The sequence below is a fragment of the Diadema setosum genome, chromosome 5, assembly GCF_964275005.1.
Source record: "Diadema setosum chromosome 5, eeDiaSeto1, whole genome shotgun sequence".
NCBI classification, from domain to species: Eukaryota; Metazoa; Echinodermata; class Echinoidea; order Diadematoida; family Diadematidae; genus Diadema; species Diadema setosum.
In genome coordinates, this window is record NC_092689.1 from 23,711,313 (window position 1) to 23,783,401 (window position 72,089).

Here is a 72,089-nt window from a genome sequence, read left to right on the forward strand (position 1 = left end):
GCTGGACATCCTCCTTCAGTACTCGCTGTTTCAGACGGTTAGGGACATCACAAGGCCAGCTTCAGGCAACATACTTGATCTCATTGTCACCACGCACCCAGCTCTTATACGGGATCTCTGTATCCATCCACGGATATCGGATCATAATATCCTTACCTTCAAGCTAACCACATGCACACAGTTCCAGACCAAGCCACCAAGGAAAATTTATCAGTTCCATAAAGCAGACCCTGAACATCTCAAAAAGGCTGCCGAAGACTTCAACAGATTTTCTCAATGGTAATCCACAGAATCAAACCGTGGAGGCAAACTGGAACAACATCAGCACTTTTCTAAACAAATGTCTCACAGAGTTTGTGCCGTCAAAGATGACTAAGGGCAAAAGACATCTTCCTTGGATAACACCCTCCATCAAACGTCAGATGCGCAAGAGAGACAGACTGTTTAAGAAAGCACGTCACCAATCTACCACTGCTGCTTGGGAAACGTACAGACGTTTCCGTAACCATGTTGCTAAATTGGTTCATACTGCACACTCAGATTATGTCAATTCAGTCATTGGAGCGAGCCTAACAGAAAATCCAAAACGATTCTGGTCCTACATTAAGTCCTGCCGCACCGAGAGCTTTGGAATACCATCACTCCGTTGGAATTCCAGGCTATGTGCAACATCGGTCGACAAAGCTGAAAGCTTAAACGAGCTCTTCCAGTCAGCTTTTATCCAAGAACATGATCAGTCACGGCCCCATAAAGGCTCCTCCCCTTTCCCCGAAATACAGCACCTCCATATCTACAGCACTGGCGTTGAGAAACAACTTCAACAGCTGAACCCGTCAAAGGCTAGTGGACCAGATGAGATACCACCTAGGCTATATAAACTTATAGCCCATGAGATTGCACCAGCCTTGTCCTTCCTCTACCAACAAAGCTATGACAGTGGTGTGATTCCGCCTCAATGGAAGCAAGCATTTGTCACGCCAATCCACAAATCTGGTGACAGAAGTGATCCCTCCAACTATCGTCCAATTTCCTTAACCTGTATATCCTACAAAGTCATGGAACATATCATGCTGAGTCACTTATCCAAGCACATAGCAGTAAACAACATCTTTGCAGACTCTCAGCATGGTTTTAGACAAGGCTTATCAACTACAACACAACTCACTTCTGCTGTCAATGTCTGGTCTCAGACACTCCAAAATCGCAGCCAATCTGATGTCATCTTTCTAGACTTCCAGAAAGCCTTTGACAGGGTGCCACATGAGCGACTTTCTATTAAGCTACGCTATTATGGCATTACTGGAGAGTCTCTCAACTGGATATGTGCTTTCTTGGCTGATAGGTCACAAGCTGTAGTCGTTGATGGAACCAAATCAACGTGGAAGGAGGTCTCATCAGGAGTTCCGCAGGGTTCTGTTATTGGCCCTACCCTCTTTCTACTGTTCATCAACGACATCCAGGATGGCATGTCGTCACCCATCCGTCTGTATGCTGATGACTGTGTGACTTATCGGGAAATTAGGTCAGAAGATGACTACAACACTCTACAACAAGATCTCCAGACACTATCATTATGGTCATCCAAGTGGCTCATGAATTTCAACATCAAGAAGTGCGGAGTAATGTCAATCACTCGAAAACGCAATCCTAAAATCTACAAATACCACCTTCAGAATGGTGTCATTCCAAGAGTTACGGAGTATAAACTAATACCTTGGAGTAACTGTAACACCTGACCTACGCTGGAATACACACTGTCAAAACATCAGGTGCAGGGCCAGCAAGACCCTGGGACTTATACGCCGAACATTGCCATCATGCTCAAAGGAAGTGAAGTGTAGAGCCTACACAGCATTGGTTAGGCCTAAACTGGAGTATGCCTCTGAGGTTTGGAACCCTCACACCTTGACGTCCATTAGCAGCCTCGAACAAGTGCAGAAGGCAGCAGCCCGGTTTGTTGCTGGTGACTACAGATGGTCTACATCATCTACCCGTCTGGTGTCGGCACACGGATGGAACACGTTACACCACCGGCGACTCCTGGACCAATGTTCACTTTTTTACAAAATCCACTATGGAGTGGTAAGCCTACCATTGCCCTCAGCGGTTACCCCTGCAACCTACTATGGAAGGAACGATCATGACCTCAAGTTCAACATACCCAAGACAACTATTGATGCATTCAAGTACTCATTCTTTCCAAGGACAATTTGGATCTGGAACCGCCTGCCTAGTCAAGTTGTACATGCCACCACCTTAACAACATTCAGAGAAGCTGCTCTCCCATGTATTACAACCTTGCAGCCTTCTTCTGGATCACTCATCCTTTAAAAGGAGGATGCATTCAGATTTTACTCGCACAGTGCACACTTTTATTGTGAATAGAGATCATCACCATGGCACCTCCCAATGGCACACATGTGTAGTTTCATCCCAGTATAGCTTCTTGGAGCTGCGAGAGGGATTACAGTATCAAGTATCAAGTATCAAGTATCAAGTCAAATATGTGCCATAACATGAAGCCAAAATTGCCAAACAGGCATTCATGCATTCATACTACATAAAAAGATTGCAGAAAGGTACAGTGTATAATCTTTGGTATGGGAGTACTGATTTCACATAATATATGTCACTTAGAAACATCAGACACACATACAACACACACTCCCACACACATACAACACACACTCCTAAACACACCCACACACCCACACACCCACAACAAACACACACACTCACACACCCACACACATATGCACACACACGTACACACCATACCACTTTTTCTTTCAAATTACAACACACACTCACACAACACACACACACACACAAACACTTTTTTGTTGTTCAAATTCAACACACACACTTACACACACAATGCATGTCTTGACTCCAGACCATGCGCATAACTCAAGGCACAGACAGCAGGAAGGGCTGCACTATTGGATACAGTACACTATCACTTTGGAGGCTTTAAAGTTGATTGCATAGTGTATATAGTTATTGCATGGTACGCATATGGACAGCTACAGTAGTTATGTGCGATTCTGTCTTAAATGTTGCTGTTTGGGGCACCGGTTTATTAGGCAGTAGGTAATCATTTACTGACGGTAAGCACAAATATTCAATGGTTATTCATTGAGTGCCTCATAGTATTTGAGGCATTTTGGGCTCCTAAACAAAGTTAATCATGTCAGCACAAGTGAGAGTGATATACATGTGTGGGAGTGTGTGTTGTATGTGTGTGGGAGTGTTTGTTGTATGTGTGTCTGATGTTTCTAAGTGACATAATATGTGAAATCAGTACTCCCACACCAAAGAGTATACTGTACCTTTCTGCAATCTTCATATGTAGTATGAATGCATCTTCGAAGCTGTACTTTACGTGTATTTATAGGTACACCCGGGTTCAGGCTTCTGGTAGTTGACCTCTTTCGTGCGCGCGCGCCACTGTTCAATTGGCCCCGTTTTCATTTGTACGCACTGAATGGTGCGCGCTTACTCTATTACATAGAACCTCTTTGGGGACATTAAGAAATCTTGCTCAAATTTTGACTACATGTATATACACTTGGTTATAGCAGTTCAGAAGTATGCTTAGTATATTCACGGTATTCCATTCACGTTATGATCTCAGCAGTGATAGTCTGAATGTAACGTTTAGCACTCTCTAGCCTTCTGTTGATTTAGGCATAACTAAACCATACAAAGGGTAAATCAAGTAGGCCTACATAGTGATGAGTATACATGTACATTGTATATGACTGATCAACAATCACAGCAGGAAAACTGTCACAGGGGACTTTCCTTTGAATTTGGGGAATGAAAGTCCCCCCTGCGACTGGGATCTTTTCCATATAGTCAAAGGTTGACTTTCTCCAAATGCAGCAGATTGTTTAATAATAGACCATTCATTCAATCAACTCCGTTTGACTTATGCAACTCATGTGCCTCGAAATAAGTAGCCAATCACACAATATTCGTACAATATAACAATCAATGATATTTATTATGCTGGTCTCAAAGTTGTGATGGTTTACAAAAATAACGTAGTACAAACTTTTCCAATTTCCAATTTCCAATTTCGCTTGATCTTGAGCTTGGTTGCTCTGCTCGGTTGTTAATTCTAGAAGCTCCCGTGCTTGATTGCTCTAGGCTGTCGACGATGCCCTGCCTGATGTAGCGGGTCGTCATCTCCCCTTTCTGGTCGTTGCGTTGGTTCCCCAACTTCGGTCCTTGTCTGAACCCAAACTTTTGGTCCTCTCTGGAACCCCAAACTGTGGCTCTCTCTGGAACCCTAAACACCCTGTTAATTCAATAACATAATACTTCCCTTATAATTTGTGGTCTTATGTTAGTCCTGATTCTATTCATATACATCTCTAACAAAACACATATATACTTCCATCCTGTTTACCACAAATAATTTTCATACTAATGTTTCACAATGTATCATTATCTTTCAACATTGAGGAAGAGATGATTAATCAGCCCATTAAAATCTAAGCATCGTTCTGGGTTCTATTTTTTTCCACAATGCAATTAAAATTCGGTTTGATTAACAAACTTCACACATACAATACTATATCGGGGATTACATACAAATTTACAATGCACAAACAGCTTTCAATAAGATGGTCATGTACTTACAACAGTTGTTGGTGTTTAAACTCGAATCCTCCTAGATTCTCTTCTGGACGGTCAGGCTGTCCAAGCCGAAATGCAACAATCCCTGAATCACACTGATTCCAATTAACACTCTGCTACTCTCTAGCTTCGCAATCTCGAAGTAACGTAGCCTGGTCCTGAGTGTTCCGCAAATTATATGGCATCTGAATTTTGCGCCTAAACATTGCATATTTATACATTTGTTGGACCATAAGTCGCCATGTAAAATAAATTAAGAAGTGACTTCCTAGAAACTTTTTACAGAAGTCCTGCCCCCTTTTCTTATTGGCTGGAGTTTTCTGCCTGTCAAAACTTTCTTGACTATCTCATTTTGCATTGGTCAAGCCTCTGCTTGACGTCATCACTTCCTGTCCACAAAAGCCCAAAATTCTTTGAAATGGTCCTGTTTTGACCTAGCTAGAAATTTGTGTTTGACGTCGTGAATGACGTCCACATTCCAGATAGTATGAGGCATACTATCAGGGATGCCCTTTCTTCGTATCTCAACGTCACATAGGTCTACTCATCCTAAAAACATTCAATTCCAAAACACTGTTTTTTACTTTCCATGTGCATCGCAAAATCTCCTTATATGGTTATGTTGATGCACGCTTTTGTCTTTAAAGCTGCACATCTTTTGTAACCACTGCGATAACATCAATTTCTTACATGATCTACATGATAAACATTAATAAAATGAGACAAATTATTACGTGACAAATACAAAATATGTCATATCATGACACAACCCCCATTTCTTAGAAGATAGTATTTCTATCTACAATAGTATTTTCACGTATGAATCTAATTTTTCCGTACATACACATGACAGATGCAACATTGGATAATCCCCTTGGTATGGGTAACCATGCCCCTGTTACTCTGGACATCGGCTGAGGAAGTGTGCTCCAACGTTATCTGTTCCCTTGACAGCGGTCATGTGGTAGAGGTAGGATTGGAGGGCAAGCGCCCAGCGCAAGACTCTGTTGTTTTGCAACTTAGCCTTGGCAATGTACATCAGGGGACGATGATCCACCTCAAGTTCAAACATCGAACTTCTTGACTGCCCGTGAAATTGCGAGACATTCTCGCTCTATGACGGCATACCGTCGCTCTGTGTCTGAAAGCTTGCGGGTGATCTATGCGATAGGGAACTTCTCTCCCTCTACACGCTGCATCAGTACTGCGCCGATACCTACGTCAGATGCGTCGGTCGCCAGTATGAACGGGGTTCATGGTCTGGAGGATGGAGTATGGGGGATGAAGTCAGCAGGGACTTCAGCGTGTTGAACGCCTGCTCTTCCAGGGGTCCCCAGTCCACGCGGTTGGCTCTGTCTTTCTTTGTCAAGTCCGACAGCGGTGCGGCGATAGCAGCAAAGTTGGGTATGAACTTGCGGTAATAGTCAATACCCAGCTAGTCCTAGAAACGCGCCTACCTCCCGTTTTGTTTGTGGCACTTCCGCCTGCAGGATTTGCTCTACTTTCTCAGGGTGAGGCTTCAGCGTGCCTCCACCTACTACATGCCCTAGTAAGTCGAGAGTCTTGAAACCCACACGACACTTACTCGGTTTTGCGGTCAACCCAGCATCTGCAAGCCTCGAGAGTACAGCTTGCAAGGAATCCAAATGTTCTTCCCAGGTCTCGGAGAACACAAGGATGTCGTCGATGTAGTTCACTACGTTGTCAAGTGCAAACAGAACTTCTCGCATCAGCCGTGAGAAGGTAGCTGGTGCGTTCACCATACCAAACGGCTCCACGGTTAAGTGAAACAGGCATTCAGAAGTGACAAAGGCTGTTTTCTCCTTGTCAGACTCGGCCATGGGTATCTGCCAATACCCCTTGCTGAGGTCGAACTTCGAAAAGTATTTACCTCTTGACAGCTTCGCTAGAAGAGTGTCTGCGATCGGAATAGGTTCGGGGTCGAATACAGTTATAGCATTCAATTTGCGGGAGTCTACGCAAAACCTGTTACTTCCGTCCTTCTTCTTCACTAGTACGATCGGTGACGCGTACTTGGATTGTGATTTCTCTATCACACCAATCTTTATCATCTCGCTCAGTTCTGCTTTTACCGCAGCTTGCATAGATTGTGGTAGGGGATACGGCTTGCTTACAACGGGGTCAGCTGTAGTAAGTGTTACTGAGCATTGCATCGCTCTTGTTCGCCCTGGTACATCTGTCAATTGCGCATCGAACTGATTTAGCAGATCGGCTACCTGCGCTGCTTGTGACTCAGTCAGTTCCGCATCTACTATCACCACGTCGGCCACGCTCTCAATCTGCGATAAGGCGGGCAGTCGTATGCACGGCCGGTCGAGATCTGGTTCGACCTCCTCTTCGACCACGGAGATGGCATTTGCTTGGACTTCCTTGCCCCTACTTTGCGCACGATCAACATACTTCTTCAAGACGTTAACATGATAGGTCTTGACCTTGCTATTGACCTCAACTCTCACATCACATCGCCCTAGTGTGCTTGTGACCGTATACGATCCCTGCCATTGCATCTGGAGTTTGCTTGCCCTCGTTGGCCTCATAATGAGCACTTTATCGCCAACCTCAAACTTCCTGTCACGCGCCTTTGCGTCATAGTACTTGGCGTATCTTTTCGATGCGCGCTCGAGCTCCTCATGCGCCACTTTGCAAGTCTCCTCGAGTCTTGCTCGTAGGTCCACAACATACTCATATGTTTTTTTGACCTCTTCGTCGACTGTTTCCGCTTCCCAGATTGTCTTAATCAGGGAGAGAGGTCCACGTACAGTCCTACCATACAGCAGCTCAAACGGACTAAAACTAAGGCTAGCTTGGGGTACCTCCCGATACGCGAACAACAATGCCGGTAAATAACGGTGCCAATCTTTGGGTCACTCTGCACTCATTCGTCACAGCATGGCTTTGAGAGTTCCATTGAATCATTTGAATTGCACATGGGATGGTACGGAGTTGTGTTAAGTTGCTTTACGGACAGCAAACGCCCTAACTCCCTCATCAGCTCAGAAGTGAACTGCGCTCCTCTACCAGAGAGAATCTCGTCTGGCAAACCTAGGCGGCTAAACACCTCCACAAGCGCTTCAGCCACACGCTCGATTTCAATCAGGGAGGTGGTTTCAATGCTCGGTAATGCAATAGCTTCGGGATAGCGAGTTGCCTAATCGACCAGCGTCAAAACATACAGATTCCCACGATCGGTCTTAGGGTCAAAAGGTCCTACGAGGTCAATCGCCACGCGCTTGAACGGAGTATCAATGAGCGGCATGCTCGCGAGCGGCACGCGACCCACGCTCCCCTTATTCACGGTGCGCTGACAGATATCACATGATATGCAATATCGCCTGACGTCATCTCCCATACCTGGCCAATAGAAGCTTTGCTGTAATCGATCGAGTGTTTTCTGTGTTTTTAGGTGTCCAGACATTATGCCATCATGGGCAAGCGCCATTAATCCATCACGGTATGCGCTCGGTACGGCCAATTGTCGAAATGGCTTGCCATATTCCAATATTGTAGATTGGAATTCGCGATAGAGCAGGCCTCGATGCACGAGAAACTTGCTCTCATTTCCTTTGCTTGTGGTCGTTTTCTGACCACTCTCTGCTACTCGCCAAGCCTTCGTAAGCGTGGGGTCAGCCTTTTGCGCTGCTTCATACTCACCTCTACTTGTCACGAGTGACAGTGCACTTGCTGTCGGCAGTGGTTTGAGGGGTTTCGCACTGTGGCTTTCTGGCCACGTGTCTCTACTGCCCCTCCCTCGGATGATGCTACCATCTCTTCTTCATCTACCACTACCTCGTCACTATCGAGTGACCACTGTGGATCGGGATTATTTTCAATTTCAATTTCAATTTCAATTTATTTTCATATTTCTCGATGAAAAATTACATCAAATATAACAAAATTAAATGAAATACATGACATACATAGAATATTGCAAATATATAAAACATAATAGTAGTCGATCTGTTAAGTTTGGAATCTGTGAATGAATGCTAAAGAAATATGAAGGAACCTACTTAAAAGCGAGCTTGTTGAGCGCAGGTCCCAGTTAAAAACGAGTTTAAGATTGAGAAGGGGAGCACGGGTACAACAATGATCGGAACATAAGAGAGAGGAAAAAAAAAGTACAATTATACAGTTATATAGCAAATTCTTCTCTAGTGCCGGTTAGGGGTCAGAAAAGCCACATGCTGGAAGCGGATGAACCATTGTCGTTCTGGCAATACAATATGACTTAATATACAATAACAATGATACCGTTTAGACAGTATTAGAAATGTGTACATTGCGTGTATTAAGAAGGGAACACATGCACCTGCAAATCCAGAAAAAAAAAGACATTCAATAACCAGTTGCAGTGCAATGAGAATGTGAAATACCAGCTGTTTCCTCGTCCCAGCTATCTTTAAAGAAGGAAAAATATACATAACACAGTGATAGAATTTGAGGGCGCAAACAGCTGGGCTCTTAAAGTCTGGTTTAACATGACTACAACCCTGGAGTACAGTATAGCGGGATAGTCATGGACAGCACAAAACAGAATTTCAATGAGCTGATGTAGCGTAATTATTCAATAAATACTGTCTTAATTTGCATTTGAAAGATGATAGTGATAAACAACCTTTGAGTTCAGGGGGGAGATCGTTCCAATATTTCGGTCCCGCATACATAATTGTTTTCATCGCGAAAATTGTGCGAGTACGTGGAAGGTGATAAGCTTCCCGTTGGCGGGTGGGATAATTGTGAACTGAGTAGTTTCTTTTGAACATGTGAAGAAAAACATCAGGAAGATCATTCGTGGAGTATTTATACATGAAAATACCTAGGTTGTAATCAAACAAATCAATCAATTTCAAAATTTTATTCTTGTGAAAAAATTCATTTGTATGAGATAAATATCTGGCGTTATTGATAATTCTGATGGCGCGTTTTTGAAGATAGTGGAAAAGCGAATCAAGCAAAAATCTGGACGAATTACCCCATGCTAAAATTCCATAATTAAGGTAAGGGGAAATCATCGTTGAATATATAATTTGTAATATATATATGGGGAAATTATATTTCAGTTTGTTTAAAATTCCAATGTTTCTGGACAAAATTTTACTTAAATAGTTAATATGGGTTTTCCAGGATAGATTACTATCAATGTTAAGTCCTAGAAACTTGATACTATCTACCTGGTTTAAATTGATACCATTGATCTTAACATAATCAGAAACAGAGTTCAGAGAATTGCTGAACAGCATATAATGCGTCTTATCAGTATTTAGTGACAACTTATTTGCGTGAATCCAGGACTGAACAAGTTTCAGTTCATTGTTTAACATATGTATAAGCGTGTTTGAGTTACGATGTGAAAGAAATAAATTTGTGTCATCAGCAAAGCATATGAAAGAAAGAATCTGGGACGAATTTTGGAGGTCGTTTATGTACAAGATAAATAATAACGGGCCAAGTAGGGAACCCTGAGGGACACCACAAGAAGTTGTTTTCAAGAAAGACTCATATCCATTTAAATAAACATATTGCTTTCTATCAGTAAGGTAGTCTTTAAACCAATCTAGAGCTGTCCCACGAATGCCGTAATGGCTTAACTTATAAAGCAAAATATCATGGTCTATCGTATCAAACGCTTTCGAGAAGTCCCAACACCGATAGTATGGGAAGCGTCGTCTAAAGCATGTGCTACTTTATCAATGAAAGCTAATAAAGCGTGGGTTGTGCTATGCTGTTTTCTGAAACCAAACTGAAAATTCGAAAGGATATTGCAGTTGATAAGGAAGATTTTTGAAATTGAAGTTAAAAGAGATATTGGACGATAATTGCTAACCGATTCTTCAGCACCCTTTTTGAATATGGGAACGACTCTAGCAATTTTCATCTTTTCAGGGACTTTTCCAGTCGACAAAGATTGATTGAAAATATAAGTAAGAGGAGTAATAATTTCAGTTATTATGTTTTTTAAAAGAAAAACTGAAATTCCGTCATCACCTGTACTTTTCTTGTTATTTAGTTTGCGAACAATTTCTTTAATTTCTTCCTCGACAATGGGAACAAAAACAAAGTGTGTGCATTCCTATCCCTTAGAAACGAATGAAAAGGTGTCCCGGAGCGAGGTATATTCTTGGCAAGATCTGGCCCAAGGTTAACGAAGAAGTCATTGAATGCATCTGCCATCTCCTCTGGATTGTCTATCAGGCGACCCTCTTTCAGAATACGATTTGGGGAATTCGCCTTAGTGCTGGATTTTAAAGCTGTGTTGATCACCTTCCACGTACTCTTTATATCAGATTTGCATCTATCGAACTGTCGGTAAAAATACTGTTGCTTAGCTAAGCGTAACGTAGAGGTCAGCGTATTTCGATAACAAACATAACGAGATTTAGTTGACACATTTGGGGATTTACGGTATCTACAAAATAATCTGTTTTTCTTATTAATAGACCTAAGAAGAGATTTCGTAATCCAAGGCTGTCTTGGTATTCTTTTATAATTAGATTTAGATCGTTTTAACAAAGGTATATGATTATCACAAGTTTCTATCAAAATTTTCATAAAAACCTCAAAAGATGAGTTTACATTTCCTGCGTTGTAGACAGGAGACCAGTCAACGGACCCAAATCCCTCCCTGAGCCTATTTAGATTGCGTTCAGACATGTCACGAATACCATGGTTAGATGTTGGAGTTTTTCTTGTTGTAAACTGAGGTACAAGGGTATAAATCGGGAAGTGATCAGAAATGTCAGGGACTACAATACCAGATGTGACATCAAGAGATAAATTATTAACAAATATATTATCGATAAGAGTTGAAGTGACATCGGAAATTCGAGTAGGTTTTCTTATAAAAGGAATGAAGGATCTGGACAACATAAGGTTGAGGAAATCTTGACTGACTGTAGTATCATTATAACTAAGGAGATTTATATTAAAGTCTCCCATAATAATGCATGTCTTGTTATCAAAATATCTATCAGAGAGGAAATCATGAAGCAACCCAATGAACTCAGTAGGGTTAGAATGCGGGGGTCTATAAATTTCCCCCAGTATGATGTTACCTTTGTTTGGAGTTATAACCTCCATAAATATACACTCTATACATTCTGAGGTAATGCTGTATTCATGTAACAATTGACAATTCAGAGTTTGTGAAACATAAAAACCTACTCCGCCACCTCTTTTCCCGGTCCTGTTATTGGTAAGCAATTTAAAACGATTAATGAAGTATTGAGAAGAAGGCGACGTTTCCTTTAGCCAAGTTTCACTGAGGCCAATGATCATGTGACTAAATTGTAACTCGTTAACAAATAAAAGAAATTGATCAAAATTTTTATTCAAACTTCTAATGTTGATATGCGAAACAAAGAGATCTTTGGGGTTGGAATGAGACAATGTAACTATATCATTTTCCAAAAGATAATTAGAAGATACATTTTTCAGTGAAATATCATTTAAATCAAAATCCAGATTTAATTCCTGGGTTTCTGCATTTAAAGATGTGATAAAATCGGTGCTGTCGCCCTCTTCACAATCGGAACACGTTAAGGGAGAATTTGGTACAGGTGACTGATAATCACATACTTCGTTGTTCATAACAGGCAGTACATTTGCATTAATTTCTTCAGCCATATTTGGTGGCAAACAAACACAAGTTACATGGTGGGTTGTTTACCAGGAATGCATGTTCGTAGATTCCATTTCCATCTGTCACTTTGAGACAATTTTCAAAAACAACATTCCAATGATAAGCAATGACAGAAGTGCAGGCGTTTACGTGGGATAACATCCGAAGAGGTGATAATGACAGGTGTGCATTGCAAATTGTATAACTACGCACTAAGGACAGGTATACAATTTCAAGGGCTGAGTTGGTTGGTATACATGTAGTGAAAAATTTCAAGAAGGAACCAAATAATGAGGAACATCTATAGACAGTTTGTTTCACTTTGACAAAGTGAGGTCCTTGACAGTCGTATCTAGGCGTGAGTTGATCGAGTGTCAACGTTACGTAACAAGTAACTGGAACAGCAGGTTCATGGATTTTTCTACACGTTGCATGAATGAATAAGGATATGAAGCTTGTCCTTAAAACAGTATTAAATTGGAAAATTTCAAATGCCAGACTATACCATAAGGCGTTATCAAATAGCTTATAAACCAAGACTACTTGCATTTTATTGCATACATGTACAGACATGTGGCTTTTTTGTAATAGCGAGCAGAAACAAAATACTATGAGACACAAAGTAAGACGGTAGCTGTTGGTTGGTATACGGGAAATGCATTGAGAAGTGAAAATTGATCGAAACATATTCATGAAGGAAAATATATCCAAACTAACGTAGAAAAATAGGATTTGTTCTGACTTCGAGCATGTTAAAGCACATAAAAAGGCAATCCAAAACAGACTCCCAACAGGCATATCATGGACGGACTCCCGGAGTCTCTACGGTCACTCACCTTAGCCCCCCACCCCCACCCCCCTTCCCTATCCTCGACCCAGTGAGATAGTTTGTACAAAGTTTTGTTAAGTTTGTAACTTGACTGAGTTGAAGTGAAATACAACCAATTTGTGTTGTACAAAACCTTGATAAAAGCTGATTTTGTCTCATATATCAAAACAAGAGACATATCAGGGTATCAGAGTCTGTATGCGTGAAAAATATGCGTAAATTTTGAAGGCGTATAAGCAGTCGTGATAGGTTTCATGCTACCAGGATGGCAGCCGAGAACGACACGTGCAATATAACATTAGGACATTAAGCGAAGATATTTACCAGTTGTCGTCAAAGCAATATATCTGATACAAATACATATTATGTGTATTTACGGAAGATTTTACTTTACTTAAGGGGAACACAGGAAGGATACTGATCTCAAACGTCAAGATTCATTTTCACCAAAATATACTTAAAATACTTGGTAGCAAAATAAACAAAAGATAAGGCAGGTTTGGTGTATAACGATTTCATGAATCCTATATAATGGCAACCGAGTACGTCATGTACAGCATGAGCCAAAAACTATGAAATAACACAACATGAGCCAAAAACTATGAAATAACACAGCAATTATGTTCAGTTAACATGGATGTCTTTTGTTTTTACAAAACCAAGATTGAATTTTACCAGGATATACTTAGTACGTGTTAGAAGCTCAATCCTGGAACAGATTCCAGCTCGTGGCGCCTTTCTCTTTCCAGTGAAGTAACACATTTGGACCTACCACTGATATCTTTGTGGACACATGCTTCTCTTTTCGGAGATTGTACGCGGCTTTTGCGAGGACACTCCTTCTAGCTTTCAAGGCTGGAGGAAGGTCTGTACGGACGGTGATCCTTCGGGGGTCCTGGTCCGGGAGGGCACCGTTGGATGCCGGCGGTTGACGTTGGCGTTGACGGTCTTCGAAGGCGGTCAGGATTCTGTTACGATCACGCATGTATACAAACTTGGCAATGATAGCACGTGGGACTGTGTTACGGGATTGGCCAGTGGAGTCCTGGTGTGGAGTCACGATATCCCGACGAGGAAGACGATGAGCGTTGACCATGGCGATGTTGTCGATGTCGCTGACCCCCAGGTAAGTGAAGGTATCACGAAGAACGTCCTCAATGTGCTCGTTTTGGGCTTCTTCGACGCCGTAGAAGAGGAGATTTGTGCGTCGACCATAGATCTCCATGAGTGTGAGCTTTTCCTGCAGCTTGTTGATTTCATCCGCCATCTTTTTTTCCACTTCTGGTATTTTTCTCTGTTCAATCTCTATGATTTTATCTGAATTCATCGTCACCGAATCCTCGAGGTCAGAAATCTTCTTGTTAATGGAGGCAACTTCACTAGACAGGGAGTCGAGCTTCGCACAGACATTCGCCGAAGAGAGTTGAATACTGCGCTGGATGTCAACCAACGTGAGGTCGGCAGGCTCAGTGTCGCTTGAAGATTCGGGCCGTGCAGAGTGGGCTAGCTGGGCGGTGGCGCTTAGTTCCTTAGTGGTTTGTCGGGTTTTGCGGGAAGCCATAGTGCCTTAGATTCTAGTTGACAACGAAGAAAGTTGCAGTACCAGACAATATGGATTCACTTAGTGGTAGGCAGATTTCACTGGAACAATATTGGCAATTTGTTGAGAGCAGAAAACAAGCGCAGTTGCTGTCTAATGCGGAAAAGGAGGCGAGAGGCAGGGCGGAGACCGAGAACCCGAGAGAGAATCTACAGTTGCACGTCCGTCTCCATCGAATGTCCCTGACCCCTGGAATGTTCCCCAAAATAAGCTCATACATTGGGTCTTCCATAACCAGAGCCTCCACTTCCCCAGTGTAGAAAGGCGTGTCTAGCCATACCCTAGCAATGGGGAATTCTCTGACAGTCCCGTCGATCAAAACCACCCTCTTATTCTGCCCTGGAACAATCTGAGTGGGTCTAACAAACACCGACTTTACCACGGCTGTGCTACAGCCACTCTCCCTTAAAACGGACACTACATGCCCTCCTACTTTTCCCTGCAGAACAGGCATGTTCACACCTGATGGTCTGACTCCCGAAGAGCATCCTGCCTCGAGAAGGGGTATTTCATCCCCAAAGCTAGCTTCACATACGAGCCTGGCTGTCTTGCCGTTTCATATCTAACTGTGTTAGCCTCAATACAGGCAGCCCCCTTTCGGTCCTGACTAGTCTTCTCAGACCCCTTAATTTCATCCCAAGCAGCAGCCCGGTTTGGTCTCGGGACTATTCATGTTGGCCTGGCAGTTTCGAGCCAAATGACCTGCCTTCCCACAAACATAACACCCACTTGACCCCTTGTTTCCTTGTGGGCCACTGAATTTGGAAGCCGAATGACCCTGACTTTGGCCCTTGTCAGGTCGCTTTTGGTCTTTGCAGGAGTTGCTCTTTTGTTCTTTATGGGGGTGGGCCTGACTGTATTGGTCCACTAGCTTCGTCATTAATAGTTCATCTAAGTTTGCCGGATGTCTCTCGCGGACAAACTGCTTCAGCTCTTTCGAGCTCCTGGCATAAATTTAATCCATTATCATCAATTGAATTAGGTCATCAAACTCGGCCCTAAAACCAGCTAACTCTAACCAACGCAAGAGATAGCACTTCAGCCTCTCGGCTAACTGACTGTGAGTCTCGCCAGGCTCTACCTGCGAGCTCCGGATTTTTTTTTAATGAGTGCCTAACCTCCCGCTTTTAGAAGATATAAAATGTTCCTTTTTGTATTTCAAGCGAATAAAAGAAATGTATTCAAAGCAAGGTTTTACATTTTATATACTGTAGGTAAAATCGTGTACACAGGATAAAGAAATTGATATATGTAACTTCTTCGAGAGGATTTTTATTTATTTATCTATTTATTTATTTATTTGGTACATTCAAGAGCCTTTCAAATAAGGGGAGGGTAAAATCTTTCTTCAATTTTACTAATACTTGTGTGATTATTTTTTTTTAAGACATCGCCATAAGCGGGTTGACCACAGCACGAGTAGCTAACACACTTCTGCTAGCCTGACCAAGGTTGGAATTTATTTGATAGAAAGGGTTGCTATTACGATCTATAAAACGTGTGTTCGTGTGTGCTGGCTTGTAATGAGTGTGTGTGTGTGTGTGTGTGTGTGTGTTTGTGTTTTGATGTGTGTTTAGAGGAGGCTGCAGAAATTTATCACATTTACATTTGATACCATCGCCACGAATTTAACAAAGCTTAGATGGAATATCATAGGAGTGCCAATGGACCTTTGTTTGGAATCTGAATGGATGAAGTATATCTGTTACATGGTCACGGATAATGGCGATGCATCTGCGTTGTGTTAGAGCTCATATATCCCGTTGTAGGTTGTTTCTTTCTCTTTTTTTTTCTTTGCTCGAACCCGCGCACACTCCTTTGCTAAAACGTGCGTAGTCCCTAACGAGAGGCCAAGTCTCTACACAAAGGTATAAAGTAAATTAAAGAACTATCATATAAGACCTCCAGCAAGATAATTTGTTTATTCCTCTCTTTGTCAGTCCTTCACAAGATTACTTCTGCCAGGTCTGTTCTCGCCTCCGAAATCACATTAAGTAGACCAGAGTAACACCCACAGACAAAGAGATTGCATTTTGTATGTGACCCTTTCTTCATTCTGAAGTGTACTAGTATATAGGTGAAGAGGTGTTACAAAGTTATTGGGTGTGGTTCTTGGTGTGTCCGCCCTGGTTACATGTAAAAAGCCTGTTCACTGTTTATATTGAGTCATTACGTTCATTATACATAGAGAGTGTTCTCTATGCAAGGATGTTTGTCGTCATCAGTAGGACACAATTTAGAAGCGGGAGCATTTTGTATGAAATAGAGAAAAAAGAATGTGAAACAATTAAAGGGATGGTATAGTATTGGTTGAGGTGAGGATTTGGCTTTTAACTTTTTACGAGATACCAAGAAACCACTCATGAAATTCTACAGAGCATACCATTCTACGAGGAATTCAAAGTTTATTTGATGAAAATCAGTTTTCGAATGCCTGAGACATCCAAAAAATAAGTACAACAAAACAACAATACACCTTTTTATTAGGATAGCTCTGTTTTGGATATGTCAGCCATTTCAAGATCAATTTTCATCAAATAGACGTTGAATCCTTTTTGAAATTACACGCTCTTTCATATTGCATGAGAGGTTTCTCATTATCTCACCAAAAATGTTATAAACCTGACGTTAGGTCTCGACCAAAACGATACAAACCCTCTAATGCTTCACAACACTTTCCAAGTATCGTGGAAGCTTTCAAACATCAGGAATGTAGGCTTAATCATTATCGTTAAAATGAAGCTCGTATATAGGTATTTTTCTTGTGTGCTCAGAAATGAGTTCAATTCATGCTTAGTTGTAAGAAGTCACATGCTCGTTGGTTTGAGTTAAGTGCTGCTTATTTGTTTTGTGGTAGGTATACCCTTTCGATTCAATGACTGCTCCCAAGCACATCTTTTGTCAGGGTCTCGAATCTCGGCGATTTTATGACCCTTGAAGTGAGGAGCTATCAAGTTCTGTCTATTCTCTTACGGCATAATGGCGTCGTTTACGATACTCGCCAAACACATTAAACAACGTGTAAACGAGATCACGTTATATGCAAAGAGGCATAACACTGCAAGCGATAACTCTTTATAAATACTGACAAGCAGCACGCATTCGTCATTTTATTTGTCATGATTTTACAGAAAGATAGCCGTATTTGGGCGACAAGCCACCGTAAAATGGAACTTGCTCTTTGCTTATCGCTGTGTGCAAAACGAAACGTGCTATATTTTGTTGCTATTTTCTTTGAAGGAAATTAATAGTGATTTTTAATGGCATTTTCCTCTTTCCTTTTTAATCGGGATGTATGTACAGTTGACAGTTATGGAAGACATTAGAAAATTACGAATTGGAACAACTTGGTACACGTTTATTCATTTGCAGTCTATGAGCTCATGATGACTTACGTGACACGTTTTCAATGCTTTCTGTTACCTGCTTATCATATCATATACAACAGCTGAGTTTGCCAGCATCAGTTTGATGTGTGACATGTGTACTCAATTGGACTCTGTCATTAGATTGATAAAAGCAGAAAATTATGGTTGGCATCAACTTAACTTTGGGCAATAAAGTTTCCCATGACTCTTTGTGATCTAGTTATTTGGGTGCACGTCACGAGACCGACACCCACGAGTCATCCAGCCCATGAGTTCGACGATAAACAAACATGAGACCGATACGAAGGCCCGTGTTGTAATGTCGAATTCTTGGGCTGTTTTTACCTAGTGTCGACTCATGGGATGTTATGACTCATGGACCTTTTTATGCCTCCGCCATGAAGTGGTGCCGGAGGCATTATGTTTTCGGGTTGTCCGTCCGTCCGTCCGTCCTTCCGTCCGTCCGTAATGAACTTTGTGGACAAGGTAACTATCGAAACTTGTTGAGGTATCCTAATGAAACTTGGCATGTATGTGTATTAGGAGGTGAAGTTGTGCCTATCAACTTTTTGGTGCACATGCTCAAGGTCAAAGGTCAAAAGGTCAAGGTCAAATACATAAAATTTCACTATTTCCACCATATCTATTGAATGCCTGAAGATATTTTCTTGAAACTTAGTGTATACATGTATTACCCAATTAAGATTCTCTGGTGAAAGTTTGGGTCATGAGGTCAAAGTCAAAGGTCAAAAGGTCAGGGTCAAATACATAAAATTTCACCATTTCCACCATATCTATTGAATGCCTGAAGAGATTTTCTTGAAACTTAGTGTATACATGTATTACCCAATTAAGATTCTCTGGTGAAAGTTTGGGTCATGAGGTCAAAGGTCAAAGGTCAAAAGGTCAAGTAAAAATATTAAAACTTTTTTTTTTCTCCGTACCTCGGAAAATTGTTCAAGGTATCTTCATGGAACATAGTATATACATGTACTGACTGGAAGTGATTATCTAGAGAATGTAGGGTTCATGGGGTCAAAAGTCAGGGGTCAAAGGTCAAGTGCAAGACTTCAAAATTTTACTATTACCGTCATATTTATGCAATGCCAGCAGGGTTATTTTTTTACACTTGGTGTATGCGTGTGTAACCTAATAGAAATTCTCTGGAAAGTTTTTTTTTTCTCTTTTTGCCTCAAAGGTCAAAAGGTCAAAGATCAAGTGAAAGTGCTGAACTAACTTTTTCCTCCATATCTCGGAAGTGGCTCAAGTTACCTTGAAACTTAGTACATATTATGCATGTTCTACCTGAAAGTAATTATCTTATGAATTTTAGGGTCAAGGGCCAGATGAAAATGGTAACAATTTACTATTCAATTCAGAAATTGCACTTTTTCTCCACACCTGTACCTTGAAAATTACTCAATGCCTAAATGTATGAATGGGTCTAAGTCAAGTTAAAGTCCTTAAATCCCTAGATACATGCTCTCCTATTCATCCAATTAAACCTACGTCAAGGAAGGTGAACATTCAACACATTTGTGACAAACTTGTCATTCCAATATTTTGCCAATTTTGTGAAAATGTAATCACACAGTGTCCACATGTACTATCTAGACTTATTGGGTAAATCATGCATTATGGCGGAGGCATACCAGTCGCCAAAGCGACATTTCTAGTTTCCAATGTCGAACTCGTGGGTGTTGGTCTCGTTGCATGACCCCCTTTTTTTCAGGTGCTTTATGAAGTCTTTATGTCGAAGATTCATAAGTAGTGTTTTCCTTTGCTCTTTTTAAGATACATGCCACAAGAAAAGTTCAGCTAAATCAACAAGTAACTCGATTGCTACAAAAACGGGTTTGATTGCTCAAGCCAGCTGACTGAAATGATAATGCTGTTCTGTCATTCCCTCTGTGTCATCAGGGTATCATATCACTGTCCCTGCATGGGATAGGAAATAAAATGGCGGTCTCATGTGTGAGAGAGTCATAACTCGTTCACGTAAGAGATCCCGCTTCATTCATTGTTCATAAATTGTAAAGAGCAGGATGCATAACATGGTAAAGTGGTCTACCTCACATCCAACTGTACCCAATGGAAGAACCGCTATATATAGTGCAGCTGAATATGGGCCCCCAGTCCGCAAATAAAACCCTGTTAGCGTTAAGATGAAAGGATGATTTGTACCCAATGGTGTACATAAAGAAATATTCACAAATATTTCATAAACATAAAAAATCTGATATGTGATGCTCTACGTCACAATGGGAGTGACACTAAGCTACATGAATAACCAGTGATGAAGAAAGAAAATTTGTTTTGCTTTGTTTTCTGCATGTTCCTGTGTTCGTGTTGTGTTTCTATATTTTGATATCTAATATACTTTATTGTAGTTACGAAGGCTTGAATTTGAACTAAGCACGACAATGGATGAAGTATTACCACGGCGTATTTGTTTCAAAGCGACAGTCCTTGAATAATGTAGTTTGCCTACACCTAGCTACGTAGTGACTATTTGTCACTAGGCTTGATGCACTGAGCTTCTAATGTATAGAGCCCGTCCTAAATGTTTACCAGCTGGGGGCAGCTATTGATTTGAGGATATCTGATTTAAAGAAAAAAATAATAAAAAAATCGGCGTTAGCATAAGACCACCTACGCAACACTTTTTATCTACGCAACGCTGTTTATCTGTACTTTGTGAAGCTGTTGCTACCCCTTCAAATCGTGTCAACAAATGTATGTTTATGACCAGCACTCAACACGCAAAACTCTGCAAACAGCCACGACTGATAATGCAGTGTGCATCAGTTGCTACAGTGGAGGTGGGGATGGAGGACTGTTAAAGAGGTGTGCATGTGCAAGATTCCAATGTTCTCAGGTAAGAGTCTTCAAGAATGCATTGAAGGTGAACTTGCGATACTCAAGTGAGCCCGAGACCCTCGGGTCTCTTGTCTAACTCTAGATTGCTTTTTATGAATATTCATGAGCTACGTAAAAATTTGTACCACAGGAGTACCACAGAAGTATCACATGAAGTATTACATGCTTTACGTCAGCACTTTCACTTGATAGGTAATACTGTAGAAGTATAGGAGAGGTTATAAGTAATGCAAAACCATCTGTTATAATTCAAAGCATACCTCATCTATCAATTCATTGTGGAACATGTGTGGTTTGTTTGGGTTTTTTTTTTTTTATTCCAGTTGGTAATGATTTGTGATTTTTTTTTCTGCGTGGTACTCCTGTGTGGTACAGCTGTATTTTGTCCCGATGTGATAGTCCTGTTGTGTAAAATTTCAAGAAAAAAGAACCCACAAAAATATTCTGTGATATTTTTCTGTGGTACTTTCTATTGTATTTGTGTGGTTTTGCCTTGTGGTATTGTTGTGTGGTATTGCTATGTGGTACTGTTGTGCGATACTATGTGGTTGTACTGTGTGGTACTCTTGTATGGTATTGCCCTGTGGTAGTCCTGTGGTATATGTCCCAAAATACCACAGGAATATCCTGTGGTATTTTCCTGTGGTACTTGCTGTTGTATTTTCTCAGGTTTTGCTGTGTGGTACTTCTGTGTGGTACTGCTGTGTGGTACTGCTGTGCGATACTGTATGGTTTTGCTGTGTGGTACTCCTGCGTGGCACTGCTGTATGGTATTGCATGTCCTGTGGTAAATGTCTCAAAATACCACAAGAAAATCCTGAGGTATTGTGACTTTCCTGTGGTACTTTCTGTTGTATTTTCTCAGCTTTTGCCGTGTGGTACTTCTGTGTGGTATTGCTGTGTGGTACTGATGTGTGATACTGTATATTTTTGCTGTGTGGTACTCCTGTGTGGTACTGCTGTGTGGTATATTGTCTAGTGGTAAATGTCCCAAAATACCACAGGAATATCCTGTGGTATTTTCCTGTGGTAATTTCTGTTGTATTTTAACAGGTTTCGCTTAGTGGTACTTCTGTTTACCGGTACTGCTGTGCGATACTGTATGGTTTTGTTGTGTGGTACTCCTGTGTGGTATTGTCTAATGGTAATGTCCCAAAATACTACAGGAATATCCTGTGGTACTTGCTGTTGTATTTTCTCAGGTTTTGCTGTGTGGTACTTCTGTGTGGTACTGCTGGGTGGTATTGTTGTGCGATACTGTATGGGTTTTGCTGTGTGGTACCTCTGCGTGGCACTGCTGTGTGGTATTGCATGTCCTGTGGTAAATGTCTCAGAATTCCGCAGGAAAATCCTGTGGTACTTTCCTGTGGTAGTTTCTGTTGTATTTTCTCAGGTTTTGCCGTGTGGTACTTCTGTGTGGTATTGATGTGTGGTACTGATGTACGATACTGTATGTTTTGCTCTGTGGTACTCCTGTGTGGTATTGTCTAGTGGTAAATGTCCCAAAATACCACAGGAATATCCTGTGGTATTTTCCTGTGGTAATTTCTGTTGTATTTTAACATGTTTCGCTGAGTGGTACTTCTGTTTACCGGTACTGCTGTGCGATACTGTATGGTTTTGCTGTGTGGTACTCCTGTGTGGTACTGCTCTGTGGTATTGCCTAATGGTTATTATGTCCCAAAATACCACAGGAATATCCTGTGGTAATTTCCTGTGGTACTAGCTGTTGTATTTTCTCAGGTTTTGCTGTGTGGTACTTCTGTGTGGTATTCCTGAGTGGTACTCCTGTGTGGTATTGTCCTGTGGTAAATGTCCCAAAATACCACAGGAATACCCTGTAGTATTTTCCTGTGATACTTTCTCGAGCGTATCCAATCGGCTCACGAGCGTAAAATCGGCATATTCGTAATCAATTCGGAAGCAACGCATAAAGCGTAAGTCAAGCGCATTGAAAGCGGCCCAATCGCCCACGAAAATTTCTCAGGAACCGACCATGAACGAAAAAAAAAAAATGCACCTGACCAAGGATGTGGGAATGGAGAAAAGCGTGTAAAATCCCTTTCTCCATTAACACGCAGCATGAATGTTCTCTGTTTGGATTGTTCATTTTTCATCTACCATTGCTACTCAATGCAAAAGGTTTAAGTTGCAATCTTTGCAAATACCTTCATATGTCAGATTTGATTTGTAGTTTGCTCGGAGACCTGTTCTATAGTATACAGGCGTACACATATTTTACCCTTTTAACTGAACGGATAACCTAACAGTGCAATTTCACACCAGGTTCTAGCTGGTGTTGTTCTAGACTGCGAAGATGTAGATGTTGTGAACAAAGATCATTAATCTCATTCCCAATCCTATTTGCAATAACTGTCGCAGTTTCCAGAGAAAATTCAGAACGAGATAATTGCAAAGTACAATTTGAAGAAGAAATGGAAAGCCTTCATCTCATACCTCTCTCCATCTCGTATTGCTGACTAAGTTCATTATGAATCAGATTGGCATTACTGGACGTAATATGACGGGGGAAGAAAGGAAAGAGAGAAATCTACATGCAGTGAAGATGTATGTTGTGTATCCTTTACCAAGGGAATGGGTGCAGATTGTAGTGCAGATGCTAGGAAACAAACAAGGTGAGAGAAACAGTTTTTCAGTGGTTAATGTTTTCAAAGCAGTCTCGAGCAGAAACTCGTAATATTTTGTTGGAAATGGGATCATAATTTAGGGTATCGCATCGTACAAAAAGAACGTTTGTAATATCCAGCACATTATGTTCATGTAATCTGCAGATCACCTCATGAGGGCGCGCCTAAATGGGAAACAGGTCCACTTATTCTGAAGATGACGTGATGGCAAACAAAGCTTTGACGCGCGAGGATGGGACAGACGTTGTGTGCACGTGGAATGAGCACTAAGGTGCCACCAAGAACTAACCAATACCCACGACGAATATTGGCCGTATCGCTCAGAACTGATGCTCGCGGGAAACGTTTCGAGGTAATTGGCTCAGCTGTGGTGGGGCATCTACAAGCACATATTCTGCGTGCCTGAAAGTGAATTTGATTGATTTCTTCTTCTTTTTTTTTTTCTTTTTCTTTTTTTGGGGGGAGCGTAATTTTAGTTTGGCTTCACTGAGATAAGATTTGTCAGTGTGGTTGAAGCCATCATTTGCTGGAATTACAAGCCACCATGTTTAGTGAGGTGGCAATGATAGTCATTCGATATCTGACGTAAGCTGCTTTAGCTTCTTCTAGTTTGTCATATGAGGCCCTTTGGCATAGTGGATATGACTCCTGACTCCCTACTGGGGACCCGAGTTCGATTCCCGCCCAGTGCTTTCATCCTTTGACAAGATGTTTGTACCCAACACGTCTCTCTCGACTCAGCTACAATGGGTACCTGGGGTAATGATAATGGCAGGGCTCCCTGGTACAGCAGTGGCAACACTGAAAAGGCTACCCTGAATAAAGAAGACGTTATTATCCCCCCCCCCTCCCCCCCCCCCAAAAAAAAAGAACGCCATTAACGGGATGCGAACAAATGAATTCTAAAAATGAAAGGATCTAAAAAAACAGCGAAAAAATATTAAGAAAAGTGCAAGCTATTTTGTTACTCTCCACCAGCTATCCCTACAGGTTAGAACTCGAGTATCGAGATCATTATGAGCACACCGAGAAGACGTCGAGCCTCGACAGTGATATCAGGCTACCCGACCACGGATCTAGCTGACTCGACGTCGCCAGGCACAAAGAAAGATGACCCGAGTCCGGGAGGTTTGACGTTTCGGGTCGTTCTTCTCGGGGTACCTGGTGTTGGGAAAACAGGTACAGACCTGTCAAAAACAGTCATCTAAACAACTCCCATTCCAATGGAAAGAAGCAAAAATATAAGTCACGATTCTGTGCGAATAGATCAATACAAATCAGTACGACCACGATGTACGATGATTATAATCATAAATCTAGATAGCAAAACGTTTGAAAAATGATCGTTACTATGTATGATAATGCAAAATGCAGTTCAAAATTTGTGTCCCTGTTTTTTCTTTCTCTGTCAATCGAGTTTGGTTTTCCTACGTTTAGCACTCTGGCTAGTCACTTTTCCTTTGTGGCGAAATGATGTCATGGTGCTTGAAAGTGGCTGTTTCTGACTCAAAACAATATCTAGAATTGTGATCGTGCAAATGTGCAAAAACTGCTTCTAATTATATTGTTTGTTTTTATGCCTCCGCCACGAAGTGGTGCCGGAGGCACATGCCGGAGGCATTATGTTTTCGGGTTGTCCGTCCGTCCGTCCTTCCGTCTGTCCGTAATGAATTTTGTGGACAGCGTAACTAAAAATCCTTTTGAGGTATCATAATGAAACTTGGCATGTATGTGTATTAGGGGGTGAATACTGAATTGTGCCTATCAACTTTTGGGTGCACATGCTCAAGGTCAAAGGTCAAAAGGTCAAGATCAAATACGTAAAATTTCACTATTTCCACCATATCTAATGCAATGCCTGAAGATATTTTCCTGAAACTTAGTGTACACATGTATTACGCAATTAAGATTCTCTGGTGAAAGTTTGGGGTGGTCAAAGGTGAAAGGTCAAAAGGTTAAGTAAAAATACTAAAATCTTACTTTTTTCTCTGTACCTTGGAAATTGTTCAAGGTATCCTAATGGAACATAGTATATATACATGTACTGACTGGCAGTGATTATCTAGAGAATTTAGGGTTCATGGGGTCAAAGGTCAGGGGTCAAAGGTCAAGGGCAACACTTCAAAATTTTACTTTTTCCCTCATATTTATTCATTCGCCAGCAGGATTATTTTTTTTTTACACTTGGTGTATGCATGTATAACCTAATAGAGATTCTCTTTTTTTTTCTTCTTTTTTCGCCTCAAAGGTTAAAAGGTCAAAAATCAAGTAAAAGTGCTGAACTAACTTTTTGTCCCTGCCGAACGAGTTCGAGCAGGGGACTATGAAACGGGCTCCGTACGTGTGTGTGTCCGTGTGTCTGTCCGTCTGTCCGTCTGTCCGTGTGTGATCAAAATCTTCAATTTGCTACTTCTCTGTCATTTATGAGCTAATTTTGATTCTGTTTGCTTTATATGATAGCACTACATGGGAGCTTTGAAACTTCTACACAGAATTTCAGTTGTGACCTTTGACCTTAACCTTTGACCTATATTGTACATTTTGCTACAAAATGCTACTCCTTCGCCATTTCTAACCCAATTTCGATTCGGTTAGCTTTATGTGATGGCACTAGGTGAGGGCTTCAAAACTTCTACACAGAATTTTGACCTTTGACTTCTTTGACCTTTGACCTTGATTTTTGACCTGTATTGTACATTTTGCTACAAAATGCTACTCCTTCGCCATTTCTAACCCGATTTCGATTCCATTTGCTTTATGTGATGGCAATAGGTGAGGGCTTCAAAACTTCTACACAGAATTTTGACCTTTGACTTCTTTGACTTTTGACCTTGATTTTTGACCTATATTGTACATTGGCTACAAAATGCTACTCCTTCGCCATTTCTAACCCGATTTCGATTCCGTTTGCTTTATGTGATGGCACTAGGTGAGGGCTTCAAAACTTCCACACAGAATTTTGACCTTTGACTTCTTTGACCTTTGACCTTGATTTTTGACCTATATTGCACATTTTGCTACAAAATGCTACTTCCGGCGGGGACATATATTACGCACTGCGTAATTTCTACTTTTCCTTGTTCCTCCATATCTCGGTAGTGGCTCAAGTTATCTTGAAACTTACTACATATTTATGCATGTTCTGCCTGACAGTGATTATCTTATGAATTTTAGGGTCAAAGGCCAGATGAAAATGGTAACAATTTACTATTCAATACAGAAATTGCACTTTTTCTCCATACCTTGAAAATTACTCAATGCATAAACTTATGAATGGGTCAAAGTCAAATTAAAGTCCTAAAATTCCCAAATACATGCTGTTCTATTCATCCAATTAGACCTAGGTCAAGGAAGGTGAACATTCAACACATTTGTGACAAACTTGTCATTTTAATTATTATGCCAATTTTGTGAAAATGTAATCACACATTGTCCACATGTACTATAGACCTATTAGGAGAATCATGCATTATGGCGGAGGCATACCAGTCGCACAGCGACATTTCTAGTTGTTTTGTGTTGTTGTTTACTTCTAGCTTTGATAGATTTACTGTCCATCTCACCATGTCATTTTTTTGTTTAATACCCTCTAGCCATTACGGTGCGTTACACAACCAGGAGATTCATCGGCGAGTACGACCCCACTCTCGGTGAGTAGACCGCCCAGTCCGCCATAGCAATGATTAGAGACGCCATACTTTGCGCGGTGAAAGGAGTAGAATCACGGGGGCATTAAAAATCAAGAGGACATCACGGGGTGAAAATAAGATAAATAGTACATTATTATATATCACTGAATAGGCATATACTTCAATATGTGACTTGGGGAACAAAATAGGTCTATACTTGAATGGTACACGCAGCTTAATCACACAGTAATGTACATGTAGTCCTGTGTTTTCAAATGGGTTGATTTAAGCATGTGTGATCCGAAAATGGCATTCTGGCCTTTTAAGTATGATACATGTACTCTGAGCTCTATAGGGCCGACTACCAGAAATTAACATTTTTCGAGCAGATGACAAGGTATCTGAGTGCTCAACCTGTGGGAGTTCCAGCATTTGGTAGAGTAGTAGTTGTTGTTGTTGTTGTTGTTGTTGTTGTTGTTGTTGTTTAATATACATATCTCACCTGAGGCGAAGGCTCAAGTAAGCTATTGCGATCATTCATCGCAGGTAGCATAGTGGGGGGGGGGATAAACAAATTGAGAAGTTTAAAAAGTATTTACGAATCTTCTATCTAGATCCAGGAGAGAGAGCTAATTTTAGTGTTATGAGTAAATAGATGAGGTTCGTTATTCGAAGATTGGTTACTCTGAAAACGAAATAAGGTTCGTTATTCCGAATGTTCGTTAATCCGAAGACAACATAAAGTTCCTCGTCAATCCGAAAATGACATAAGGTTCGTTGATGACAAAATTAAATAATGCGTTGCGAAGCCGAAATGGAGTGGAGGGGGGGGGGGAGGGATCACGGTTTCTGTCGAGTAGTTATATGGGAAGGGGTTGATCTCTCATGCAACGTCATGACCAGGGGCGTAACATAAGTTTCTTTCATGTGTGATTTTATATTTGTGATTTTCATTGCGTAATATCCTACCATTTTTTGTTCACAACACCGTACTTTGTCACAAAAAAAAAATAAATAAATAAATAAATAAACGTGATTTCATTTTCGGCTTCACGAACCTTCGGAATAACGAACTGTAACCTCTTAATAGTAATGATATAATTGGATAAAAGGAACATACATGTTACATACATACAGGTGGAATATTTAGGAAATTTTCAGTAAAGAAAAGCAAAACGATAAGTTTGAAGAAAAACCGCCGAAAACGCATACTGATTCATGCTGATTAACTTCTTTGAAAACATTCATGTGATAAGCGCAGCAACCTAACGGGGGGGGGGGGGATGGATATGTGTGGAAGAGGGGGTAAATCTCTACAGTACGAGGGAGGTTTTGCATTTTCAGAATTGAAATTCATCGACCTGGTGCACACTGTTAGTGAAACAAATTGGTAAATTTTTAATCAAAAAAGTTAGTCGATTCTTCCTTTTGTGTGTGTGTGTTATTTCACATATACAGGTATTCAAAATGCAAAAAAAAAAAAAAAAAAAAAGCGCCAAACAATACCATTCTGTAATTGTGGTGCGATTTTGTGACAAATAGTGATCAACTTGATCAACTTGATCAACTCAAAATGTAGTATGTTTAGCGAGGGTTACACCAAAGCCGAATTCTCCCGAATAAATTTGGACCGATTCTGCCCGAATATGGCCTGAATCGGATTGATTCGGTGGATTCGGAACCTATTGGTCTCTGATTCGGGGAGCTCCCCGAATCTGAGACGAATAGGCTCCGAATAGGTCCCGAATCAGAGCAGAATTGCCAATCTGGCTATATTCGCGTGGCTATTCGGGTCATTTTGGCCGCTCATTCGACCTATTCGGCTGCTATTCGGCCGTATTCTGGCCTATTCGGCTCACTCGCCTGTATTCTGCTCTGAATTCGGGTAATGATTTTGATGGATTCGAGGAGGTATTCGGGGCATTCTGGGCAGATTCGGCTCTATTCGTGATATTTGGGTCTATTTGGCTAGATAATTCGGGCCGTTACTCCCCAAATGATACGAATAGGCCCGAATCTGCCCAGAATGCCCCGAATGCTTCCCCGAATGATCCAGCCGAATTCCATCCGACATCCCGAATGTGGCCCGGATGAAATTTGTCGGGGCCACATTCAGGAGTAGTTTTGAGGGTATTCGGCTGGTTTTGAACTTTTCAAAACGAGTCGAATCCCTCCACGAATGTTCCAGAATCCCTCCCGAATATTCATCCATTCGGGGAAAGAGAACAGAATGCTCCAGAATCCACCCGAATACGTGTATTCGGGTGGATTCGCAGCTGATTCGGCTACGGTGTAACCGAGGCTTTAGTGCATAGACCAAGCTGGGGATGACGCGGGTTGTAGGGGAGGAGATACCACCCCCCCCCCCTCCCCCGCACTGGGAAGCTTATGCATTTTTAGATTTGAAATTCAACGACCTGGTGGACACTTTTGGTCGAATATTTCTGAAATTTTTCATGGTTGACAAAGCAAGACAATACGTTGGCTCTATTTTTAAGTTGAATAAAAAAATCGTTAAACAAACTTTGCTGTATAAATTTTTTCATGATTTTCTCATTAACCAATCAAGTTATTTGAAAACCTAAACCCATTATTTATGCACATTTTTGTCATTCTCAGAAAATGTTACAATTGATGGAGGGAAAAGTCACAAAAAATAACGTTAACAAATTGACTTGATAGTTGGATAATTATGAAACAACAATAGATGAGAAAGTGACATAAAAAAAAAAGGTTAGTAGATGTCGCATCAATTTGAAGTACTGACCGGATGAACTGAACTAAAGGACATCTCATTTTTTTAACTTCGGGAAAGAAGTAATTAAAGATGAACATAGGGGTGTTAAAGAGAGATATCAGTATTTCCTGATATATATATACATATATATATATATATATATATATATATATATATATAGTAAAACAACCCAATAAATAGTTGTGTGGTTTTTTTTTTACATGAATATATAACTTGTGTCATAATCAATCAACACACTATAGGGCTTTCTACACTTGCACGTTTTTGCTTAGTCCCGTACCAACGGTGGGGCTAAGGGGGGTGGGGGGTGTTAGAATTCCATGAACACCCTCCCCCCCCCCCATAGATCTAAACTGAAACCTCGTTTCAATGGAAACAAAAATAATCATCCCTTTTCATCAAGATAAGGTCATGTTTGTTCACATGATTTACATATAATATATATATATATATATATATATATATATGTATATATATATAATTATATGTGTATAACAACCCAATAAATAGTTGTTGTTTTTTACATGAATACATAACTTGTGTCATAATCAATCAACACACTATAGGGCTTTCTACACTTGCACATTTTTGCTTAGTCCCGTACCAACGGTGGGGCTAAGGGGGGGGGGGGGGTGTTAGAATTCCATGAACACCCTCCCCCCCCCCCATAGATCTGAACTGAAACCTCGTTTTAATGGAAACAAAAATAATCATCCCTTTTCATCAAGATGAGGTCATGTTTGTTCACATGATTTTTTTCCTTTCCTTTCTCTGAAGAATACCTCTGTCGATATAACACGAAGGTTGACAGCAAAGACATTACCATGGAGATTCAAGATACAGCTGGTTATGTGAGTATCATTTGAGGTAATGTTTATTACTGAAGGTAGAAATATTTATAATACATATGGGATACATTGCATACAAATCACATTTTTGTCATTTAGCTTGTAGAATCTAGAAGCTTTCAGATGAAGCCAATTCTATGGTTCATCGTCTCTTTTTAGAAGTCTTGACGTGTGTAAGATGTAGCTGAGCCAAAAAGAGAAATATTCAGTTCACAGAGTAAGAGCTGTGAGTAAATCTTTCAACGTACCATTCTCTTGACAACATCTCCAAAGTAACCTTTTCTTTCTGATACTCCTAGATCCACACTGACTTTATACATGAGCCACAAGACTCTCCTAGACAACAGGGGAAGAGTGTAAGAGGTTGTGTCAGAAACAGACAAGGGATTTACTGGAGATGATTGATGACAGACTAAGAAGAGCTCAAGGCAGTCTCATTGTCATTCACTAAGTGGATAATTCCTAAATTATACAAGTAATAAGAAGTATAATTAGAATTCTATTAGTAATAATGAAGTATAAGTCGAAGAGGTTAGCATTTCCCAGGTGTTTAAGGCAGTGAAGTCACATAATGAAATTCAAAGTAGGTAAAAATTCCAGGCAGTCCCAGTTGGCTATAAATACCCGTGTCAGTGAGCAGTAAGCATCTTTTCAAAGAGAATACGGCTTTAAATAGACAGACCAGCAACACCATGCAGTATTGGGTGCAATGCAGACAATTAGCTCACTGGTTCTTCTCATCATACAGACAAGCAATAAGTAAAGCACAATCATTGCTGTTCCAAAGGCACGGAGCATTCTTATACGTATGGACATCTCAAGTCAAGCAATTAAGCAAAACATCAGTATACAGTATAAGGGCCCACCAGTTTTGACTTCTGTTCAGTGTTGTAAAGGGAGGGTTCAGAACTGAAGAGTATCGATCAAATGAGATGCTGGGTGGGAACCTCTTCGACTTATACTTCATTATTACTAATAGAATTCTAATTATACTTCTTATTACTTGTATAATTTAGGAATTCTATTACGTAATACTCGTATAAGTCTTCAGAGGTTAGCATGTTCAAAGTTCCGTACAGAAGTCAGTCTAGTGGCATGAGTGAGGGCAAGAGGACAAGAAGGATGGTGGACAGTTTTCACAACAAGGTTGAAACTTTGGTCATGACTCCTCATGCATAGAGAATATCTATTGATGGTGACACACATTGTCGCAAACAAGAGAAGAACTCGAGCAAAGTTTGCTTGAGAACCTACTAGTATAAGGTGCAAGGCATAGGTTTTGAGTATGATATCATTTTGATACCGTGCGTGCTTTAACTGGAGCAGGATTAAGCATGATAGCGCACAGACAAGTTAATCAAATACAATGGACCTCTTGTACCGATTTTCCAATCAAGACATAATCCTAATCATGTTCCTTAATATTCATGCACATTTGAAGGAAGAATTAGACATTAACCAGTTCATACTCGGCATAGTAATATTGCAGCAATAATTAGAGGCAAGTCCATTGCATTTTGGGTTGATATTAGAGTTTAAATTCATCAGTTTGGTGGACCGAATCTCCTAAACGAGTGGCCGAATAATGTGTCGCCATTTTCCAATGCACAACGTAACGTGATTTATGGTCTTGTGTCTTATCTGACTCGTATTATGACATTGTTCTTAACTGAGATACTAATATACAGGTATATACACATACTATCACAATTTACATGTATCTTTCTAACTCAGTAGAACTGAGAATTGTTGAACTAATGTGGAATCAATTGTTAGAAGGTAGAAGGTTCAAAATGTACCAGCGTTCGTCCAGTCAGTTGTGGACAAGATTTCATTATGACCTTTATACTTCATGCGCGAAAGTTTAGAAGTTGCGGCGCTTCTGTAGCTATGAGCTGAGAATGTGATACCACTTTCATATTAGCATCCGTGGATGTCTTACCAGACCAGAGTCTGGGATGAACGCGGGATGACTGTGCTCCCAAATCCTTATGTATATGAGCACGAGGTATATACGTCCTGTGGTACCCTTTCATACTGATCTCGAAGACAGATCAAACTCGGTACATGTTCCCATAGCAACAATACATTCATACCTAATTGTATGCAACAGTCAGTACAGTGTACAGGGATGTACACGTACAGCTATTGACAGTATATTAGTTATATTTTAAGTGTTTATACAAGCAGCTGCGAGGGACTGGCTTTCAGCCTCCGCTCCAAGATGCTTGTCGTCACCGATTTGTTGGGATGTTTCGGAGGAATTATGAGTTTGCTTTCTGAACTTGCTCGTTGGAGATGTTCTGTGCATTTAATATACTCATGAAGAGTTGATCGGAACACAGAGTTTAGGGTTGGAGGTAAAAGAAGGCACTTTAATTACCTGGTTAGAGATATACCTTCCATATCTCTAATGTGCAAACGTGGCATCATCTTCCGGTAATGTCATAAGAACTAGATGTCTCAGCATTTGTGTACGTTTTGCCGAAACGAGCTAGGAAAATTGTTTTTGGCTCAAGGCACTGAAGGAGTCTATAGTTCATAGGTATCTTGAAACGATAAAAAGTGATTCAAAACAATTGAAACATCCCCAATGTTGTTGTATTTAGGCTTGCGAGGGTCGGAGTTAGATACGCCCTTCATAAGTTCTGACTATAGGGGCTGTTTGCCTATGTCATAGCTCTCGGTTTCAGGTAGTATGGAAGACCGAGCAGGTCTATGAGTTAATCGTGGGGTGGGCTTTGTTGAAAAGCTATGCTATAGGCTTAGATGTTGACAACGTGTTCTGTAGACGGGTTAAAAAGGATCACAAGATTGTTCAGAATACAGACATTGCTACTGTCTTCAAGCACCCTCATTTGTTTTGTTTATTGGTATTGTCTCGCCATGACGATGAGAGGAGCTTTGCAATGTGCTGCGATGTGTCTGCCACTTGTCATCTCTAGCAGAGAGCACCCATGCAGGCGGCTAGTGTGAGCTGGAGGCTCGTCGGTGGGTGAGGGTGTGGGGCAAGAATTTTCTCTAGGAGTAGTAGAGGTGGGGCTATTCGCATTTTGAGCGATAATGAGGCCCATGGCTGCCGCCGCCATTGGGGCAGTGAGGATTGCTCAGGTCACCTTGTTCAGTTGAAGCTTGTGGAGGACTGAAAACGTTCTAGGGTAAGGAAAAAGGCATCAAAATTCAGGGCAATAAAACTTAGCTTCCATTTGACATGAGGAAAGTTGCTAATCCATATGTAGAGTTTGTGGATTGTGTGGTGAAAAACATGTAAAATAGTAATTAGTTGTTCATGTCTCTGCGAGACAAGCAGAAAACTTAAGAATTATCTACATCTGTTGAATGTGAAGCTGATATCCAATTGCTAGACACCAATTCCAATGTTGGCCGTGAATTCGTTCGGGTCAGGTATGCTACTAGCTGTAGAAATGTCTTACCGAATTATGAATACATGTAAGCACATTTTTTGTACACGAGCCACACAGGGCTTCAAGATCGTTCTGAATTGCAAGAGGTTCACACACATTGCTATGCGGGGAATTCTGTTTGGCACTCCAGACTCTCTGAGCAAAGGAATTGTCATTGTTCAGAATTAACTACTCTCCATACTGGGATGCAAGCAACTTGAAATTATCATGCTAATGAAGGTAGAAAGTAATTCTTTGTCTTGCGAGACAGCCACCACCAAAGAATGTTTTGTATCGCATGACTAGATAACGACACCAAACTTCGTGTCGATGTCATCTTCTGCTTTACGCAGAGCATTAGTTGATTTATTTTTTCTAGTCCTAATTGACGAGAATGTAAATTTCTTTGTGGAAGGCATTATAATCCCGAAATTTGGTTTCGTTGCCATACAAGATTGAATTTCCAAGGGCAGTAACCTTGTCAAGCTTGTTCTGAGGAAAAAACTGAAAATCATTTACTGGGAATTAATATGAGAACCAAGGAAGGTCTCGACGTGCTTTGGGTTGAAACTGGATTTGTCGAAATCCTTACTGAAACTCTTTAAGGGTGACAAGTTGATCATTGGCTTTGTCAAGACACTCTTCTCTGGTGTGAGAAAGAATATGGATATCATCGAAATAGGTGATTGTTGTAATGCCACTACTCACCACTACTTTAAGGGAATTCTGTGGGGTCAAATTAAGGCCAGATGGAAGGCACTGAAGCAATGCAGTGAAAATACTACTTAGTGTTTCCATTCGAAAGACTATGCTTGATGAACAAGGTGAACGGATACGGATAAATATGCACCCTTTGGAGGGGCAAAATTAAGGCCGTAATCAAGCGAAACTGTTCCACTCTGAAGTGTTCGTATCTTACAAATTTGTTCAAGTTTTTCAAATTTATGATTGGACTTAGACCGCCGGTCTTTGGTAGCGCTAGAATAGAGTTGATACTCCATGTGAGGAATCTCTCTTATAGCTTGCTTTGCGAGAATGTTCTGAGACAATTCTTCATGGGTTGCCTTTTCCTCCTCGGTAGAATGTACACTTTGTAGAGGAAAAATTTATTGGTATGGGGTTGAAATGAAATTATTGGCTTCATAGCCAAATATTGTGGCCAATATCCAAGGCTCGGGAATTATTTTGACCAGTCATCTTTGGAAAGCTTGAGATTTCCAGCACTGAGCGGTCTTGGACAGTACTCATCCTTTTTTTTTTCTCTCTTTTTTTTTTTTTTTTTTTTGCTGGCTTGCGTAGAGACATTCATGACACACGATGTATGCTTATGTGACACTTGTCAATTTCTCTCAGATGTCTTTCTGAACAACTTTCTACCAAGTGGAATCGACTTGCTGCGCAAGTGTTGCTGAGAAGGGTTGAGAAGGGGTTTTAAGATACCTCGATGGTGCATGCTCGGATCATACGATAAGCAAAGCCCGGGAGTGTCAGGCCATCGATGGTGACATGAGTTGTTACAATTCTCGTTGTGTCAATTGCATGGATGATTATCCGTGCATGATATGTGAATTTCAGAAAGGATTTATCTATGTGGTAGAAGTCCCTTCACTACATTTTGTTGTAGAAGTTGGGAGCTCACAAGACCCAAGGCCTCGTGAAGGAGGATCGCCCAAATTTTGCTCTCGATTTTTGGTGTGAGAACTGCTTGGGCATTCGATGGCAATTGAGCATTTGCTTCGCGATTTTATAGAGCACTTACCTTCTGATATGGGCAGTGTGACTGCCTTCATTAGCAAATCAGCCAATTTTTAAATTTGGCCCAAATGAGATCAGAATTTAAGTTAAAATCAAATTTGGTACCAGGCTTTGAAAGAGTTTGGCTGTAAGGACATGGCATCCGGATCAATTCGGTTGTCAAAATGACCATAACCACAAGGGCAGAGTCAAGGCCACCCATACAGGGCAACGCAATCAGTTTTGCCAGGAAGGAGGCTGAAATGAGAATATCGTCGTCTGTTGAGCTGCCGATGGGGATGGCTAGCTCGCTGAAGTCTTCGATGGGCGGGGCAGCGCCCCTGTCCCCGCGGACATGGCTCGCATGTCCGGACTAATCGCCGGAAGGAGAAGCTCTCCTGCACCAGCTGGCATGGCTCGCATGCCGTTTGTCATTACCACGGTGTGCCGCCGCCCTATCCATGAAGCGGGAGAGTATCTCGGTCTCTCTAGCTGAGCTTCAAGGCGGCCTTCCATGCCCTGATCTCCCCGCGGGGATGGGGGCTGAGAGGTAGCGTCGTCTTCCTGATCACTAGACATTGGAGTTTGAGATGTATAATCACGGAGGTGTCTCACCTCCCTGGTATAATTCACTGCCGTCACACTTGAAAAAGATGCTTACTGCTCACTGACACGGGTATTTATAGCCAACTGGGACTGCCTGGAATTTTTACCTACTTTGAATTTCATTATGTGACTTCACTGCCTTAAACACCTGGGAAATGCTAACCTCTGAAGACTTATACGAGTATTACGTAATAGAATTCGAATCGTAGCGTATGCTGGGTTTTGTTTTGGCTGAAACTGTACGTTACCTAATATGGGGAAAGAGTGTAACATGATACACGCCATCAACGTTGGTTTGCACGAACACGGAGCACACTCGGTTCGTAATGCTTTTAATTGTGAGGAGACAATGGCCGAAAGGACAGATCATCATTGCTATATTTATCATTATAATAGCCAAATATGATGAAAATGACGATGACAGCAAAATGTAACATTTAATAGAGTAACGATCAGTGGCGTATCTAGGGGGGGGGGCAAGGGGGCACGTGCCCCGGGCGCCACTCCTTGGGGGCGCAAAAAAACGAAAAAAAAAAGAGAAGAAGAAGAAAAAAAAAAGAAAAAAAAACGAAGAAGAAGAAGAAGAAGAAAAAAAGAAGAAGAAAAAGGGGGAGGGAGAATGGTGGGGGGGGGGCAGAAAACCAAATCAAACAAGATAAAAACAAAACATGATGATGACGCGGACAAAATGACAATGTTTATTGTGTTCACACAAAAATTCCATGTTCTGTGAGCTGAAATACAACAATTTTCGGCTCGCTCACTGCGCTCACTCGCCAAAATTTATATAAAAAAGAAGGTAAGAACAAAACGTGATGATGACAAAATGACAGTGTCTATTGTGTTCACACATTGTCATTTTATATTTAGCAGGCAAAATGTTTCACGGAGCAGCGGCTGCAATTTCATTCGTTCTGAAGCGATCGCCAATTGAATCAAAAGAGGGCGTCAACGGTTTCGAACATACGGGGGGGGGGGCGCAAAAAACAACAACAAATCAAACAAGATAAGAACAAAATGCAAGGATGACGCGGAAATATACAAATTTCGGCTCACTCGTTCGTACTAATTTAGGGTATTTTTTCAAGTCCTCAGTTTGTTGGTATAAATCATTATCTATAAGGACGTCACTATATCTTGATTAGAATTGTAAGATTTAATAAGCAAAAAATGAAAAGAGTTTCATGATTTGTAAGCTGAAATACAAAAAGTTTCGGCTCGCTCGCTGCACTCGCTCGCCAAAATTTGTAAAAAAGAGAAGAAGATAAGAACAAAACGTGACGATGACGCGGACAAAATGATAATGTCTATTGTGTTCACTCATGTCATTTTATATTTAGCAGGAAAAATGTTACACGGAGCAGCGACTGCAATTTTATTCGTTCTGAAGCGATCGCCGATTGGATCAAAAGCGGTTTCGAACATACGGGGGAGGGGGGGGCGCAAAAAAAAATCAAAAAAGATAAGAAAAAATCGTAATGATGACGCAGAAATATACAAATTTCAGTATTTTTTCAAGTCCTCAGTTTGTTGGTATAAATCGTTATCTATAAGGTCGTCACTATAATTGTGAGATTTAATAATCAAAAAATGACAAGAATTCCATGTTTTGTAAGCTGAAATACGAAAATTTTCGGCTCGCTCGCTGCGCTCGCTCGCCAAAATTTATATATAAAAAAAAAGATAAGAACAATACGTGATGATGACGAGGACATTTACAAATTTCAGCTCACTCGCGCGCACTAATTTAGAGTATTTTTTAAAGTCCTCAGTTTTTTGGTATAAGTCGATATCTATAAGGCTGTCACTATATCTTGATTAAAATTGTAAAGATTTGGTAAGCAAAAAATGACAAGAATTCCATGTTTTGTAAGCTGAAATACAAAAATTTCGGCTCGCTCGCTGCGCTCGCTCGCCAAAATCTATCACAATTCATTACATTTAAATCACCCTCAAAAGATCCCTTTTAAGTGCTTGAAAAAGCATCATGTGGACTTTGTTTAAAGTCCCTACCGGGATGGGGTTGGGGTTGAACACTTTTTCAGAAATTCGGGGCGCAATTTTCGTGCTTGCCCCGGGCGCCGTTTTCCCTAGGTACGCCACTGGTAACGATGCAAAAAAAAAAAATGTTTTTCAGTTCATCAAACCTTGCACAAGTGTAATCTTGAATGGTCTGACGGTCAAGATTGTCAACTTAGTTGTTATGAAGGGTTAAAATAGACAACAGACCAATGCAAAACTGAAATGTCTCCAGTATGATTTCAGTGGGCTACAAAGTAAAACCCAAAACAGCATGTTCATTTACTGACGTGAAAATATCAAGACTTTCGTTTCAATATTAACGACAGAACTTGGACGATGGATCTCTCCATCTCAATTTGCAAGACCGCAGCAAACACAAACTCATTGTTTGAATGCATTGAAATGGAGATAATATCATTATAGTGTATTTCACTGCGGACGTGAAAACCATCGTGGAAAGACGGACGAAGGTTCCCCAGCAACTATTGGTGAGGCTATGGTAATCATGAGGCCCGAGTTAGCAGGCCTAAGTCAGTGTCATCGTCGCATGTCATTGTTTTCTCGACATTCGTCTTTCTGCAGGATGACTTTGGACATCGAAGTCGGTACGCGATCTGGGGAGATGCATTTCTATTCGTCTATTCGATCACTGATCGATCCAGCTTCGAGCATATCGTCGACTACAAGCGCTGTATAGAAAACGTGCTGCACACATCACAGATTTCTGGAGTGCTGGTCGGAAACAAGAACGATCTCGACGACGAGTATCGTGCTGTCTCCCATTTAGAAGGTGTCGAGTTAGGCGATGAGCTGGGACTGCCGTTTTTTGAGGTGTCGGCAAAGGACGGAGGACAGATCTGGGATGTTGCCGATGTCTTCGAAAATTTGTTTAGAGAGTGGACGCGCAATAAGCAGCTGAAAAGAAAGTGTCGAGCGCGCGCTTCCCTTCGTTCTTCCACAGACTGGGCAAGAACTTCGCCTCCACCTTCTCCAAGTGCGTCGGAGGGAGAGACCTCGGGCCGCCCGAACCCCATAAAGAAGGCCGGATCGGCAAACATGAGAAAGGCTGTCAACAAACTCATTCTTATTCAGAGATTTACTAGGACTAGATTTTTTTCAATGTGAATGCTATGTAATAGCAGACTGTGTCTTTTAACACCTCCTTGGAATAGATAGAAATAATACATTTCTAGTTTCTTCGGTTGGGTTATGAAACTTCAAGGTTTCTTCTGAATGGCAAGCGTAACAGATCACGGTGTCCATCAAGAATGACAGAGAATAAGAATAAGTGGTATCCCTCGACCGAAGCGCACCAGTGATTATGAACAAGGCGAACAATTGTATTACTATATGAGGGCTGACGTCCGCTAGGGCACGGACAAGCCTAGGAAAGGTTGCGGAAATAGATTCTGTAATTTCGGCATGCTGTCCACATCAGCCGCGGAAAGAGTGTGCGGATCGGCTTGTCCTGGGACATTCCTAGGAATCTCCGCGGACTGACTGCGGACATTCCTAGGAGTGTCCTAGGAATCACTCAGGAAGAGCGCGAAATACCCCGGAATATGTTAATCGTTGCCGTACAGCGCGGACATATCTAGGATTAAATCGGCTTGTCCTGGGACATTCCTAGGAATCTCCGCAGACTGACTGCGGACATTCCTAGGAGTGTCCTAGGAATCACTCAGGAAGAGCGCGAAATACCCCGGAATATGCTAATCGTTGCCGTACAGCGCGGACATATCTAGGATTAAACAAGGAGTGGTAAAATCATGAACGAGGAAAATTAGGATGACTTGCCGACAACATAAGTTAGATATACGCAAAGTATAAGGAAATAGGGCAAGGTTTTTAACTGGATGCCGACTTTCGATTTTTCTCATTAGACTGCCTGCCGTCATGGAGGACACACTAGTCGAAAATGTGAGAGATGCTCAGATAGCACTATTCCTGATCCCCTTTGAATGGGTTAGGATGGTCCAATTCTAATAAGTTAAATACTTTTTTTTTCAAGCTTAGAACTTAGTACTTTGACATAGGCCTATTAAAGCATAAAATGAAAAAAAAAAAAAGAATCGGCGATTATGGCCTATGGGTTTGTGGGTTTTCAGCTGGGCAGTCACATTTGAAACGAACAAAACGATGAACTCCGTAATGGTAACTATTTAAAATCCCTCGACAAATGAATATGATTTCTGAAAAGAACGAAACAAATCAAAAAGTTCACTATGAGCGGAGGGAGCTGCTTTCTCTTCTTCCTAGTTACTGTTGACAAAGTATCCACTGCCTTCTGCTCTTCATTTGACGCCGAGAAATGCTGACATTTACCTGTTCGTCATCAGAGGAAGAGAGTTTCGGCTGCAGCCTGGATGGGGACCTCACCCCCCCCCCCCCCCCCCTCTGTGTTTTTATGTATCATACAGGCATAATGCTGTAATGAATTTTTGCCTTCAAAATCTATTTGCTCGTAGGAATCTGTTGACTCCTTCGTGTCTTGACCACACATGTTCGCAGCGGCTACGCGCGCTTGCATTTTTTCCCCGATCTGCATCGGCACCGGACTCTCCTGAAACATTCCGGGTGCCTTCCGCTTTCATTCACGAAGCTGCCAGCACTGCAGGATTCTTCCTCTAGCGTATGCGGAAAGGGCGGAAGGGTTGCGGAAAGGCTGGATGTCCTGACGATGTCCTCGCTACAAGTTGCCGAATATGTTAGGAAGTTCATGTCCGCGTCCAAATTTTAGTCTCGATCAAAACTTGGACGCGGAAATTTTCTCTCTCCCGAAGGTGCGGAAACGCCCGGACATGTTCAGGACAGTGAACGGTTTCTTTTAAGAACGTGAGGAGAGGTTGCCGAATGAGTGCGGAATTACTAAATTTGCCTCGACTTGTCCGCGCCCTAGTGGACGCCTGGTCTTAGTGTCTACCTTTACATACACTTTAGAACTTCTGCTGAAATAATAACAGTCATGGAGCGAACAGTTCGTTCGTACTAACTCTTGATTTTGGATCCTTTTATGATACGTAAATATGTCATTATGGTCGTAAGTATGACTTACTGATTTATCATCAGTTTTCCTTCCACACTTTTTTTTTTGTAAATTCATGCATTAGGTCAGTGTGCATAACAAATTATGAACAGCAAACAAGTATAAACATGACACGTAACTTGATTTTGACATGTGAACTCTTTTGCTTAGTTGGGTGTAGCATTTAACCATGATAAACAAAAAATGATGTCGCTTTGATGTTTCCAGCTATGATCTTTACCTTAGAACACACAAAGAATATCTGTTGATATTCAACTTCGGTCAGCAGCCACCTGTCGCACATGATTTGTCTTCTACCATTTTGATTCCATATTGAATTTATAAAGCAAAGAAATGATAGTTGAATCACACATTGTTTGCTGATATCCTACTCAGATAGAATTGTCAGGGATCTGACGTATAATTTTGTGCAAAGTACGCTATGCGGCTACAATCAGAAATGGATTGACAGGCCAAAAGCTCTCTTTTCGACAGCCCTTACAAGATGTGTACATATATAAAGGAATTTTTCCTCACATTGTGTACGTGTAGTGTAATTGTATAATAAATGTTGGAATTTAGCATGCATTGTTATGCCGATTAAACCCGTCTTAAGACCGATGACTCATAAATCAGACATGTCAACCATTTTTATTTTCAGATGTATCTTGGAGGATTCAAACAGTTTAGAATGAATATGACATCAAATATAAGAGTCTTTCTACACTGTCTTGCCGAGTAGCGGAAGCGAAACATAAGCGTCACCTTTCCGTCGTCGTCGTTGCTGGCGTCGTTAACAAATTTGTGTATCCTACTCTATAATTGTCCATGGCTTCGAGCTATGACTGCCAAACTCACACCACAGGTACATAACCTAAAAATGCCCGTCAAGTTCGAATATGAGTGAAGTCCGACAAGTTCAAAGGTCTTATGTCAATGAGCTTTACCTGTTGAGCACGGTTATACAAATAGTGTAGGTTTTCCCATCCATTTTCGCACTTTTGTCATTCAATTTCAAAGATTTATTATTCAATTTCATCCCGAGAAGCAGGTGGAACGCAAATCCTAACTTCAATTTCGTCAATTGTCATTGTAATTCGCTTTTCGTCAAACATTTTCGAAGACATAGCATTGAAAATCGTCAGTTGTCATTCAAATTCGTCCCTCCCGCTGACGGATCGCAGAATGTGAAGATCAAATTCGTCTTTGTTCACACAATTTCATGAATTTTTCATTCAAATTAGTCAGATGTTGTCGATTTTTTATTTTGATGGTGAACCAACTTTAAGCCGACATATTTTTAGTTTCTCTCGTAAACTGTATCGTTACACATTATTCCCTTACCATTTGCTTTAACAATACACAAAAAACAAGACACCCAACGAAAATAATTGAAGGATAAACGACAGTCAAAAGTCATAACACAGGACAGTATGTCAGTGTCACATTTTGGACTTTAACTCGTAATGTTCAGGTTTTCGCATCATAGGCCTAATGCATGAAGCAAAGTTTAAATTTTATACCCTTGAAAGCAGCAAACATAATTATGTTATCCATTCTTTGACATTAAACAGGCGACAATTCTACACTTAAATTTTGTCTTTAATCATGTTTGCCTAGAAATTGTTTGTCAGTGTTTTCGTTTACGAGACGGTATACGTACACATGGTACGTGTATGTTTGCTTCAGTGTGTATTCGGATTGCTTGTGTGTGTGTCTGTATCTGTGGTTCTGTGTGTGTGTGGGGGGGGGGCACTTAGGTGTATGTAAAATGTGAACGGTTACAGGAAAAAAATACATGAATGACTGGAAAATCACACCGGGTTGAGATATGAGACGAATATGAATGAAAAATTAACGAAAATGATTGACAAAAGACGAAATCGATCCTGCTGTTTTGAGTGCTGCGAGTGAGACTGACGAATTTGAACTGTAAATGACGAAAATGTATGCCAGATGACTAAATTGAATGGACTTTATTTGAAAATGAACGACGAAAGACGAATTTGAAAGTAAGACTGGCCTACTCTCGACATTCCGCGACGAAATTGAAGTAAAAATTTGTGAAATTGAATGAAAAAAGTTTGAAAATGAATGGGAAAACCTATATTATGGTGTACTCTCAATGGCTTTCAACAACTTTGATCTATGACCACCAAAATTTACACCACTGGTATAAATCACCTATAACTGCTTGTCAAACTATAATATTGGTGAATTCCTATAAGGTCAAAGGTCAAAGGTCAATTAACTTTGACCTCATGAGCTCTACAGTACTCATAGTATATTGATGTGCTCTCGATAGTTTTCTACAGCTTTGAGCTATGACCACCAACTTGACACCACAGGCACATGTCGACAAGGTCAGAGGTCAAATGTCAATGAATTTACGTTGAAAAACACTATAATCAGAACTTGAAATATTTAGGCGTTTTCTTTACTTAGATTGGTCCCTGCTACGTATGATAATTGTATCAGAACTGAAATGATTCGACAAACTACCAGAAAGTTATAATACGTGATTCGATTTTTTTTTCTAAAAATAATCTATTCTAATAAAACAACAATGCCTTGTCCTAGTTATAAATGTAAATGGTTTGAAAAGGACACATTTCATATATTTAAAAATGTGAAAAATAAAGTCTGCTAGAAGAAAAGATAATGAGTACTTACTGTCATTCCGTAATACGATAGGACATTCTTCAGCTGCCATCACATTGCAGCCATGTTCGTTTCTTTCATACATGTCTACACGTACATATTTGGTTTACCTGCGTCTTTCGTTTCGTTACTTTAAATTTGTAGAATAATGATTGCAATGTGATCGCAATGTCTAAAATGGAATTGATTCTTTTTTTTTCTTCAATCATATATATATATATATGTATATATATATATGTAGATATATATATATATGTATATATATATGTAGATATATATATATATATATATCATGTATATATGCCGTTGTTTGTGTGTGTATGTATATGTATATGTGTTATTAGAGAAAAGAGAAAATGGTAGCTTTGAAATCATTATTCCTCTTACTGTTCTTCCTTTTTTTTTTCTTTTTTACCTCAGCCAAGGGAGGAGGTTATATTGTTTTCATTACCGTTGGTTAGTTTGTTTGTTTGTCCGTGTGCAAAATAATTCAAACAAGGCAAGTGCCATAATGTGTCTCGCCTATTCGCGTACAAGAAATTGTTTCGGACATCATAGGGTAATCGCACGAGAATGTTTAATAATTCAAAATTCCAGATGACCACAGAAACAACGCAACGCAACAACAGAATGCAATAAAAAGACAGCTGCAGTTCGCTTGAAACACAGATAAAATATGACTGAGGCATGTTTGTAACCCTTGAAAAGTAAACATTAGGCGTTTCACATCAGCCCGATAAAAATCCAAGCTCGAGATATTTTTCGCGATCGCAAATTAGCGCGCTATTTCATTTCCTATTCACATCAGCCGAACATTATCAAAATAGCGCGCTAGTTCGCATTAACCTGCTATTTCGGAAATTTCCCGAGTTGGACTCGAGAAATTTTCTCGATCTATTTCGTGATCGGGTTAATTTCCCAAGTCAGAAAATAGCGCGCTATTTCGAAACATCGGGCTGATGTGAAAACGCCTACTCTGTCCTCAATTCTCAGTGTCGTGCTTGAAGGAAATTAACATGTTTATCATAACAATTTCTGAAGCAAAGTACAGACTGTTTCTTTTCATTGAAAAATCTTTACTATCGAGAAGATACGTTAGATTTCATGACACAACTATTCTAAAGGTATAGCCCTACAGCTTGCGGTTTTTATAGATGCGTATCATAATTATCTTATTATTGTATAGATCAATTTTCTTCGCATCAAAGGAACTGCAAACGTGCTGTTACCATTTACATGCGTACCATTTAACAAGCAAGCAATTCCTAGGCCTAAATTTATTTCCACCACTAATTGCCAATGCAGTCTATGAAGCTCAGACACTAGCCTAATGCCATGATCTCATTATGAACTCAGTATATCCAAGATAGCAGAATTTAATTGAATTTCAACAATAGTCTCTAAAACAACAGCATTGATCACACACACACACACACACACACACACACATATAACAGACACATGTTAGTGGAGGAATTACTACAAGCAAAATAGAGGCTTGTTAATAGTGATCCCTTGAACATAAGTAACAAAGATTTACAAAATAGTATCAACAATAAAAACCGTTCTTATAACATAACCCTTAAAACAATGGATTTGTGTTTCTCAAAATTCTGGTATGCACTGATAATAATGTTGTATAGTGGTCAGCTGATTTGACATAATGGAGACTAATGAGGAGTGAATATTCCGACATCACATCAAATAGATCACAATACGATAGACTTGTGCAAGAAACTTAAACGTAGTCAACCTAATGTTCAAATGTGTCTGCTTTTGTCCAAAAAAAAAACAAAAAAACAAAAAAACAACTCACGAGAATGTAATACTCGATGTGGTAAAATACTGTTGGATTTCATGGACACAATCATTAAACCTCGTCCCCTGAAATCCCCTGAACTCGATTACATTTTCGTCATCGACCTCATGCTCGACTTCATCCGCTTCAATCTGCTAAACAAGTCTTGGATGCAGGGGCGTCGATCCGTTTACTATGGGGATGGGGTGGCAAAACTGTGCGAGGGAGTGGAGAGATGTGGGGGTTGTGGAAGGGGTATCCCTCCCCCCCCCCCCAACACACACGAGGTAAAATATGTATTTTAAGACCTGAAATTTAGCGATCTGGTGCGCGCTATGGGTGAAATATTTGGATTTTTTTCTATCAAAAAAGTACGAAAAATAAAGAAATGTGAATGGCTATCTGAGCCCTTTTCCTCGTTTGCGTCATTTCTGTGTATCCTAGGTCCATAGAAATGGATGGGACGAGATACCCCTCTTGCACGACGGAGTTTTTGCATTTTTGTACTTAAAAAAAAAAAAAAAAAAAAATCTGACGCACATTTGTGTGTTTGTGCGTGTGTGTGTGTGTGTGTGTGTGTGTGTTATTTGGAAAACTGTCAATCCCCAAAGATTAGTGTAATAAACATATGGAACAGGACCGAGCAAAGGGGGGAGGGGTATTTCCCTTCAATGTAAGGGAGCTTGTACATTTTTAGAATGTAATTTCAACGGTTTTGGCGCGCACTTTTGGTGGAATACCTGCAAATTTGTCAATCAGAGAAGTCTGTGGAGGGAGACTAATCAGAGGAAGGATGTGGGAGAAGTACCCCCTCCCCTACATCTATGAAGTGAAGGGGGCGTGTAATTGAAAAAAAAAGAAAGATATCCCCCTCCAAATCCCAATCTGGTGTACATTTGTGATGAAATATTCGCGAAATCTGTCAATTTGAAAAGTGTACTACGTCTATGGAAAGGGACCGAGTGGGGGAAGGAGTTGAAGGGGGTATCGCCATCCCACATTGGGGACAGGATATCCCCCTCTCACACTGGGAAGATTTTGCATTTTCAGAATTGAAATTCAAAGATCTGGTGCACACTTTGAGTGAAATATTTGGGCAATTTTCAATACAAAAAGCAAGGAATTTTCTCTATCAAGGAAATTATGGGGGGTGGCAAAAATTAATGATATTAAAAAAAATCATTGAGGGGGCAACAGCCCCTCCCCCTGCCCCCAGGGTTCGACGCCCCTGCTCTGATGGGCTGAATGAAGCCATAACAGGAGTAGTTGTTCGACATCTCTTTTCACGTGATGTTTAAATGTACAGTGTACCTCTCGGTGTTTTTCATCATGTGTTCATTAAAAACAAAACAAAAAAACAAAACAAAAAAGTACTGGAATTAGTAGTGCTGGGTATGTAAAAGTCTAACAATTGATAGCAGTATCGCAACCTCATGCTCTTAAAAGACTCAAAACTCATTTTCAGCTAGAACGTGATATGATTGTGTTCTGGTAAGTCTATGAGGATATAGCAATTTCGTATTCAACGGATTACTTTATTGTGTCACAGCCTTTATTAGATTGAGATTCAGTTTGAGCGTGAAAAAGACTGGAAGGGCGCATACCCCCCCCCCCCTCGAGAAAAAATAAGAACAGCCCCAGATCTTTGAAGACGAGCATTATAGAAACTTATAGGACATTCATGCCAAAAAATAAAAAATAAGACTTAGTGAATGCTAGCACATAACAAATGAAATTTTGTTGTCACATAATCTATTAGCCCTAAAACATCTTCCGAGGTTTCGACAGGACCTTTTACCTTTCCTTGTAAACAAAATTGTACAAATTTTATAGACCTCTACTATTAGTGATTTTTTTTTTTACTCACCGCTACCAGAAATATTTTGCTTTATAATTAATCATACAATGTAGGCCTTTATGTATCTAAGAAGTCAGCTCCTCTGGACGCACGCATATGTATCTAGATAAGTAGGTATTCACTTACTTTCAATAGAGTCAGGTGAGAACAATTCAACATTCATCGTTCTAATCTATTTTGGCTTACCCTAGGTCCTTTGTTTTATTTCACTGTACTTATTACACACAAAAAAAAAAAAACACCAAGTATTGGTATAGTATTGCATCCATAGGGTAAAACTCAAGTATAATACGATTAATTGAATCGGAACTTTGATTAAAATGCATGAAGTCGGACATCGCAATTCTCTAAACGTAAAGGAAAAAATGTCACAAAGGCCTAGTGGTATTTGATAATACACAAGGTTCCATAGCTCTGTATCAACATACTCTAAGGAGCGCTTGATAAAAGTCTGTGTGTCACAACATTAAATCGCAACCAGGAGAGACACTTTTTCGATGCTTTTGACATCATTGATTGTTTCAATTCAAATAAAAGACCACATTACATAAAATTTGGCTTCTACTTTTTTTCAACACAACCACGCATGATACATCATATTATTTGTATTATTGCTACCATGGAGTATCATTATTCTCTTTCTATAAATGTCAGTGGAATTACAACGCTTATTTATATAAAGAAGTTGTATACTGCAGATGTCTATGTCAACGAAATTACTTTTGAATGTGATTTTATAACATTTTTAATCGTAACAAAACACAAAAAGAAAAAAGATGTATGAGGCAAGAAATGAAAAGATAATGAAAATCTATATTTTCATTAAATGTCTTTCGGATTGGAAAGTCACATGTCACTTCAACATTAATCTTAAATCATTAATCTTAAAGTTCTAACTCCAAAGACAGCATATATCGTTGAATATCTTTGACATTGTCTTCAAATCTGACTGAAACATAAAAATCTAGGAATAAGGAAATTTATATTGATAGATAAAGATAGAAAAAAAAAATCTGTCTTTGAAAGAAGTAGAGCCGAATAATAAATCATTATTTTGGCCTCGCAAAGTTTTGACGACCGACTTGTGCGCAATATTCAGGACTACACTCGTAACAGATGAAATCTACTTTTAACATATACAAACATTCCCCAAAGATTATTCATGTCATCGTAGGCAAAGTTATAACATGAGCTTCTTCGAATATTGCCCTTAGGCAATACTTGTTTTTCCTTCTAATTTTCTCCCAAGTTTTTTGAATCCCAGAAGCCGCAGAAAATTGCGTCTGAAGTGAATATTAGTGGCAGCATATAAGATCGGGTTTAATGCACTATTTGCCCATACAAGATTTTCAGCAACTATGTAGGCCATCTCTGGAACACACTCAAAATTGCAGAAGAAACCAACGACAACCGTGATTTGAAATGGCAGCCAGCACAGAATAAAGACTGAAACTAGTACTGCGAGAATAAACGCTGCTCGACGTTCTCTCTTAAATTCGCGTTGTTTGCGCTTAAACAACTTCCGTAAAAAGTCAATTCGGGAACTTTGATAATTGCTAGGTTCTTGTTCAGTGTTTTTCGATATTATGTAGACGCCCTGTTCGTTGGTCTCATTAGCACCAACTTCTTCCGAGTGAGGGCATGGCTTCTCCTCCTTCATTTGTGAGTTTTTACACTTTTCGTGTTCATTGACGCTCCCAATCCCCGATGTTTCGCCACTTGACGGAGGAGTGACCTCATGCTGCTGCTCAAATGCCGGGTTTTGATGGTATTCCGGCGAGTTGAGGGCAGACACTGCTACTAAGATGACTCCTGGATCGAGATTCCTGGAGACCTCATCGGTAGGTGGAGGATATCCTCGCCATCTTTTGAAAAGCCCAAGTCCGAAGTGAGTCTGGATTCGTTTTTCTTTACCTTCACTTTCGCGCTTTATCTTGTTGTTGAGTTCTGACAGTCCCTTGGCGCGCTCACGAATCTTGAAGTAAACCATTGTGTTAAGTACAACAATGATGATGGCTGGGACTACAAAGTTTATTATGATTGTAGTGATGAGCGCTGGTAGGGTGTAAATAAACTCCATATCGCAGTAATTACTAAAATCAACAGGATAATAATTTGTGAAGTAAGCGAAACCAAAGGTTAAAATTATGTAGATGCACGAAACAATACCCCAACAGGAGGCAATAGTTACGTTCGCTCTGATCTGAGTTTGGTATGTCAGATAGGCAGTTGTCTTCGTCAGCAGCCAGTAGCGATCCAGGCTGATCAGGATGATAGTGATCACCGACATTGCGGTGACGGTGTAGTCAATGGCGGACCACACTTTGCACAGGTATTCTCCAAAAGTCCAGGGGCCGATGATGAGCCAGGAAAAGTATATCGGCCACGTAAATACACCCACAATGAAATCTGCGATAGCGAGGTTAAGAATGAACGTATTAGCAACGCTGCGCTTGATACGGACGTCATTTTGATATGCAATCATGACAAAGATATTTCCGACAACAGCCAGAACAATTAGTGTTCCATAAATCACGCATAACAAGGCCAACCACCAAAGCGGACGGTTTACGACTGTGACTTCGAAATCATCGCTGGTTTCATTTATGATCTCGTCGTTCACTTCTGTCACGTGATCAAAGCAATACGCTACAGAGACATTTACCTCAGACGACATCATGGAATAGGACAGAAATGTATTATCCGTGTAAGAGTTCCCAGTTGAAGCAAATACATGTCACTGTATAGCTCAAGTCTGAAAGGGCTTCCATGATAATTAGTGCAGACAATTGAAGATCCACAAATTGTCTTCCTAAAAATTTGTTCAGTTGTTCTTGTCTGCACACAATGATTGAAGCATTATCTCATTTGAAGTCAGAGGTTCAGTGGTTCTATCATCGTTTCTCCCTTGCTGTTCGTAATGACACACCGGAACTTGCTAGATCAGAGAACACTAGGGTTGGTGTTGTTCATTTACCTGCAGTAGAACAAAAAGAAATGACATATCAAGTATTACCTAGCTTGACTACTTACGGCGATCCTTCTTGTCTAATGCGAACTTAGTTTCACTCTTCTTATACATCACTAGGCTTTTCACACAAATCACCGAATATAACTGCGAGTATGATAGTAACTTCTTGAAATTGGCCAGGGCACGATATACCAAATACCTAAGTCACTGTTGCAGTAATGACTGAGTGTATTTACGGTCATTTTCCCATCGAGAGTGTAAAGACCTGAAAACTGAAGCGTTGCAATACACATAATATCAGTTATATACTGTATATATATATATATATATATATATACATATATACACTGTCTATTTTTTTTCCTACGGAAATCGGAGAATATATAAACACTTGTAAGATTCAGTCCTGATCATGGAATCGAAACTTAATTCATGATCTTCATTTGTTTGCACAATATGTTGTACATCGTATTTTCCTTCTTTTTTTTTTTTTTGGCTGTTGTTGTTGTTTCCAAAGACATACCACACTCTCAGAGTACCGAGAAAGAAGGTCAGTCTAACAAGTTTACGACGAAATAATTTTGTTCTAGCACTCTCTCTGGTAGGAAAGATCGACTCCTCCAGGCGACTCCTAAGTAGTGATGTAACGGTCACATGATACAGACAGTTATTTTCCAAAAGACATCATGTTTAAGTATCACTATTCCGCATACCTTGTCCGAGTGTCCCTCTGGTTGATACTTTGATTATTTCTTCCCGTTATTCAGAGTCATTTTTCTTTGAATTAGTAAAGGCTCGTTTCAGGACACTTAGTGATATATGGGTTTGCATTCCATCGAGTACCTGCCAAGTTGTCCACACTATGAATGACTTTCGCTCTCTCTCTTAACCTTGTTGCATCTACTTTTTGCTCTGTTCGGAGACTGAGAGCCCATCCGAGTCGAAACATCTAAACGTCATCTACACGGAATACTGGTTTATTCTTTCCAAGGTAAGAGGCAGGGGCGTTGACACACACGCACACACACACACACACACAGGCCTGTAAGTAGGATTTTTAAGGGGGTTAAAATGGGAAGAAATGGACCTTTCAAATGTAATATGTAAACGCAGCAAACGACCCTTAGAGTCTTAGGCAAGATGAATATTTGGGCAATGACCAATAAACTCAAGAAGCCAGTAACGTTATGTGGTCTGGGTCTCACTGAGGAGTTAGCGATGTGTAGAGAGTAAAGAGGATTCAGCGATTCGGAGTAAACATTAGGGAGATGGTGATTGCTCGAAATAGCAAATGGACAAGATCAACGCCCAGATTCCTCGGCAAACAAAACTCTCCATGAGTCCTTGTCTTACGTTTCTGTCTAGCTGTGGATAGTTGCATTCACAAGAACAGATTCACATTCAGAAGACACAAGAACAGATGGGAAATTTAAACATTACGCATATTCTGCCCCTCCCTGGAAAAAAAAAAGTTTCAGCTTAGAATTGAATCACAAAGAGTAATCAAACTAAAAAAAAAAAATGCAACGAATAAGTGTAGAAGTTAAAGCTATTGCTACAACTCTTCTCCCCCCCCCCCCCCCCGACTAATCATAATAGGACCTACATAGGCACAACGTACTCAACATTTTGGTTCAGTAGTGACATTGAAAATAAGAGTGTGATGATTGCATGTCTATAGATGAATTTCAGTGGTATTATCAAGAAAGACCAGTCAATTTCACTTTCTGTCTGTAGTATCTTCTTGGTTATTTCTTTGCGCTTTACCGTAGTTTATGGTGAGTGTATTTAAAGAAATAACCTCAATTCGCGAGATAGAGATCCAAAGAGGAGAAGAAGGGCAAACAAATTAATGTGTCTGTCACGATTGCACATTAGGACAGACATGATCGTGACTTCCTTCGCGCCTCGCCTCTAAATATGTAAATCATATAATTCCTTCCTAAATTTACAGAAAACGTGTCTGTTGTAATGCCATATCTCCCAAGGACAAGGGTCTCATGGAATTGAAAATTAATTCGTGGAAGTGCGAAAAAGAGTCATTGGTGAGCCTCCAAACTTTGTCGGGAGCAATATCACAGCTATCGCCATTATTTTCCTCTAAAGATGACATGACATTAGGGTTTGACGTCATGATGGGGATGAGCACTGGAATTAGAGACCACTTGTCAAGTACAGAACCTCATTCCCTACAGTGCGTAGGTAGCCAATATTATCCATCAAAAAAATCAGCAATAGACCGTATACAGTTGTCGTCTAGATAATATCATGCTTTAATATTTTGGGAACTACCTGTATGTTTCATACTACGTCATATAGAAATGTAATAGAACAAACCCTTAGGAGAATCGACTGTAAATTTAAGTATTTCTTTTCTCTACATGTCAGGCCGTTCACAGCAAAATAATTTGAAACTTGTAAGTCTCGCTGACGGTTTTATGAATCAAGACAGCTCTTCGACCTAGATAGAGTTGAAGCAATTTCGTGGGTTGTTTCGTGATCATAAAAACACAATTAAAAAAATATTTGTCATGTTTCATTGTTGTCAAGACAAGAAAGATCCATTCGTTGTTTCCTGCTAGAAGGTGTGGTGCCCCCATGTTGTTTTGATTAGTGTATAGATGTATCGAATTTTTGATAAAAAAAAAAACGTGCAATTCGTATGATTAGTAATAATTTGTTTTTTTAGTCACACAGGTCCATTATTCAAAGAGCATTAACAACGTATTGACCATTTTTTTAAATATAAACATATTCTTTCTCGCTGTTTTTATGGACTCGTGGATGTACAATATTTTGGCGAAGTTTCTTGATATTTCCTTCATCCAAAATGAGAACAATTAAAATACTAGACAGATGAATAAATAGTATAGCCCCAATTTAAAAAAACTGCACTTCAAGACACACTTTTAAATACACGAGACCAGTATTGCAGAATGATATGCCAACTTTAACCAAGTTTTGTAACATACTCTCAATATTCAAAAGAAGTTATAAATCCTTTCTTGTCTACGAAAACATGTTATAAATTTGCAGTTTTATTCAGTGTATCTATATGTACCTCTCTTTCATGACTCTCGCCTTCATATTATATGTATTTTGTTCTTTCTGCAGTATAGTGTTTCGTATTTGTAGCTGTAATTCTCGGGACCGGCCCTTAGACCAACAGTCTATTTTGATCCCCCTCCATACCTACTGAAATAACAACCTTTATATTGTGTTTTGTCTCTTGTCAACATGTTATCGTGGTTATAGTATATTTTCCTGTATTGTTCCAATGTTCTATGCATAGTTCTCGTGCACATGCTTTTTACCAGATGTGGAAATAAATGAAATGAAAAAAAAAAAGATAAACGAAGTGCCTACCTGACTGCTTGTACCAAATGTATGGTGGAAGAGAAAACGGGGGGGGGGGGGGAGGAAGAATCACATGACGCTTGTATGAAGGACCGAACTCGAAGTGACCCACGCCACTGGGAGGTGGCGTTGGAAAAACATAATGGCAGCTCATTCCACTAAGTGATTTCAGTTGACCGAAGATAAACCGATGTCTGATTTCTAAGTCGAGGCAGATTGTCAATACATGGTCACAGAACACCTCTAAAGCATTTCGTCTATCCATGGGAGGTGGTCACCATGGTGTATCTCTGAGATGGATGAGGAGCGGGGAGAGGCCGGGAAGGGGTATTTAGATAGCTGTATGCTGACGACAGTATGCTAAATTCCCATGTTATTATTACTCTTATGCAAAGTAAGTTGTGTTCAAATTCAACACTGTTATGCCTCCTCATTTTCCAGAAGCCCCTTGTAATTACACAAGAACTAGTACACAGACACACATCCAAGCACACACTCACACACATACGCACGCACACACACATACACATACAGAACAGGTGGAGACGTGTAAGGCATCGACAAGCTGGGATAAGTTTTTGAAAGAAATTTGGCGCTGTGCTGCAAACTTTGTAACACGAGACTTGATTATTCAAGTAATCCTTGTATTAAAGTGGTGCTTGCCATCATATCCACCTGGCAGCAAAATCAGTATTTGGCAATATCAATAAATGAAGATTGTCATTACATTCAATGCAAAATAAATGGATGTTTTCCAAAGTGTCAATTGATGGATCATTCTGATCACCTGGTATACGCGAGTACATCCTTTGTTTGAACATGACTGATGAATTCCATGAATTGTTACGTTGGGCAAGCTAATGCATTCTGTTGCTTGAAGACTATGACCCCGTTTACAGTGCGAGGCTCGGCCCGCGGCCGAGCCTCGCACTGCTTCGCTTCAGTGTAAACGCGCAAAAGGCCAAATGCGAGGCCAAAATTGGCCTCGCATTTGGCCTCGCATTGGAGGTGGTCTCGGCCGCGGCCGGAGCCCAGCCTTTTCTCAGTGTAAACGGAAACTGGGCTAAATGAGCGGCCAGTTTTAGTCTGGCTTCCAAACCCTCTGCCTGTACTATTTCGCTGTTCAGGATGTTAACCCCTAAACGTCGAAAACTAGTGTAGTTTAAGGTGGTTTTGTCCTGCAAACGATTTTTTCCTTCGGCAAAGGCCTTTGCCCGAACGGCGACTTCGTCACCACGGAATTCAGTTGGCAAAGGGTCTGAAAACCAGGCTATACCAAATTGCGTTTGTTTACAAGCCAGCAGTGTAAACGGACAAAATTGCGAGGCTCGGCCGCGCAATTGAGGCCGGGCCCCGCACTGTAAACGGGGTCTAGTGGAGTGCCTAATCAGCTGAGAAAGAAGAAAGGTCATTTGTACCCATCTGTACATGAGCTAACCCCGAACTGGCTTATTGTTAGTTGAGCTAACTCTCTCAATGTAAGGTGGGGTATCAATCACATTGAGTGATAGTTTCAGTTTTGATTTGTACGCATGTGCTTCATTTTTTATTTTTATGCTGACGATGACGATGGTCATTGAGGTCAAAGGTTTAGGGTTGGGGGTCTTGTGGAAATTGGTTGGGGGTCTTGTTGGGGGTCTTGTTGGGGGTCTTGTTGGGGGTCTTGTGGAAATCCGGGAATCTGCCAGATTAATGTCAAAGTTGTATTTTTTCTGTTTTTGAAATTAATGTATGAATATAATTATAAATGAAGTTAATAGTTGGATGATTATTGGAATTTTTATTGTTTTTCATGTTTTGAAGTTTGATGTGGGCCATGGCGTTAAGGGGTAGGGATCAGGGGTTGAGTGATAATTTTTCAATTTTGAATGATCGTTAAATGTTTCTTAGGGGCAGCATGTGTGGGTTCACATGCCTACGGGCAATAGTAAATTTCTTTACTTTTGTGTGCCCTGACCCTTATGTTGTCTCCATTTATTTCATTTTCATTTTGTGTAACTTGTACAGTACAGTGTATTCCTTTGTAATGTTCATTCTGGTTTTTGTTTCACGTTTGTAATGTTTATGATATGCATCCTACATTCTTTACCTGGTCGAATAGATAATAATAATAATAATAATAATAATAACAATAATAATAATAATAATAATAAAAATAGTAACAATGATAATGATAATAATAATAACATTAATAATAATAATAATAATAATAATAATAATAATAATAATAATAATAATAATAATAATAATAATAATAACAATAAGAGAATGTCCTAGCATTTGGGGTTGACTGGCAATAGCCGTCCATTATTCATCAAAGTCCAATACGGTGTATGAGAATGGAAAGGTAACTACGTGGTAACTTTCAGCCATATACGACACTGACAACATAACATGACGTTGCATTCTGGCAGCTGAACTTTTGATAACGTCCACGTCTGTGGAATGGTGAAGGCGCTGCGATGACTTCCAGCCCTAGATCACTATAAGCGGAGCCTGAGCCATGCTGCACATATAGGGTCCTTGTTAAACCCACAAAATAATGTAGAAACGCCCAATAATGCAGAAATACATCGCCCACAAATGTAGAAATCGCCCACAATGTAGAAAACATTGCCCACAATTAATTTAGAAAATGTCAACCACAAAACGAACAACGCCCATGCACGAATGAAGAAAACGCCCACTAATGTACTTACCAAAAAAAAAAAACACATACAAATAGCAAAAGCCCCGGTCACACAGCGCTTTACGGCTTAATCACGGCCAAAACCCGTCTAAACGTGGTCTCCCGTGAAGCAGACGATGTTGTTCGCGTTGATGTCGAGTTTAAGACGAGCTACGGTCGATTTATAGACGTGGCAGGACGAGGGGAAAAATCGGAACGGCGTCGGACGCGGTAAAAAGTCTTGAACTGCTCAAAATTTTATTCCGCGGACAACCACGGGCTGAACACGTGGTAAAGACGTGCAACACACTTGACACACACGTGATAATCCGTGTTCCGGCAGTGATTAAGACTTGGGGGGACGCGGTAAGACGCAAAAGTTTAGCGGTCTGTCACGGGCAGAGCGCATTCATCTGACGCGTGTTACGCATTGGTATCACGGGAAATAAAGCGTGTGTTTAGCGGCTTACTGAAGTATCACTGACAAATGGATTTTTCCGCGTACATACACGCGGCTGGACGTGGTTAGCCGTGCTTAGGCACTGCTTCAGCAGTGGAACAGCCGCCGACGGCCATACCCCGTACAAAAGCACGGCCAAACCAAAATTGACTAAAAATTACCACTGACGACCACGTCCAACAGATATTCATAACTTTTTGTACGTGATTTAGTGGTGGAGTGCTGTGTGACAGCACTCCAACTTCATACATCGACCACAACTACATCGACAACTTCATACATCCACCACAAAATTATATAACATTTCTACATTTTGTGGTTGATGGATTTCTACATTAGTGGACGTTTATTTTGACCCTTGCATATCGGCTGTATAGTAGCCTACGTGTATAGATACGGCGAGTTAAATTTTATTTTTTATTTTTCTGATGAGTTTTTTTTTTCGACTTTTTTTTTTCATTTTGGGGGTGCTGAACATAATTGGCAGTATCGACACCGTTCCTTGCCAGTAAAACACCCGTATTACGCTCGTAGACTTCCCGCAAATGACACGCGCTTCGGGCGCATAGATATTGATCCACGGGCAACCTACGTATACTTCAAGCGGGTCAACTGCCTGTGACTTGCAGCAGCTACGGGCCTCATAATAGTGTTCTGCGTGCGCATCTCCGGGCAACGACGGGCGAGATACGTGCTTGGTACTATGCACGTACGTGCGGGCCAACTAGGTGCAGGGAGCTCCGGGTAGCAAAAAAAAAAAAAAAAAAAAAAAAAAAAAATCCCCGCAAGTGTGACAAGGCCTTGAGCATGCTCAAACTTGTTCCGGGTGAATCGTGGGGGTTTCCTCGCAGAGGTACACGCAGAACTACCAGTAGGAGTCCCTAAATAGCGGCAGTACCTCGCAGGCAACTCCCACGCAGGTACTTCGCAGCTGTAACGCAGGTATTTCGCAATCCCCGTATGTCGCTCGTAACTGATCGGCTCGAAAACGGATCGGTTTCGAAGCTCTCACGCAGGTCACACGGAATACACGCAAGTAGCAAATAACACGCGTCTAGCAGGTAAGACGCAAGTGTGAAACTCGCCGACATCTCAGAAAATTGCTGGAAAATCCCTACTCGCAACAAGCTTACCCGGAAATGTGTCACGCAGCCCACCGCAACACTTTTACAGACATGCATACCACACACATCTCCCCACCCTACCCACACACGCACTCGTACACATTATTTTACTATTATAGAAGCCCTGCTAAAAAAAAAAAAAGTACATCTATCAACCAATTTATCGTAATTTGTACTTGTGGTTGTGGGCAACGTTTTGGAATCATTTCTACAACAGTGGGCGTTTTCTACATTTGTGGGCGATGCCCAATTTCTACATTTGTGGGTTCAACAGTCTTATAATTATACTCCGCCTCTGTAGGCCTACTTCTTCAACTAAACTTAGATTACCTTATGAGTAAATATATATATATATATATATATACGTTACCACCCACTAGCATGTCTTTTCTGTTGTTTTTGGATTGATGTGAATATGACGTTTCATCAGAATGTATAACAAATTGCAATTAAGTCAACGCCAATTCATCACACTTCGTACCTCTTTCTTTTGTTTCAATAATGATGGGACTCACATTCTGTAAATGATCACTATGTACTATATATTTTTTACTTGTTCTCAAATGGAGAGTGCAGAGTAACTTTTTACCAGAAATTACTGTAATTGCTAGATGAACGCAAATTATTCAAGCTGTATGAGTAATTCAATAAGTATTGGGCAAAGACAGTGGGATCACAGAGTATAGATCGTAACCTTGCACAAGATGATCTCCACACACCCCTGGTCTATCACCCTGACGAAGGGTAAATAATTTTTTTGCCCAGATATCCTAAAAAGTAATTGGAAAATGAACAAATTACCTAATTCTCTTAGTCCCTATATAGTCCGGGAGCCAGCGGGGGTCAGCCTAGCTGAAAAGGTTACCAATTCTTATGTATATAGCAATTTTGTACATATGCCCCTGAGTATGGAAATGCAAGTCTGGCTGGTCATCGGTGGTGGGTGTGGCCAGGAGGGCGATAATAAGGACCCCCCAAAATTAGGCTAGCCTAGCTGAAAAAGTAACCTCTTGAAACCTGTGGAACATTGTCAGGCATAACCCAAGATTCAATAAAACACCATTGCCAGACATTTTGGGTGGTGGGGCGTATCCACCAGACGCAAAATATTGGCATGTCAGAATTAGGCTAGCCTAGCTGAAAAAAGTGGTTACCCCATGAAAACCACTGGAACTTGTTCTTTATACTTAAAGGACAAATGCATGACCATTGCCAGACATTTTAAGTGGTGGGGGTAGCCGCCAGACGCGCCCCCAAAGACCCAACTCTTTCCAGGTAGGCTAGCCTAACTGAAAAAGTAACCTTATGAAAACCACTTGAACTCTTAACAGAATAAATGCATGACCGTTGCCAGACGTTTTAAGTGGTGGGGCGTAGCCCACAGACGCCCTCAAAGACCCAATTTTACCAGCTAGGCTAGATAGCCTAGCTGAAAAAGTAACCCCATGAAACCCACTGGAACTTGTTCTTTACACTTACAGGACAAATGCATGACCCTTGCAATACGTTTAAAGTGGTGGGGGGTAGCCGCCAGACGCCCCAAAGACCCAACTCTTACCAGCTAGGCTAGCCTAGCTGAAAAAGTAACCCCATAAAACCCACTGGAACTTGTTCTTTACACTTACAGGACAAATGCATGACCCTTGCAAGACGTTTCAAGTGGTGTGGGGGGGGGGGGGTAGCCGCCAGACGCCCCAAAGACCCAACTCTTACCAGCTAGGCTAGCCTATAGCTGAAAAAGTAACCCCATGAAACTCACTGGAACTTGTTCTTTACACTTACAGAATAAATGCATGACCGCTGCCAGACGCTTTTAGTGGTGGGGCGTAGCCCCCAGACGCCCTCAAAGACCCAATTTTACCAGCTAGGCTACCCTAGCTAGAAAAGTAACCTCCTGAAACCCATTTGAACTTGTTCTTTATTACACTAAAAGGATAAATGAATGGTTGTTGCCAAACGTTTTACGTGCCGGGCCTCAGCCGCCAGACGCCCTCAATTTTTTCCAGCTAGGGTAGCCTACCTGAAGAGTATATAACCTAGTGAAACCTACATGAACTTGTTTTTTTAACTCAACAGTTGTATGACATCACAACATCTGCATTAATAGGTTTAAATGACCGGCATACATAATTAACATAAACTCAATTTATTTTTTGATAATCATTGAGAATAGTGAAATATTGTATTTGTAATATCTGTTTTTGTTTTGTATTATAGATTGATCTCATTGTGCAATGGTTAAGATGAATAAGATTGACCCTTTGGTTTCTATGTAATTTTTTTTTCATTGCTACACTGTATTTTTATGAGTATTTTTAATGTATTCATGGCCATTTGTTAACAATGTCTGTAATTCACACTCCTGGCTGCGATAGATATTAATGAATAAAACACCTTTTCAATTCAATTCAATTCAAGTTGCATGAATGACCTTTGTTAGACTTTTCGAGTAGTGGGGTGAATTCAGCTGCCAGACAGCCCGTAGACACCATCTCCATGCGCGTACACGCAAGCACACACACACACACACACACACACACACTTTTTTTTTTTGTTAGAGGCGTGAGTTTATTTCAAAAAAATAAACAAAATCAAACAATGCTATACTTATACAATTTATTCATAATGCAGCAGAGATATTGTTTGGCATCTATTCCCTAGAAAGTCTTCTAAAAATGTTAGTTACTGTCATATTGTAGGTGTAAACAACTTTAGCATCGCCCAAATTATTTTGTAGTACAGCGTAATGTACCTGTTTACCTTACGCTCTACAATGACATGGCACCAATACGCAGCATAAAATCTGCTCACGCTTTGATGCAGTGGTTTGTGATTTAATTCATACATGACTAATATTCCTGCAAAGCCTAGTTCTCAGTAGTCTTCTTCATTTTAATTAGTAATCACAGCTCAGGGTTACAATGACTTATGGCCTAGATGTAGTAATATTTGATATGCAGTGTAAAACAAACAAACAAACAAACAAAAAAGACAGGGCCGGGTACAGGATCCGGATGGATATTGGTGGGATGGGCGTAAACCCGCGGGTATTATAACATACTGACGTAAAAAAAATAAAAAAAAAGACAAAAAACTACTTTCTTTCTGTGCCCTGGGGAGAAATATTCATCAACTGCAGTTTGGAAATGTTTGAAAATCACAACTTTTGATGAAATGGTGTCCTACAGTACCTCCTCTTATATGAAGGCTTTTTTATAATTAAGTTTCTTTCCTCTATGACCATGATAAAACAAACCCCTGATGATTAAAACAAAAGACAATCAAAACTTGGCAAATGTATTGTTTGGACATTAGCAAAAGGGAATACAGCAACAGTTTTTGCAAACACTTGATACATTATCTAATTGTTTTATCATGGTCATAGAGGAAAGAAACTTAATTATAAAAAAGCCTTCATATAAGAGGAGATACTGTAGGACACCATTTCATCAAAAGTTGTGATTTTCAAACATTTCCAAACTGCAGTTGATGAATATTTCTCCCCAGGGCACAGAAAGAAAGTAGTTTTTGTCTTGTTTTTTTTTTACGTCAGTATGTTATAATACCCGCGGGTTTACGCCCATCCCACCAATTTCCATCCGGATCCTGTACCCGGCCCTGTCTTTTTTGTTTGTTTGTTTGTTTGTTTGTTTTACACTGCATATCAAATATTACTACATCTAGGCCATAAGTCATTGTTACCCTGAGCTGTGATTACTAATTAAAATGAAGAAGACTATAATCTGAGAACTAGGCTTTCCAGGAATATTAGTCATGTATGAATTAAATCACAAACCACTGCATCAAAGCGTGAGCAGATTTTATGCTGCGTCTTGATGCCATGTCATTGTAGAGCGTAAGGTAAACAGGTACATTACGCTGTACTAGAAAATAATTTGGGCGATGCTGAAGTTGTTTACACCTACAATATGACAGTAAACAACATTTTTAGAAGACTTTCTAGGGAATAAATGCCAAGCAATATCTCTGCTGCATTATGAATAACTTGTATAAGTATAGCATTGTTTGATTTTGCTTATCTTTGAAATAAACTCACGCCTCTAACAAAAAAAAAAGTGTGTGTGTGTGTGTGTGTGTGTGTGTGTGCTTGCGTGCACACGCATGGAGATGGTGTCTACGGGGCTGTCTGGCAGCTGAATTCACCCCACTACTCGAAAAGTCTAACAAAGGTCATTCATGCAACTTGAATTGAATTGAATTGAATTGAAAAGGTGTTTTATTCATCAATATCTATCGCAGCCCGGAGGCTGAATTACAGACATTGTAATGGCCATGAATATATTAAAAATGCTCACACAATACAGTGTAGCAAAGAAAAAAAAATACATAGAACAACAAAGGGTCAATCTTATTCATCTTAACCATTGCACAATGAGATCAATCTATAATACAAAACAAAAACAGATATTACAAATACAATATAATTATCACTATTCTCAATGATTATCAAAAAATAAATTGAGTTTATGTTAATTATGTATGCCGGTCATTTATACCTATCAATACAGATGTTGTGCTGTTATACAACTGTTGAGTTAAAAAACAAGTTCATGTGGGTTTCACTAGGTTATAATAATTATACTCTTCAGGTACGCTACCCTAGCTGGTAAAATTGGGTCTTTGAGGGCGTCTGGCGGCTGAGTCCCAACACGTAAACGTTTGACAACAACCATTCATTTATCCTTTCAGTGTAAAGAACAAGTTCAAATGGGTTTAAGGAGGTTACTTTTCTAGCTAGGCTATAGCCTAGCTGGTAAAATTGGGGTTTTGAGGACGTCTGGGGGCTACGCCCCACCACTTAAAGAAGCGTCTGGCAACGGTCATGCATTTATTCTTTTAGTGTAAAGAACAAGTTCCAGTGGGTTTCATGGGGTAACTTTGTCAGCTAGGCTAGCCTAGCTGGTAAGAGTTGGGTCTTTGGGGCTTTTCGCTGTTACCCCCATCACTTAAAATGTCTGGCAATGGTCATGCATTTGTCCTGTAAGTGTAAAGAACAAGTTCCAGTGGTTTTCATGGGGTTACTTTTTCAGCTAGGCTAGCCTAATTCTGACATGCCAATATTTTGCGTCTGGCGGATACGCCCCACCACCCAAAATGTCTGGCAATGGTGTTTTATTGAATCTTGGGTTATGCCTGACAATGTCCCACAGGTTTCAAGAGGTTACTTTTTCAGCTAGGCTAGCCTAATTTTTTTTTTTTTTTTTTTTTTTTTTTTGGGGGGGGGGGGTCCTTTTTATCGCCCTCCTGGCCACACCCACCACCGATGACCAGCCAGACTTGCATTTCCATACTCAGGGGCATAATATGTGCTAAATTGCTATATACATAAAAATTGGTAACCTTTTCAGCTAGGCTGACCCCCGCTGGCTCCCGGACTGATATGTGTCACCATGGCCTTCCCGTTGGATGAGGCACATAGTTATACAAGAATGGGCTGACCAACTTTATACAATTATGTAATGTTTTGAGGAATTCTCTGGAAGAAAATATGATGAAATAACATGCTACAACTAATTAAGTACCTGCTGGGAGCAATAAACGGCACACAAAACAACTAAACTAACGAGTTGTGGGCTGCAGGTTTTTAACCTACATATTGTACACGTCAGAGCTTTCAGTTGAGTGATGAATAATTGACAGATATTTCTACTCCATCCTCGAGACTCATTTCATGGCACCTGATCATTAATGCGAATGCAGTCCAAGAAATTATAAAAAGTAAATATGACTTTCATTGCTAGATTCCCACCTCTTATACACTGTAGTACCTTCTACACCCATGCAGGTTTAATTGAATATAGGTTAGTTGGAGAAAGCTTTACCACGTATTCCCTGTATTTAGACACTGGTACATTCAACAAATGCTTCTATCTATTGATACTGTGGGAAAAAAAAAGAATCTTCGATGACACATCTCGTTATTTTACATTGCTCTTCATATAGGTTTCCAGACACGATCACTTTCACCTGGCATACATCCATCTTTAAACACTGTCACTGATAATCGTCCATGCTCAATTCTTATGGCGCTAAGGAATTACTAGTGTCGCTGTATACTGACAATGTTTAAAGTTGTATGCAGATTGACAGGAACGAAGCAAAATCGTTGAAAATTGTAATTGGTTAAAATAAGTGGATAGCATCTGCGTAACATCTCGTTGTTTGCTTATTTGTTTATTTATTTGTTAAGGTTTTGGGGTGTTGTCAAATACGCGTTGGATTTTGATATATCGACTCACGACCATTGATTGATTGAAATCCATTTCCACGCACTTACGGACTGATGTACATAACGCGTAGCGAGATATTGTGTGCATGCATGGCAAAAACAGTATTAGGGCCTACTGAATATGCCTTTTTCTATACATACAACATATACGCCACAGATAGCAGACATAAACTTCCAATGGAATACATGTATCAAGCACTATATCTATCCAACATTCCCTACGAAACAACTTTGATAAAAGATGACATACTTTGGCTGTCGTATTCGTCTAAAGCACAGGCAATCACATTCGTTATCTTCAGCATTTTATTTTCGTTTCTATTTTCTGCCTTGCTACCAATCTTTAACTAGTGGCGTATCTAGGGAAAACGGCGCCCGGGGAAGCGCGAAAATTGCGCCCCTAATTTCTGAAAAAGTGTTCAACCCCAACCCCATCCCGGTAGGGTCTTTAAAAAAAGTCCACATGATATGCTTTTTCAAGCACTTAAAAGGAGTCTTTTGAGGGTGATTTAAATAAGATAAATTGTGATAAATTTTGGCGTGCGAGCGCAGCGAGCGAGCCGAAAATTTTTGTATTTCAGCTTACTAAAAAAAATAGAATTCTTTGTCATTCTTTGGTTATTACATCTTACATTCTAATCAAGATATATTGACGGCCTCATAGATAACGATTTATACCAACAAACTGAGGACTTGAAAAAATACTCTAAATTAGTACGAGCAAGTGAGCCGAAATTTGTATATTTCCGCGTCATCACTACGTTTTGTTCTTATCTTGTTTGATTTGTTGGTTTTTTTGCGCCCGCCCCCCCCCCCGTACTTTCGAATTCGTTGGCGTCCTCTTTTGATCCATTCGGTGATCGCTTCAGAACGAAAGAAATTGCAGCCGCTGCTCTGTGTAACATTTTGCCTGCTAAATATAAAATGACGTGTGAACACAATAGACATTGTCATTTTGTCCGCGTCATCACCAGGTCTTGTTCTTATCTTCTTTTTCTTTCATATAAATTTTGGCGGGCGAGCGCAGCGAGCGAGCCTAAAATCTTTGTATTTCAGCCTACAAAACATGGAATTCTTGTCATATTTTGGTTATTGGGTGATCCGAGTATCCTCTCGGATCACCTTCTGTATCTGTACGGATTCTTTCTTTATTTCTGGACAAAATTTGTGTATCGATTAGCTCAGAAGGTGTTATTTCAATCAATGTCAAAATTATGCCATCTTTGTATCATGTCCCAAAGACGACGGGTCAAATAAAATCATAGTGATCAGTCGACCGTGACGTCACTATGACGTCATTATATGAAAACACATTTTCATTCATATCTCATTAATGGAATGGAATTTTTCAATGAAATTTACGTCACATATATTTCAAGTTATGCGCATTCTACTCATATTATCAAAATTCATATTTTCTCTTAAAACGTGCGCGTACGCACATTTTTTCCATTTTTTCATGCAACGTCCAAATCATGTCGAAAAACTTCGCTAAAATTAAAGCTTTTTGCTCAGATGCCATCTTGGCTGTGCAAAGTAGGGTCAATGGTCAAACATACTTCATTCTGTATCTTCGTTAGTGTATACTGAATTTGGTACCAAAGATGGCAGACCTGACTCCATTTTCTAAATGAGAATCCAAACATCACACGGCCAATGTCCCTAAACACAGATGAAACCTGTATGGTCATGCCTAATGGGATCAGGACTCAAATCATTGATTTTCGAATACATCGGATCACCTAATATGTCAACTTGATAACAAATTCCAAGTCTAGTTCAATCTTACAATTCTAATCAAGATATATTGACGGCCTTATAGATAACAGTTTATACCAACAAACTGAGGACTTAAAAAATACTCTAAATTAGTACGCGCGAGTGAGCCCAAATTTGTATATTTCCGCGTCATCATCACGTTTTGTTCTTTACTTTTTTGACAAATTTTGGCGAGCGAGCGCAGCGAGCGAGCCGAAAAATGTTGTATTTCACGTTACAAAACATGGAATTCTTGTCATTTTTTGGTTATTCAATCTTACAATTCTAATCAAGATATATTGACGGCCTTATAGATAACAGTTTATACCAACAAACTGAGGACTTAAAAAATACTCTAAATTAGTACGCGCGAGTGAGCCCAAATTTGTATATTTCCGCGTCATCATCACGTTTTGTTCTTTACTTTCTTGACAAATTTTGGCGAGCGAGCGCAGCGAGCGAGCCGAAAAATGTTGTATTTCACGTTACAAAACATGGAATTCTTGTCATTTTAGGTTATTCAATCTTACAATTCTAATCAAGATATATTGACGGCCTTATAGATAACAGTTTATGCCAACAAACTGAGGACTTAAAAAATACTCTAAATTAGTACGCGCGAGTGAGCCCAAATTTGTATATTTCCTCGTCATCATCACGTTTTGTTCTTTACTATTTTTTGACAAATTTTGGCGAGCGAGCGTAGCGAGCGAGCCGAAAAATTTTGTATTTCACGTTACAAAACATGGAATTCTTGTCATTTCTTCAAATCAAGATATAGTGACGGCCTTATAGATAACAATTTATAAAAAAAAAAAAAAACTGTTGACTTGAAAAAATAGTCTAAATTAGTGGATACGAACGACTGAGCCGAAATTTGTTTGTTTCCGCGTCATCATTACGTTTTGTTCTTATCTTGTTTGATCTGTTTTTTTGCGCCCCCCCCCCCGCTTCAGAACGAAAGAAATTGCAGTCGCTGCTCCGTGTAACACTTTGCCTGCTAAATCTAAAATGACATGTGTGAACACAATAGACATTGTCATTTTGTCCGTGTCATCATCACGTTTTGTTCTGATCTTCTTTTTTTTTTATATAGATTTTGGCAAGCGAGCGCAGCGAGCTAGCCGAAAATAATTTTTGTAGTTCAGCTTACAAAACATGGAATTCTCGTGTAAACACACTATAACTTTGTCATTTTGTCCCCCCCCCCCCCCCCCTCGGTCCGGGCGAGGTTTTCTTCTTCTTCTTCTTCTTCTTCTTCTTTTCTTCTTCTTCTTCTTTTCTTTTTTTTTTCTTCTTCTTCTTTTCTTCTTCTTCTTCTTTTTTTTTCTTCTTCTTCGTTTTTTTTCGTTTTTTCGTTTTTGGCGCCCCCGGGGAGTGGCGCCCGGGGCACGTGCCCCCCTTCCCCCCCTCCCCCCCCCCCCCGATACGCCACTGTCTCCTGTCATTGTATCCAAATACACAGTTCTTCGTTCATCCAAAGCCCAAGTAAATTTCGGCCATCCATTTATAAATCCTCCCTGACGGAAGGACAGACTGAAGGACGGATGGACGGACGGACGAACAACCCGAAAACATAATGCCTCCGGCGACACTTCGTGGCAGAGGCATAGTGGTGGGTATATGACTCACCAGGAATATAATGCACACTGATTTCACATTCCTCCTCTGGTTTCCATCACTGATCCAATAACCAATATATGACACAAAGAGTAGAGTCAGCAAATCTACATACTGATTTCAAAATGATTATCTTTCAGTTCATTCTTTTTTTAAGATGCATTTCTTCCACAGTAGTCCAGTCAAAATAGGGTTTCACCCACCACTAATTGCAACAGTAGGAATTCCACTGCAGTGCAACTTGTTATGGGCTCCTAAACACCATACTAAAAGTCCCAAAAAATCCAGTGGGGCAAATTGGCTAAATTTGCATAATATGCAAATTAGCTCCCATAATTATACAAATACAGGGTTTCCATGAAAACTAGGCTAGGTTTCAGATTGGAACACCGAAAAATGTTGGGGAAACCTACGTTTACAATGTCAGTTAGTGCGATGCGAACATTTCCATGTACATAATCCGGGCCTCATTTGCATAATATGCAAATCAGTTCCCATAATGATAAAAATACAGTGTTTCCAGGAAAACTATTCTCCTAGGTTTCAGATTGGAACACCCAAAGTGTTGAAACCTATGTTTACAATGTCAGTTAGTGCGATGCAAACATTTCCATACGTACACAATCTGGACCTCATTTGCATAGTGTGCAAATTAGCTCCCATAACGACATAACGAATAATATTATGCAAATTAGAGTTTGTTATCAGACAGATAATGATAGCTTATCAATCAATTACGTAGAATCAAAGCACGAAATTACACAAGTGTCAACATCTATAACTTGTCCAATTTTGTAATGAATGAACTCTATTTGGAGGATGGTTTATTCGAATCTGGATGATTCAGCTCTTGCATCCTTGAGGGTTTTGAGATATTGAAGATGGCACAGTCAACTTTAGGAAACCCTGTGGATAGTGCCCAAAGTTACCCCTATCGATCATAATTATTATTCCCACGACCATTTACAGAGCATGCATCAACCAACGTGATTTCCGTTGTTCTAAGCGTACAAGATTTTTTTTTTTTTTTTAAGTCGTTCGGCCGTCTGGCAAAGATTCTTTCATTTCCATGAAATAGAATTGGCAATGACAGCGGAGACATTTTTCTACAATGTGTATATCTTTTTAAATAAAAGGTGGTGCACAGTCAAAGTGACTCGCAGGGAGGTACCCGAATTTATCCCTATACCCTCACGGCCCGGTACAAAACATAATCATACGCACGTGAATACAGCTGTCTGAAGCGAAAAACCTCTATAACGTCCTTTTCGTTTCATTTCCATTAAAATTCAGTGAAGGTTATAGAAGAATTAGTGTTTCACAATATCTATAAGCTGAAAATAGTTCACATACGAAGGCAACCACGTGGAGGCCGGGTAACCAAAATTACCCCTTCCAAAGGCAGTCTAAGACATGCAATAATCATGTACCGACGCAAATGCATAATTATGTACTATGGGTACATGCCTTTAAACAGTCCTTCTGGTCCTCTAGCAAAGAAACTTTTATTTAATGAAATTCAATGAGGTTAACAGAAGATATAATGCTCTGCAATTTTGACTTACACTGACATAGTTATAAGTGGTGATCATTCGAAGGGAGCCTACTATATGGGAAGTGCCCACATTAATTGCCTCTATACATGACCCTTATAACGCAAAATACCAACGCAATTACAGTCGTTCCAAAAGTGCATGTCTCAAAAAGTTTTATGACTATCACTTGAGTTTTATAACTGTGTATAAATATTGTAAGGTGCTATACAATCATTGTACATTCTTTTCATTTTACATAGTTTTACGCACCTCATTTTCTGTTCCAAAAAAAGTGATGTCTATATGAATATTTATTATGTTCTTGTCGAAATATGAAATAAAAATTGAATTGAATTTATTGTATTGAAATTAATTCCTGCCATATCAAGACACTTTTATTTATATGGTAATTGCCGGGGTAAAAATAAAATAACAACATTGATCTACAATATCTATACAGTACAAAGGGTTCACTTGCAGAGACCACCCTGTGGGAGGTGCTCAAAGTAACCCTATGCATCCTAAAGGCAGTGAAAAACATGCAGTATATACAACCGCGAAAAATGTTCCATGGGTACATGCCTCTGAAAAGTTCTTCCGCCTGTATAGCACATACGCTTTTATTTTCGTTAAAATGCAATTAAGGGAATAAAGAAGACGTTGCTTTACAATACTTATTTTGTCAAAAAGGTGGACATTCAAAGGCAAGCCCTTGGGAAGTGCGAAGATCACCACATACCCTGACCGTCGTGGTCCCAAAACAGGTTAACAAAACATGCATTTGTTATGTGCCAAAGCAAACTCAGTTGAACATGCATGTAGAAAGTCGTTTTGCCCGGTGGTAAACAAGACACTTTACTTTTCATGATTTTTAAATGGTAGAGGCACTGCTTTACAATAATCATACAGTCAAAGGGATACACATTCAAAGGCAACCGAGTGGGATGTGTTCAAACTCATCCAACCCCCAGGGCAGTATAGGAAACATGCAATACCATATAGCACGAATATGTTCCAATTTTCCATGCCTTCATTTGATAGTCGTTACAGTTGTACAGCAATTGCCCTTTTGTTTTCAAAAATGCAATATAATTACAAGAAGAAAAATTGCTCTACATTAACTATATTGTCAAAAGGGTGAACATTCAAAAGCAATCCCTTGGAAAGTGTCCAAAATTACACCTCCGCTCAAGCCCCGTAATTACAACGCACGGATACTATGAACGCAAATACAAACGTTCTTTCATGTCTTTAGTGCATGGTTTTAGAAGTAGTTCCGGCAATACTGTTACAGCTACACACTTTTATATCGACGACTATTGTGGAAATGATAGAAGAAGCATTGCTTCACAATATCTATGCAGTGAGAGGATGCACATTAAATGTCAGTCCTGTGGGATGTGCCCCAAAGTACACCATCCTCACCGCAATATAGAAAACATTGAATATCATTAACGCGAATATACTATATGTTCCAAACGTACATGTTTTCAAACTTCGATCGTGCCGTACAGCAGGGGCACTTTTGTTTTCAAAAATACATTGTAGTTAATAGAGGAGACATCGCTCTACAATATCCATATTGTCAAAAGGGTGAACATTAAAAGACAATCCCTTAGGAATGGTCCAAAGTTACACCTACGCTCACGCCCCCCTTAAGACAAAACACAGATATTAGCAACGCAAAACCATCGTTCTATAAAGCATGGATGGTTTTAAAAGTAGTCCCGGCAATACAGCAAATAAAGTTTTTATCAATGAAAAGTCATGGAAATGATAGAAGAAGCTTAACTTTACAAGATCTATACAGTGAAGAGGATGCACATTAGATGGCAACCCTGTGGATGTGCCAAAAAATATTCCACCCTCACAGCAATATAGAAAACTTATATCATAATAACGCGACATGTTCTTGAAATTCCATCGTGCCGTATAGCGAAGGCACTTTTGTTTCCAAGAAATACAACTAATTAATAGAGAAGACATTGCTCTACAATGACTATATTGTCAAGAGGGTGAACATTCAAACGTAATCCATTGGGAAGTGTCCAAATTTACACCTATGCTCAATCCCCCTTATTGCAAAATACAGCTATTAGCAACGCGAATACTGTTGCTCTAGCGTGAATGGTTGTAAAAATAGTCCCGGCAATACAGCAAATACAATTTTCATTGATGACAAGTAATGGAAATGATACAAGAGACCTAACTTTACAAGATCTATACAGTGAAGAGGGTGCGCATTAAACGGCAACCCTGTGGGATGTGGCAAAAAACAATCCACCCTTCACAGCAATTAGAAAACATATAATATCATATAACGCGAATATATATATGTTCCAAACGTACATGTTTTCGAAATTCCATCGTGCCTTATAGCAAAGGCACTTTT

The 72,089-nt window shown here is 40.1% G+C and overlaps 2 protein-coding genes across 2 annotated transcripts; one reads left to right on the plus strand and one right to left on the minus strand.

The window, feature by feature from the left end:
* Positions 1–23,849: 23,849 nt before the first annotated feature.
* LOC140229208 (ras-related and estrogen-regulated growth inhibitor-like) lies at positions 23,850–40,005 on the plus strand. Its single transcript, XM_072309478.1, has 5 exons — positions 23,850–23,963; positions 24,590–24,790; positions 27,205–27,261; positions 30,776–30,849; positions 39,195–40,005. The coding sequence occupies exons 2-5, from the start codon at positions 24,628–24,630 to the stop codon at positions 39,735–39,737; spliced, it is 837 nt and encodes a 278-aa protein (XP_072165579.1). The 5' UTR covers positions 23,850–23,963; positions 24,590–24,627; the 3' UTR covers positions 39,738–40,005.
* Positions 40,006–49,164: 9,159 nt separating this feature from the next.
* Positions 49,165–50,631, minus strand: LOC140228791 (histamine H3 receptor-like). Its single transcript, XM_072309065.1, has one exon. It carries the CDS (start codon positions 50,629–50,631, stop codon positions 49,165–49,167), a length of 1,467 nt encoding a protein of 488 aa, XP_072165166.1.
* Positions 50,632–72,089: the final 21,458 nt, after the last annotated feature.

Coding starts and splice junctions, on each gene's coding strand:
- LOC140229208 (XM_072309478.1), top strand. CDS start 24,628: ATGAGCACACCGAGAAGACGTCGAGCCTCGACAGTGATATCAGGCTAC. Junction 27,262..30,775: donor CGAGTACGACCCCACTCTCG/GTGAGTAGACCG, acceptor CTTTCTCTGAAG/AATACCTCTGTCGATATAAC. Junction 30,850..39,194: donor TTCAAGATACAGCTGGTTAT/GTGAGTATCATT, acceptor GTCTTTCTGCAG/GATGACTTTGGACATCGAAG.
- LOC140228791 (XM_072309065.1), bottom strand. CDS start 50,631: ATGTCGTCTGAGGTAAATGTCTCTGTAGCGTATTGCTTTGATCACGTG.